Below are 72,089 nucleotides of genomic sequence, written 5' to 3'. Positions count from 1 at the left end.
TGGTTTGCAGGATTTTGCAAAGTAGGTTTTTGAACAGTAATTCAAAATAGAAGCTGAGAGTAATCTTTCTTTTTGCCCCAGAATTCTTGCTTGCCATTATCATGGGATAGTGATAATGTTTCTTAAACACTGCTATTCTTCCTGGACATATCTTCTATTACTTTAGCAATGTGTGCATTTCCTTGTCGTCTTCCTCCTCCTACAGCCCTTCCACCACCTTTATACCCTGTCTTCATGACTTTATCACTTCCTTTATCGTACCTGTGCTTTTCTTCACCCTTCCTTCCCTTTAGCTTTCTTTCATTCTTTCTTCCTTGGAAAACCCATTTCAACTTCCAAGTTGCACGATGTTTGGAGGCTTAACTCTGACATTTAGCCTTTTGTATGGAACTTCTCAGGGGTCTTTTTAATGAAAGACAGATACAGGGAAGGGAACTTTAAAACAAGATTCCTCTCTCTCCTGAACATTACGTCAGGTGTTGGTAAAGGATGCAATTTCCATAATCAATTAAGGTAAATGGCAAAAAAATTATATTTACTAAAGTTCTATGGACTTCACAAAAGTGACATTCAGTGAAACGGCAGTGAGAGCATTTTTCTCTCCATGAGAAATACCGAGATATTTCAACCTAAGGAGAAACAGACCACCTAGAAGAATTTATGCTGAAACACCGGCAACTAAAGAAGATGCATATTCTACACTGGTCCTCTGCAAGAGTAGTTTCTGGAAATGCTTTTATTTATGTATTTATTTCTCTGCAACCTCTAAGAGTGCCTCCACAGTATTTCTATGACTGTGCTTTATTTGGTTCATCCCTTTTGCACATGCCAGGCTCTTTCTACAACACAGTACATGATACATACATAAATTCTGAGGTCCAATACTTGCATTTAATATTACCTTATAGATAATCTCATTGATTTCAGTGGGGCTTTTCACACAGGCCTCCATCCTACACTGCAACTTGTTAAGTGTCTCCATTTTCTTTGAAATCTCACTCTTTACAAGACCGAATTCAAATAAAGGCAGCACTTAAAAAATACCGAAGGAGCAGCCAGTATAGTTACTGAAGAGCATATTTCTGTTACTAGAGTTAGGCTGATGTCAGTGTAAGAACACCTTGTACTGTCTTCAAGCAGCATGGGTACGGACGCTTGTAAGTGAGAAAAGTACGCTCCATTACTGTGATCCAACCCCCATATGAGATAATGGGTAGTCCTCCATTGACTTTAATGGGAAATAGGATCAGGATGTCAGTGCTCTGAAAAAAAGAAAGGATTTTGTTAAGAAAGTATTCATTTTGAAAAGAGTGACACAATAGGGAAGAAATATTCCCTGCAGCCTGAAAATGCCCTCTGCAAACATAGTCTTCTTGCTGTTCACCTTCATAATAACCGAACTAATCAGGGTTTCTGTTTAATTTGAAATAGATATTCACTTTCCAGATGACGCAGGAAAGAAGAGTGCATTTATTGTGCTTTTGGCAGGCTTGTAGGGATTCCTTTGAGTGGATGAGAACCTGCTTTTCTTCCAGGTAATTTGGACCATCTCCACTCATTTGATTTTCACTATCACCAAAAAGCTATCCACGTAGGAGTTCCATAAAGCTGCAAATTACAGTTAAGTTCAAATCCTTAAAGGCATTTCAAGTGCATATTGTAACAGAGACTCATAGTAATCAAGTTGCAGAAAGACTCTTATAACAGCCATCTCTCTCTTTCTGAATTGCTGGGGAACAGGCAGATGTGGAAATTATGAGTAATGTAATTGATGATCTTAAGGCTTTTAAATACCCAAGCTCTCAACAATCAAGATCTATTTGAGTTCAGAATCTAATAAGAAGTAAATACAATAGGTTTCAGTAGGATGTTTTATCAGGTTCTCTGCAGTGCTTCCCCCCCCGCCCTCGCTTTTATGGGCAGCATTACCATCTAATCAGCAGACAAGTTGGAAAATTTTATTGTGACACATAATCACTTTCAGTTCATCATATTTCTCTTTCTTTGATATGCACTTGCTCCGAGTTTGCTTTTAATGCATGTTTTCAGAGGGTTTGTCCCCATTTTTTTAAACAGGTGAGAAAGAGAGTACTGTTATCCCAGACTGTTTATTGACAACTTATTTATTGTGTACCAAGAAAGAAAATTGCTTGTACAAAACTTCCCAAAAAAACAATGAATTAATGTCCTGCAGATTTCCCAGATGCCTTAATTTATAAAATCCTTTTTAGCCATGATGACCACTCCAAGATTTATTCTGAATATCTACTGAATATATTCCAGAAGTACCTTTTCAACCAAATGGGAATGCTGTGTCTTGTGAGGAGTTAATTTCAGTTCTTCATCCGTTTTCCTTTAATCTGCAGACCAGAGTGAATGAATCCAAAATTCTACATTATGTTTCAGCTAAAAAAATAAGAAAACATTTGTCAGTGAAGAACCCAACTCATGCTATTACCGTAGGTACAGAGCCTAACACCCTTGCTTACGTGTTAATTTATCCACACAAAAAAACTCATGTTAGTGTGAGGTGAGTAAAAAATATTTGCACCACTGGAAAAACTGCTAAATCACATTTCTCCAGATTCTCTGAAAAGCAAAATATGTTGCAGCTTTGCCTCTGATATTTCCTAGTTTGTTAGAATGAAAACAGAAGGCTTTTTTTTTCAAGAAAGAATATATTTTCACTGCAAAAAGGGACTTCTCTTTCAAAACAAGAGAATGAAAACTGAGAAAATTTGCATAGGCATCAAAAAGTGCCATTTTTTTTCCAAAGGGACATTTATTATTTTTACTACAGGCATTAAAAAGAAGTCATTTTCTCTTGAATATAAAATCAGAATATTTGCCATTGACTGAGGTTTTTACAGGTGTCCCTCCCTTCTTGACATATGGAGCAATCTCATACCGTTGAACTGTTCTTTTGGGGTATGTTTTTGCTGCAGCATGTTTCCTGCCAAGTGTTGAACCAAATACAGGTAAGACGCACAAACCTGTGGCAATGATGTGAAATGGTACTCAGGCCAGTTCGGACAGGAGTTAAAATCTGACATTCTGCTTTTGAACAGGTTGGTATTCCACTCGGTAATGAGGCACAAAGTCATGATGAGCGCTCTTAGACACTGATAGCCTTCCGGTGCCAATAGCTGGCTCGTCTTACTGCAAGCAAAGAACTATGACATATGTGCCCTGGAAGTTCTAACAACATGAACAATACCTGTTAGGACACAATAATATGAATATGCTTTTGCAATGTGGTCCTAGCTGTCCTAACGCTACAGTGAAAGTATCAGCCTTGAAAGAAGCGCTCACGGTCCTGCAGTCGATGGTCCCTGTCCAAAACGGTGTCTGGAGGAGCCCCGTTGACATAGTGCAATGCAATCAGTGAAAGACAGCTCCTATCCAGCTCTAGCAATTTGCAGGTGGACTGCTGATCCACACAGATTGCTCCACGGCATCACTACAGTCTGCTCCTATACAGCCGCTCCTCCAAATTTTTGAGACATTTTGGAAAAACAAAACAAAAAGAACAGAACAGAAAAGGTTAGGTTTCTTTATATTAAAAACCTAAAAGCTGTTAATATTTCTCAGAAAAGCACCCGAGGTCCCAAAGTGAGAAAATCCAGGGCGATGGACCTTGCTCAGCACTTGTGTTCAGGTTTCTCTTCTGGAGGAGTGCTGTAAGACAGGCACGTATTCCAGACGCTGCCTTGATGGGCAACGATGGGGGAGGGGGCACATTATCTCCACCTGCACCTGTTTGCGGGGGGGAGAGAGAGGGAAGCTCTCTGTCAACCACCCTACTGCATTGGACTTAAAAAAAAAAACATTTAGCCAATGCCATTCTGTTTCCATAACCTTTGTTTCTGATGAATCAGCGCCTTTTGTTGAAAAAAAAAAAAGCTCTGTTGTAACATTTCCAACCCACTCTACTATCAATTGCAAAATTATGGCTATTGCTATAAATGGTTTATGTTGGAAATAATCAGGAGAGTCAGGCCAAATTGAATATGCCTTGTATTAGGGAAAGCATTCTGTATCATTTTAAGTCTCCCAGAGTACATACAATTTCTCTGGGTTCCCTTGTTCTGAGTATTAGCCCTGCAATTTAGGCCCATGTTTGAAGCCTGGCAGATTGGGAGGTATGATACTAATGCATGCATTGATTATGAATGCCCGGGTTAAATGAACAATTATTAACTAGTAAATGAGATAGTTAAAGAACGTCTTAGTTTACTGTTACTGTATTTCCCAGTGACAAGAATGAAAGCAAGCTAAAGAATCTTTTGGATGCAGGATTGTTTTTCCATGGATGAGGGATTACAGATTGGCTTTTTAACTTCAGCTTTTCCAAATAGTTTTTCAGTTATTTAATTTACTCTACATGGAGTCTATTGATTATTCAAGTTGGCAGTCAATTTTATAGGGCACCCCGCTGTTTCTTTGCTTAATGTAGTCAATGATTGTAATTGCTTGATCAGTGCAGCCCATGAAATAGGTTTTGTGTCTTTTTTACAATGCATTGATGGCTTTATCTGATGCAGTCTTGGCAGGGTCTAGGTTTTACAGCACGATCCTGAACTCCCAGAGGTCTCTAGATTAATGGCTATGGCTTTCTGTTGGAGCTGCTGATACTGCTCTCCAGAATGTATTCACACATCTGGCATGCCACACTTGGCAGTTGTGCCAGCTTTTTGTTGCGCAGTTACAGAATATCTCACCAGTGCCTAGTTAACTGTTTTCACTAAGGGAATGAGATAAAAAGCCATCCACAGAGTTGTTGGCACGCGCTCTGTGTCATTGTAATCACAAATTTTTAATTTTTCTATTACACTTTTATACGGCCAATTGATGTTTAGAAACAACAAGATACACATGATATTTGTTGTATGAAGTCTGATTTGATTCTGCAAAAGATTCCAAGCCCATTGTGATTTCCTGTAAACGTCCCATTAAGGCTTTCTTTCCAAAAAAAAAAAGGAACAAGCTTTCGGTTGTATTGTCAGTAAATAAATGGATTAAAATTGCGTCTCTCCAGCTCAAATTTTTTTTACGAGCAGAAAGAAAGGAAATGTGGGTGGAAGAGCAGCAAGAGGAACCTCGTGACCTTGCTATGAGTGAAGTAATGCTTTTGTCTTCCATTGGTTCATGTTAAATTACTTAAGCTTCATTTAGCTCTGCTTGAAAGTCAGTGTTTCATATTTGGTAGAATTTGAATTGTATTATTAGACATGTAAAATGTAGTCCTAATAAGCAGGCCAAGAAAATGTAATGAAATATGCAACACAGGTGCATAAATCCATGGACAATATAATTATATAGCACACATACACCATTTACAGTGCCTAAGGTGACATCCTGCCAAAAATGTAAAAGTGTGATAGATTTTGGACCAGCTGTGGTATGAACTGATTTCCTCATCTGAGCCTGACATAGAAGCTGGACATGTGCAACCCCTATATTAATTCTTTTCTCTCCAGGTAGTAAACTGTAAATGCATAATGCATCTTTGTGTAGTAAAGGTCTACTGAGAAGACATCTGGAATTCAATATTTAAAATTCCAAGTCTGTCTTTCCACTGAAATCTCAGTTCTGTTGGGCAATAACACAGGAATCATATATATCTATGTGCAATATTAATAACCCACGAACCCATGTGTTAACAATAAATAGCCTTAATAAAATCTGTCACAAGGAAAAATAATGAGAATAACATGGCAAACACTTTCAGTGTTATGATCATTGTCTTGACATCACTGCTGGAATATTTTATGATTTCTGCTGATTTTAGTGCAGTGAAATCCAGTCACCTTCTCCAGGCCCATCCCAAAAACTTTTAAGCACGTAAGTAACTGCTCATGTGAACAGTTCCACTGCATTTGTTTGTCCCTGTGTTATCAGTGTCGAGGCTTTAACCAGATGGCTCTTCTCCTTCAAATATTACAACTGCTTCCTTGCGTGTTCTTTTCCATTATGAAATACAGTGTTACTTTTAATTCGATGTTATCTTGAATCCTTGGCTTGAAGGATTAAGGATCTTCAATATGGAAAATGTAAACAACTCACAGGAGTGAAGAGCCAAATGTCAGCATCAAAAATGTTACCAGTGGACTATCAAACATAGGTGTATAATTTCCCTTCAGACACAGAAAAAAGATATCATCACCCTTTCCATGTTTCCGTATTTTCTTAGCATTTGTGGTGCCTTAAAATGTTTAAAAAAAAAAAAAGTGCATAGAAGTTCACATTAAACTTCAGCCTTTTTCTGTACAGTATTAATTTATGGGTTCTGTGGTTGGAATGATCTTTTTTCACACTTCAAGGAACAATAAATAGTAGCAGCATAATTTCTTTAGAAAAGGCACGCCAATCAAGGGGAATCTGAGAAATACAGATGGTGAAGAAAAAGGAAAAATAAAACATTGTAAACTCATATTTATACTGTACCTTTCAGAGCAGTACATTCTGCCTTTTCTTTTCCACAGTTCATTTTGCCACAGAAGATGAAAGGTGAAGAAGTAGGATGACAAACACTGCTAGATGAAAACTTTGAAACAGATATGGGAAAATTTTCCCATTACTTACTTTTCCTGGCATCACTAAATAGCTACTGCTATTAATATTTGTAGGCACTGATCTGACTAACACAAAATAACCTGATGCACCTCAGGTTGTACCTATTGTGGGCTTCACTTTATATGTTCATTCAGACAATGATCAGTGTTTTTCTAAAGTGGGCAGTATGATGGAAATCAAAACTACTTTTACAGAGGGTCTTATATGAGGTATCTGTGGATTTGGATACTGGGTTCAGTCCTGTCCCATAAACACAATGGGCATTTTGCTATAGCTTTTAAAGGAGGCAGAACTTCATCTATACTTCTTTTCTGTATGCTATATTGTTTAATTATCTTGGAACACTGAGTTTCGCAAATCTGACACGAAATATTATGCCCCATTCACCATCTCTTTCACGTTCACAATTAATTCTGCACATGACATCTTCCTCTTTCAATTTTGTCTCTCCGCGTGTGAAAGTCATTCCTAAAAAGCAAAAGGTAAATGTCCCTCTTTCTCTTCATTAAGTGATTTGTGAAATTCCAGACTTCTGGTCAAGTTGCCACACATAGGAGTTGCATAGACCGGCGAGGTCCACGGTGGAGCCTTAGCTTTTCTTGTCAGCCTTGGGTGGCAGATGCTTGATGTTAGTTGTGCCCTGTAAATGTTGTAGAATATCAGATGGCTCAGGACAGAATTGTCACAGTTGCCTAAATTTGCTTAAGCAAGCTTAGAATTGTTTTGCTAATTTTTAGTTTTGGCATAACTAAGAACATAGCTGAGGAATACATGAATGCATCTCTCTGCAAAATAATCTTCTGAAGCAAAATATTCACATCAGCATATTCCATATACTGTAAATAATAACAATAATAATCACTGGTTCTTAACTTGTTTGTTCAATCTGTGTGCTAAATCTGTTTTCTTAGATATGGGTCCAAGACACAAAATCAACATATTGAATGTGGTCAGCTTTTGCTTTCCATCACAGTTTGTTTAAAAGACGTGTAGGCAGTTCACAAAGTACAAGCGTCTTCCTTGGGACAGATCCCACTCCCAGTGAAAACAGTGGGAGAGGACTTTTGTCACTGACTGAAATGAAACCATCAGGTTTGAAAAGATCAAGAGGTAATCAAATTAGAAATGAGTAAAATGGTTTAGATCAAGAGCAGGACCTTTCATTTCATTTTAAGTTCTGCGTGTAAAGGGAGGCACACAATAGGAAAAAAAACGGCTTTTGCCTTGAAGGTCAGACTAACTTAAGATAAACTTCTAAGCCTCTGAAAGAGGGGTTCCCGCTGCCAAAAGTCCATAAAAGAAGAGTCTTCTTTCTTTGTCTCAGTTGTACTGGGAGCCTCTAGATGAGCCTCCCTGGATTTCCAAACCCTTTCTCGGACTTGGAGCATAATTCTGACGTACCCCTAGGACTGATCAAGGAGTACTCTGCTGAGTCAAGGGACAGATGCAAGATTGAAAGGAAAAGCCCTGATCTCACAGAAGTTCTGTATAAGTCTTGTGTAAGTCTTTGTACTTCGTTTCCCTGCTTTTGTATACTTAACTGGAAACTAAACTGAGCTGAGCTAATTGTTGGTGAGGGCTGCTTAGCTTGTGTGCTTTGGAATGGGACACCACCAAGATAAAGAAGATTTGATGGTCTTTCATTTTGCTGTACACTTACTCCCATATACCGAGTTCTTCTAATGAGGGCAAAGAAAGTACAGCCTCCATTTGTTGGGAAGCTGAGGAGGATGATTCACTGAATTCTTGTCCCAAGTATTACTTTTGTAAGTGTAAATATCGTATTTCAGCACTCCAGAGCTCAAAAATAATCTTTATTCTTGAAATATTTATACATAAAGAGCATTGCTGAAATAGGAGTGCTTGATTACTTGGATTGGGTTGCATGATTGTGACATACTTATTTTTAGTCCTTGCGCTGAATGGTAACAGGAGACAGAGATTTAAAAAAAAATAAATAAGGAGGATAGATTCATTGCTGGTGAATGTTAACTGTTAAACAACTTGTGTGTTTCTGCATATGGGAGATGGCATCGCTTTGCTTTCAAATTTCTGGTGCATCTTGAATTTACTTATCTATGGAACAGTTTATACTGCGATACACAAAGCGTGAAGTCACTGTAGATGGACACAGTAATCCTTTGCCATATAAAAGTAGTTCAGATGTACTGAAATGGGACAGAGACAGTGACCTTGAAGACTCAGTGGAATATGTAAAGAAAAGGAGCAAGCAAAGAACCTCCTCGACCTCGGTTGCCAGTGCATGGAGCTGCCTCTCGGCAGAGGGAACCAGTGTTCAGAGTACTGCAATATCTGCCCCATTCCTATCTGACCACATGGCATAGCCACCATCCCAGGTAATTACTTTACTGGCACACATTGGAGTTTTTCCATCTGAGCTGCTTCCTGCAGGTACATTGCCATCAATCAAGCTTGTCCTTGAAGGCTTAATGATATAGGATTGCTGGGCATTTATGGGATATGCACATGCCATTATCAGACAAGTTATCTAAACTGTTGCTTTTAGTCAGATCATTCCAGATTGATCCATCTTTCTAACAATACTTCAGCTGTTAATTGAATACGGGCAGTAATGTTTTCCATGTTTCTTAATTATTTTACTCTTCTGAACCAAGTTCCTTTAGTGGATATTTATTTATTCAACCACAATGATGCATACACTTACTGGCTGCAGCCGTATGAGCTCTAAAAAACTGTCTGTCTCTGCTGAAAGCGCAGCCCTGCTCTGAAAGGAGCCTGCAAGAGCAGCACAGCGCAGATCCAAGTCTCTTGCACCAGTGATTTTCATATCATATGTGTTTGGTTTACAAACGTAGAGTGATTTCTCTAATTGCAAGTCCTTGTTTCTTCTTACCCATCACCATCACCTGCAACAAAGGTTTCTTAAGCTCAGTTGCCTCATTTAAACCTGCACAGCCCCGTTGTCTCCAGAGAAGGTCCTTAATGACACCTGTGCAAAGCCATGGACTACACTGGGCATATGCAGGTGGGAGGGATGAGGACCAATAGCAATCCTTTAGAAAATGCACAACGGTCTGAGCCTTCAGCCTGGGTAGCAAGAGAAAAGAGTAGAAATGGCTTTTTCTGTCACTTGTGTGAGCAAATCATTCCAAGTTCACAGAAGGAATAAATCTGCTTTCCCTTCTCTGGAGAAGAACATCATGTATTTTCAGAAAATCAGGATACCTCCCATATACCACCATCACGTGGCTTTGGAGAAGGGTGTCAGTGATGGGGCATCAGCACTCTGATGACACCAGGGTCTTCCCTCCAGATTTTGTTTTAAACAAACAGGTATACAGGCTTTGCAATGGCACAAAGACCAGCCAAGCAAATCTCTTCTTTTGTGTTTGTTTAGTTTTGAAAGACTTGCCTGAAGGTTCATTGGCGTTCCCACTGCAGACAGTTTGTGCCTGGGCTTCCTTGCGGAAAAAAAAAGGGGGATTTTCCAGGCATGTCAATATGTCCTTGGCTGCAGAGATATCTCTCATACGAGAGACGATTACAGTTTTTCCCACTTCACAAACAGTTGCTCCTTATGTATGCGCACTGGCGCAGCTTCACCCTGCGGTGTTTAACTGGTGCTGTTTACGATGGTTATATTCTTACCAATTTCTCTGATGTACTGTCACCTTGTCAATACTGTCGTGCAGTTCTCCAGCAAGAGGTTTATCTGATTTTCTCTGTCTGTAGGTGCTTTTTCCCCATCATTTCACAACCGCACTGCCTTTGTCTGCCTGCCCATCACCAATAATTCTTGGACTCGTCGGCCAAGTGTAACCCAAGACAGCAATGTCTTTCTCAAAAGTAGGAAACCCTCACGTATTTTCTGAAACTCAGTGGTTTCAGAAGTGAGACTTGGACAGGAGCCCTGCAGAGAGGAAAGGCTGCAGAGCGAGCCCAGCCCATACATCTTCTACCTGGCCACACGCCTGTGTGCTTAGTGCTGGGGACAGGTGACAGCATGTGGCTTGGGTTCAGTCCTGGGGAAAAACAGGGCAATATTAGGGCATCCTGGGTTGTGCAGGGAGCTCTGGAGAATACGTGGAGGAATAGGGTTACTGCAGTGCAGGGCAATAGTGGTTGAATTCTGGCCATCATACAAGTATCCACTTAGTTTTTCCAACTACTACTACACAGTCCTTTGCTTTTCACGTAATAGGACCAAGAAGCTTGTTGGGGGAATCTTCGACGACTCTTGACCTTCTAAAAGCTCAGTGAATTGCTCTCCTTGTATGCTAAATGACCTGCAGAGAATGGCTGTGCCTCGGAACAGCAGTCACCCTCCCACCGGCGCCCATGTCTGAGGCCCCAGGGTGGGCACCCAGTGAAGCCCAACCTGCTCGGCACCCGTGGAGACCTGCGTGGAAAGGACCTTGCGGTGTGTAACACATCATCACGCGGCCGTGTGCCTCGACCGTCTGTGAACCCTTTGCAAAGTGCGTCTACGGAGGCTGCGGCCCCGTCCCTAATTCAAGGGCAGCAGCGGGTCCCTGGGCCGTCCCCAGCAGACACCAGCCTGCCTCTCAGTGGCTCCCAGCCTCCTCCTCAAAGCCCATACGCAAGGCTCGCAGAAGCAGGGATGAGCATTGCACACTCATGAATAAGTGTAATTGAAATTCTGTTCATAGCTATTTGGGGAAGAAAAAAAAAATTGCCAGTGTAATTAAAATGCACAGGGGAAAGAGAAGTAGCCTATACAGACACATTATGTTACGCAGCACCCACCCAGACAAAGGTCTTTGTCTATAAAAAGCTCAAATATATCTGAGATAATTGCTGTTCATTGATTGTGCCTCTGAAGTGGAGTCATTCTGGCATATTCCACCTTGAGGCTGTCTTATACGTTTCTTTGAAAGGGAAAAATTCAAAAGTTCAAGCAAAGACACAAGTTCAGTCAAATATGCGGCAGTAAAAGCTTGATTTACAGCATTAAGGTTACTTTCAGCTGACCTAGCCCTGAGTGGTGCTGGGCAGTTTTGTCTGATCTTGTGTTAATGCCGTTAGCCTGTGTTTACTAAATGATTTAGCACTGAAATGCTGGGAGTTGCCAAATATTTGTCTTCTGTCCTTTATGAATATTTGAACAGCTCTTTCCTCATCTCACTCTGAATGCAGAAAAGGGTGTTAAAAGTATCGTACTCTGGTAGCGTTACTTTGTGGAGGCTGCAGACCAACAACATTCTTGCACCAGGGACGCCTTTGGCTCCGTGCTAAATAAACCAAAGGTAGGAACACAAAACAATGTGCTTGAATCCCGTCCTTATCCTATGTAGGACATAATCCTTATGTCCTACAGAAATTCAGATTTGAAATAAAGAGTTCTTTAATTGATCCATAATTTTTTTCCTGTCTCTCATTTTAAATATAATAGCATAAAATAAAAAGGGTGGGAACCTGAGTTCGAACCCAGACTCCATCACAGATGCGTGAGATGAACTTGACTATGTCTCCAAGGTGTGTGTTTTGTCTAGAAAAAAGACGTGTGAAGTTTCAAATCAATAGTGTGTGTACAAATGTACTAAGAAGTCATGAAAAAACATGTGTCCCAGATGTGGTTCACAATTTTTGCGTGTAGCCTGCATTACCGCACAACCAGATTCCCTTCTGTCACACCATTTTTTGCACTCGCTTTTTGGGCTTGCAGACCCCAGAGGAAAGAGGCACACTGCTCTTTGTGCATCAGGAGTGCAACTAATTTTCTCTTTTAAATGTGATTGCACAGGGACACAGAGATACTACAGCAGATTTGATCGTACCCAGCAATAGGAGTTTGCAATTTTTTACACGCAGGTACAAAGCCGAGATTAATTTCCCTGAAAAAAGTTGACCCATAAAGTAGATAATTTTAAATGTCAGCCTTGCTAGAAAAGCTGCAACTTTTCACCTTTTGTGACTTAATCTCATGCATCGTGAATAGGAAGTAGTACACTTTTAGTGTGAAAGGACCATCCTTATTTTGATAGAGCTGCTGGATTTAATAGATCAGGACTTGGTTAGAATACATCTAGCCATCTCTGGTAGGTCAGGGTATATAATGCTTTATGTTTATTTTTCTTACATTCTAATACAAGGATAAATTCATTTCATCTGAACTTATTGGTAATCATTTACATTTAGTACGTCTGGAAGAAGCCAAGAGTAATGAAAGGAGACACCTTCTCATTCATGATTTGTTTTTAAATATTCCTCATTTCTTTCTTCCTTTCTTTTTTTCCCCCTCCACATGCTGATATTGCATGCATGGCTTGCTCTCAGCTTGCTATGAAACAAGCTGGGGCAAGCCTTGTAATACGATTCAAATTGTAAATCTCATGTCTTGCATCCCCCAAACACCTCATCTTATATGCAGTCTGGAACCTTCATTCCAGTACCAATTAGACTAATATATCCACCCAGCTCCGATTGGGGTGATGGATCGGCTGGTGGGGGAAATGGAGGCGATTTTCTCAGCTCCTCTGCATTCCCATAGGCATGCAGCATTTGACAGATTGGGCAGAACTGCCACGAAAGAGTCTGACACAGATGGTGTAATTAGAAAATGCGAAGTGCGAGTGTGAAATTTATCTTTGATCAGCACCTCCTTGCCAGATTGTCATCTATGTTAATATGATGATGGCTTCTTGGAGATGGATAGAAGAAAACAGCAGCCTTGAGGAAGAAATGGAGACAGTTCACAACGTAGAGAAGATATTTTGTTTAACTCTGAAACTCAATCAATTTCAACATGAGTAAAATGTGATTTAACGTATTTAATTCATAGGAAAACAAATTGAATCTAAATCTGATACCTTACTTTGTTAGGCCCATAATCAATATGGTAAAATCTTAGGTTTTGTTGGAAGAAGACAGAGATTAATTTTTTATGAACAGTTAAATAAAAAAAAATCAATCTATAGCTATAGGCACACTTGAAGCTACTATATCACTCTTTGTACAGACCTAATGTAATCTAAATATATACAAAAAACAAAATCATTGCAGAGTTGCCTGGACAGGTTTAAGGAGTTAGAAGAGATTTTTGCTCTCTAAGCTTTGTATTTTCGACGTCATCCTCTCTAGCAGATCACAGAGTCTATTAAGGTTCACTATAGAGCACAGAAATTTTTAGCTACTTCATTTTCCCCCTTTGTTCTGAAGGAAGACTTTACCTGGTAATTATTTTTTTTCTTTAAAAATTGACAAATGCTTTTTGCCTGAGCAAAACATTTTGATGGCACCTGGCACCTCCAGTTTTCCCAGTAATCTGATGCGTAACGTTCTGCAGCGGAAAGGGTCGTCGTCCTTTAGGCGCTGGTGAATCCAATGCTGCCCTTCAAACACGAGGAGATTTGGCCTGTGTGAGGCAGGTATAATTTTGCGCAGACAGAAACTGAGGCAGGGAGCGGTTGGGTGCAACCTGTCCAAGGTCACAGAGGAGCGTGTGACAGGGCCACCGCACCTGGTGGGGTCCCTTGCCCACCAGCCTGGTCCCCCTTCCACACCGCATCCCGCAGCCGCCACGAGCCCGTATTTGGGTGGTGCAAAGGGTTTAAGTTTACAAACCGCTGTGCCATAGTTCATTTTGCTAAAAACTGTTCAAATGTTCACATGAATGGTGCTAATTTTCAGGAAGGTAAATTAGCATAATTAATGACCAGCCAAATTTGGGGGTAATACAGTATGTAATTAACATTAGAGAGTTCTGTTGTACCACCTGCCCCCACATTTCATTGTTGCAGTGTACGAACTGTACAGGAGGCTATTTTCCCCTTTGCTGCACTGAGCAGAAAGCAGCTTTCTTCATCAGAATAAGCCATTAGCTGTAATGGCATGTAGGTGTAATGGAATGTGCTCGAAACATCTGTGCTGAGAGCAGGGGAGAAATTGCTGCATGCAGTCGTAGGCCTTTGGGGAGCTTGATTAAGGATTGCTTCAGAGAACTTGAGATCTGGCTTGGGATGCAAAAAAGAGAAGAAAGGAAAATAACACTAATAGATTTACGGATGTACTGCAGGGAGAACAAAGGATTTTTAATTTTTTTTACTTCCCTTTATTGCTCTTATATTGCATCTGTTCTCTGTTGGGCTTTCACTTATTGAATTGATCTGGAAAAAAAATGTAGCTCAAAATGCAGTTTAGCAAAAGACATCCTTGCTGTATAAACATGAAAATAGCTTGATTTTTTTTTCCTTTGTTTGCTAATGAAGACCTCATTGAAACCACAAATAATTCTAACAATAAATATTTATTGCACATGACATTTGCCTAAATCTGTTTTCAAGTGATATCTCCTCTATCTAGAAATCATGTAAACACACACATTAAAAAAACCTGCACATAAAGACAATTCTTGCCTCATGTTATTTGCATTTCTGGAGTATTCATCTGCTCCTTCTTGCATTGATTTTTTTTCAAGATTTCTTTTAAAATGAATTTCTGATTTGTTTTTCTTCAACTCCATTTGTTTGCACACATTTTTAATAACCAATGGAATATAAACTCTCAGTACACAATAAGAGTAATTGCAGAACCACTGGGCTATGTCAGTTCTGGCTATTGACCCATCAAACTGTGAAAAATCTGAAATGCAGTTTACAGGATCTTAGGCAAGATGATAGGGAGGAGAAAAGCAATGTTATAAAAGATGATTTTGATGACATACAAAGAGAAGGGTTAAATAGTTGAAAAATCCATATTACAGAAAAGGGAATTAATGTACTGCATGGGACAGATGTGGATGTAGCGCACAGAAAATGAGAAACAAACCCGCAAATATTGGGTGGTTTAATGATTAAGTAAATCTTACGCTTTCTAATTATAAATGACAACAAAGCACTGTGTTCACTGGTATCCATCTTCCTTACGAAATAAGAAGCTTCCTGAGCTGGTGCCAAAAATGCCTTGCAATGAAGTTTAAAATATGTAGGGAGGCAAAAATGTAATAAAAATGCAAAAGCTAATAATATTATGGCGACTGGCATTGTTTACAATGTAGAGCACCTGCTGTTTTCAAAAAAAAAAGAGAGAGAGAGAGAAAGAAAAAGTGAAATCATCAAACTGTTCTTAAATGGAAAATCTGGGCTCTCTGCCAATTACACAATGTGTTTCAGGTGCACTGTAAATAGGAACAATAAAAGGTGCAGGGGAAAGAATCTGAAATGTTAAATCTCAGATACACGAGAATATCATTTGATGATGTTACTTTGAAAGGAAATCTTGGGTACCTTCCAAATTTCTTCAATGTGGAAATAGGTTTAAATTTTTGCCTCTGTAAAAAAGTTGTAAAAATCTAATTATCCCTTTAAAATTTTTGATTAAATTAACCCCAAAAAGGAGAAGAGCCAAAAAATCCAGGAAACCCACATGGGGTTTTTTTAACTAGTCTGTTCTACATGGGAGACGCTTGGAGACTATGGTGAAATATAACAACGCCAAATTCTATGATACGATAACAAAAAGCTAAACCCACACCCAGAGTTAGAATTTTGGATTCCAGGAGGCCAGTGATGAGGTCAGGCTCACTGAAGTCAGAACAGGGGTTTGGTATACATTTCAGAGGAAAACTCATACTGTCCCATCACCTTGTTCTGTGTCCCAGGGAACAAATGGTGGCCAAGTCCATTTTAGGTACTGGAGTTGGAGCAGGGAAAATTGGCATCAGCTGGTTAAAGACCGGACTTGCGGCATTTGCCTTGTGGCTCTAGGACTTTAATTGTAGACAAGAGTTTTCTCCTAAGTATAGGGACCAGAGCGGGGACGAAAATTGGCCCCTCATCCACATAATCAGAAGGGGACAATGGGAAATTATTTAAGTATGTGCTTACTTTCTTTGGGAAAAAATACTTTGGTTATGTATTTCATTTCAACAGAAACTGAGACACAGTGGATGGGACCCCTTAAGCACGGTCAGAAAAGAATCGCCTTGGGAGTCATTCAGCCTATGTACAAGAGGGACATTGAAGTGCTGGAGCGTGTCCAGAGGAGAGCTACCAGGCTGGTGAGGGGTCTGGAGACCAGGTCATATGAGGAGAGGCTGAGAGAGCTGGGCATGTTTAGCTTGGAGAAGAGGAGGCTGAGGGGAGACCTCATTGCCCTCTACAACTACCTGAAAGGAGGTTGGAGAGAGGTGGGTGTTGGCCTCTTCTCCCAGGTGAATAATGACAGAAGCAGACGAAATGGTCTGAAGTTGCGGCAGGGGAGGTTTAGGTTAGATATTAGGAAGAATTACTTTACTGAAAGAGTGGTCAGGCACTGGAACAGCCTGCCCAGGGAGGTGGTGGAGTCACCATCCCTGGAGGTATTTAAGAAACGTCTAGATGTGGCACTTCAGAGAATGCTCTAGTGACAGAGATTGTAGGGAATTTTTTTGTGTGTGTATGGTTGGAGTTGATGATCTCAAAGGTCCTTTCCAACCATAAAGATTCTATGATTCTATGTCTGCACAAATAAATAGGACGAATGGTGGCCCACCCTCTGACTTCGAGGCCCTGCACAGCTCAGCTCATACTGCTCATGGCTCACTCTCTTCTCCCCCAGGACAAGGTGGGATCGTCTCTGGGGAGCAGCCACTGACCTGCACACTCAGGCAGTGCTGCTTGGCAAGGGCCAAACTCCAGAGACGGTGGTAAGGGTTAAACAGTATGGATCTCATGGAGCAGTGCTTAAACATGTCCTAAGCCTGTTTAGTTTACTAGTATAGATGTAGCCTTGGAGACCAGAGACCAGATGCTGTGCATCTGCTGCACTCCCTGTAAGATCAGCCCTGATTATTTCCACACCCCATATCTACAGGGAAGGCCTGTAATAAAGCAGTAATCACTTTCCTCCCATCCTCACCTGAACCATGAGCCAGATCTTCATTTCAGTAACCCCTGGATAAATCAATAATCCTTCTATGTGACTGAAATCAGACATACGATCTTTGTGTTACTGTTTCTTTTAGGTCTGATCCTGACAGTATTCTCTGTCGTTAGCAGGAACAGGATCATAACTGCTATCAATGGCAGTTTGTTTTTCATTTGATACTGGCAATTATCAAGCTATCCGAACAATGTTTGTGAGAGGCCATGTCTTTTAATAGAAGGAGAAAGTGGGGACACCCTTGGTGCTATCATTTCACCAGGATATAGAATATCAACCTACTTCCACATGACATCCCTTCCCCATAATTGTTTCTATTTTTACTTCTCTGCCTAAACTGATAGTAGTTCATGGTGAAGAAGCAAGAAAATAGGTATTGCACTTTTCCACTTTTATAATGAATTTTCAGAGCTCATACACGTCATGGCAACTTGAAATGGACAAAGTTAAAGTGATACTGGAGAACAGCTGCAGAGCTGAAGCTAGAGCTGGGCAAAGTAGGACTTTGACTGCCATTGCCACTGTACTGATATTCTGGTTTTTTTGGTACAGATCTGAGTGCCAGAAACAGAAGCTGTGGGTCTGTTGTGGTAGTGGAAGAGGAAGGAATAACATCTGAAAGAAGTCAAAGGAAACAAGAAAGTTAGAAGGGGGAGTGGGCAGAATAAAAGGCACTAGATCAGCTCTGCATACTAGAGTTGTTCAGGATTTTTTTCCCTCAAATCAAGGAAGGTCATTATCTTGCTTGAATACTGGTTAATCCAGTAGAGGATGAATAGAACTGGCTCTGGGTGGCCCTGCTTGAGCAGGCTCTTTGGACCAGATGACCGCCAGAAGTCTATTCCAACCTCAACCATTCTGTGATTCTATGAATCTAAGACAGGACGTGTTCAAGAGGATTTGAAAAAGCTTTAAGTAGTCTAACCCACTACAAAAGAGGCAGTTTGAAGTATATATCTCTCCTCTGATGGATGGGGCTGAAGTACCTTTCCTCTCTGACCCCTCTGGCTAGGTGGGAATGATTTTAGTCCTCTTTGTCTAATTCCACCATCTACAATGACATTCGAATAGTGTGAAAATGCAACTGAAACTCATGGGTGATGCTGACTCCACTAAATTCAGCAGCCAAACTCTCTGTGATTTCACTACGACTGAAATTTTTATTTTTTGTTGAATTAATGATTTTTCATTCAATGATGATTCTTGCATTTAGGATAAACATAAGCAGTTATGCAGGAAGCCCTTCTCAGATCACGCCTAAAGCGATGTGCTGCAGAACTTCTTTGAAAATTAAATTCTTACAGGAAACTCTGCAATTTATTGGAATCCAGCAGCACAAAGACTATATAGATTGATAAAGATGCATAACTATTCCTATATTTTCTTGTAAGTATCAAGTACTTACTACAATGGAAATCTAATTCCCTTCCAAATTTTCCAGAATGTTTTGAGTAAAACTAGCCACAAGAAACAGGACCAATTTAGATCTCAAATAGTTTGCGTTTGGAGACTAAAATAACCAAAGATCAGACTTTTTATAGATACCATGATCATCCAAAGCTATGACATGGTTAAAAAAAAAAAATATATATATATATATTTAGAATGATCTTCCAGTTACTTGGGCTTAGATAGAAACCAGCTGTGTGAGCAGCCCATTTTAATCGTCTTACAGTTGGTCTAATGACACCATCTTTCTTAACTATCATATCCAAAGTCTTTTTCTGGAGATAGGGAATAAGAACAATGATCGGTCAATTTGACCCATAGTTGGTGAAATTTTCCTCCTAGTGATTTCAGGTTTCAGATCTGGATAGCTTAGAAGTAAACTACAATCATACCAAGCAAACAAAAGATAGCTCAAGAAAGAGTGGTCCACTCTTGTGGCCAGCAAACAAAGCCACACTGAAACAATCCAGAGGCAAGCTGTAGATCGTCAATACTAGATGACCATTGAGGCCTGAAAAACTGGTATCACTATTCCAGGCTCTCTAAATACAGCCAGGAATACTGTAAGTTTGTTAAAATCTGTCCTGTTTTTAAAGTTGGACACCACGATATATCTAAAATCTATGGTTAATATCTTAAGATTTGGATTTCTTTTTCTTTCGATCAAAGCAAAGTATATTTCTGCTACAAAGAAAAAAAAAGGGAGTTGGGAAAAATTCAAAGTGCATTTTCCCTGTGCTTCTCGTTCTTCAGGTGTATTTTTTTCCTTCAGTGATTTACCCAAAAGAAAATGGTTTAACCAGTTCACTGTTCCTGAAACCCAAATGGAGCTTGTCACCCTCCAGAAAATCACAGGAGACATCCAGAAAGTCCCCTGAGGTCCTAAACTCACTGCTTGTCCTTGAACAATGTAACTGATCATCTGAGTAACTGGCATGAAAGCTGTGCAAAGACCACTTGATGTCTTAGGTCTATGTCCATGACAAGAAGCCAGTCTGCCTTCTTGCTGCTCCAAGCTGCTGCAAGAGGAGTGAGAGACCTGCGTATCCCAGCACTGTAGATATTTATTCTCTTCTTATAGACAAAGACTGTCTTCCACAAGAAAAAATAAGCAACAGAGAACCAACAGTTACAGTTCACAGTACAAAATGCAACTAAGCCAAGGGAGCCTTGTAAAATAAAGTACAACAACACTGAGACCACGTCTTCCCAGATACTGCAGCAAGCCATAATAGCTTAACTTCAGGTTCAAAACAGGTAAGACCAAGGGTAATGGCAAGAAAACTACTGCAACATTCTGGTGATGGTGCCCCTCTAAAACCACTGAATGACTTACTGTCATCCTTCATCATCCTTCATCAGACACCTTCAAGAAAGCCTGAATTTTTTGTTAAGGTTTTAAAACTCATATGTTCTTCAAAGGAAGGCATATTCTTTATCACGTGTCCTTGAGACTAACTCGAGGGAGCACTTACTTTCTTGAAACAACTAAAGCAAAAACATTGTCATGCTGATGCGGATGATGTTACTATTACTTAATCCACTGGTTTACAGCATAATTCATAGATTTTAGGGTCAGTGGAACAACTGTGATCCAATCAGGCAACTGTTTAGCTATGGGGCCACCATGGTATCTGTTAAAACAGAATATGCAGGAAACTGGCCAGTATTAATAGGGAAAGGCAGAAGTGGTCCTAAAAGAACCTGTGCCTAGTTTTTATCATTGTGTTGGACTGCATTAACATAGATCATAACATTTGACCAGACATTTCTTACATCAAGCCCTCACCTTTCAAAGGAGCTATGGCATCTTCTCTTGAAATTTGTAGTAGAAAATCCAATTCAGTTCTAGATGCCTTGTTTCAAAGACTAATCATTGTTATTGTTAAAAATGTTATCTTCCTAGATCTTTGCTCCTTAAATTAAACACCTCTATTCTTTAAGTAACCTCCTGCCCAAAAACATACTTACACTCTGACCAAATCACCCCTTACCCTTCATTTCGGGAAGCTACCCGGGTTGAGCTTCTCTGCAACCACTACCCCCCTCCAACAGATCCAGGTTACCTTGTGGCTTTTTTTCTTTTTCCCCTACATGATTTGACAAAAGAAATAGTACTGCAAAGATAGTCTTTATGATGGGTATCCCATTGTATTTACATCCAGGGATTTTGTTTACTTTTTGCAGTCTGAGCACGTGCTCAACCAATTACCCACCGTGACTCACCTTCCTTTGTAGAGCTGCTCGTATTATACTTTTATGCTACTGATTTTTTAGGTATAGGAAAAACAATCTCTCTTCCCCCGGATCACTGACACATGACAGGTTTGTGCTACCAATTTGAGTATCCAGGGTCAGATGGCAAGCCGTTGCAAGTGGAAGGCCTTTAACTCTGCCGTGTGCTTCTTACCCCACACTGACAGATCTTGAGCTTCACCTTCAAGGCCCTTGCGTTCTTCTTGCCTGAGGGCTGCTGCGGGCAGCAGTTGTACTTTAGTATATATGTGAATCTATTACTGCGGTTACACCCGTGTGGTACAGATTCTGTCACCATCTCCACAAAACTCAAGGCCAAGCCCTCCCTGGTGCCAGCTGGGTTGCCGGACTGGAGCTCCCAGCCTGGCCAGAGCTTCGGGGTGTGCATCCACTCGCGGGCAAAGGTGACAAAGGCCTCCTGCAAGTGGGGAATAGTCACAGCGGAGAAGAAAAAAAAATGTCATCATGCATGTTGGTGCATAGCATTTTATGGCAGTGCTTGTCACATTTTACTGCTTATATATGAACATCCTCACCACATCACATCAACAAAACAAGATATATTTACTTCCCTGTACCCTACATAAATAACCCTCTGGCTAAAATATACACTCACCCCTTAAAACACATTGCAAATTACATCTGATTTCCTTTAGAAGTGCTTCTTTTAAAGTTTGATTTTTGACACAGCTTGTTTAGCTGATGTAAACATGTTAATAGCGTGAATGTCAAAAAGTTTATTGATTTTAATTCTTGAGATGGCGAAAATATATAAAAGTTCTGTTTTGTGCTCTAGGTAAATAAATCAGCATTGTGTTTCTACTTTGCAGCCAGTGAACCATGTTTTACTTCCTACAAATACAGGAACGTGAACAAAGCTTAGTAGTGGAGAGACTACACAAATTACCTCCAGCCTTTTAGAGGCACAGGAGAGGCTTCAAACACCGGAAGACACATGACTAGTGCATCCAGAAAACCCTGTTTCCAAATAATGATCCCAAGCTTTGTGTTAACTAGTATAATACTAGATAGTATTCTTTGAAGCATAACAGTTTAAGACACTGCTCGTTCATGTTACTCCTTGTGGAATAAGGAGTATTTCACGCAACACTCCTGAAGGAAAACAAACCTATTTCATGCTTACGTTCTAAACTGGGGTCACGCATATACAGGCACATGTGTGTGCACACACACATGCATGCTGACATATACACATATATATATATATATGTATATATTTAGACAGAGGCTTTTGCAAACAAAACAAAAAAAATTACTGGATGTATAGCCCTTGCCTTCCTCCCACTACGAATGGTCTTTTCGTTAGTCCACTGAATAACCATTTGTCATGGGCTTTACTGTACCATGAAGTTATGATTAATATTATGGCTCATGTACAGCGGGTTGAAAGACCACATTCATTTTCAAAGTCACGTTGCATTGATTAGAATTCACTGCAGGTTATTCAAATAACGATCCTCTCTTTTCCCAGGAGAATCTCCGTCTGATTTTTCTTTATCCTCATTAAAGATCCCAGGTGCAGACAAAGCTTTACATACTTCTAATTTGCATTATCCTTGGGAAGGAGGTAATTCACATGCCTTCAGTATATAGCACTTGTTTTTGTAGTTTGCTCTTGCCTATCTGTCTATTTAAATAAATCAAGAAATTTAGCCTTTATAAACCCTCTGACAATAGAAAATGCCAAATTTTATTATGCTTAGTAATGAGCACATGTATTCTGAAATATCAGTTATAATTCAGATTAAGTGAAACCATTTTTTTCTTTGCTCCTCATCACGTTTTACTTAAAATACAATCTCTGCTCACTCTCTCAGTGATGGGAGAAGGTGAATTTTTAAAGCAAAGATATGGATTTCATATCAGCCTTTGACTGATGTAAGAATATCCCTCAGCAAACAGTCTGTGGGAAATCATTGGCAGGATTTAATAGTCTTTTTCTTTTTCCTTTTTGCTGGTTGTATATAGAACAGTGAAAGTACATAGCATCTATAATTGCCTGGTGGAACTTAACAGTCCCATTAACCCCCAAAATGCAGCACTTGCATGGATTTCACATCTGGTTTCTGAGGCATAAGTTGTGTAGGCCTATGTTTTGCAACAAAATAATCTGTCTTGGACTATTTTTATCGCGAGCCTTTGTGTAATGAGTTTAGCCTGAAGCAGACTGACAGCATTGTTGACATTTCATTGAGTTTCCATCCTCAAGAGAGAGGAAATTTTAGCTAATTAAATAATGTTATAGTGTCTTAGAAACTACAAAGGCAACGGGAAACCACACAGCAGTCATACTGTATTTGTTAAGATCACTTGTGTATTCCTGAGGTTTTATTATGCAGGAGTCATTCTTCTAACAGTCTTTAAAGCCAGTCATACATTAGATAAGCTTTTCATAACTCAACCTTGATAATAATATTTGTACACTGGTTTATGTATATATGAAATGAAGCCAAATGGGGAAAAAAGCTATTAGAGAAATACTGAAACAATTATTACTTTTCATCATTTCATCACAAATGGCCAGACAGCATTGCCCGTGTGTGCTGGGGACAGAGAGACAGCAAAGACCTTTTGTCTGTTCCTTTGTGGCTACTCGGGGGGCAAAGCTCCTCCTCCAGACAAGGGAAAAGATCGGGCCAAGCTTATTGAAAGGTTGGTAGGGTGATGCAGGTCCCTTTGGGGTAGCAGGCAGTAACTCCGGGGAAGGATGGGGGTGATGGAGATAGCAGGTTTCTCTCACCCCTGGACCACATGCTCCAGTGCTCATCCCAGCAGGAGGCAGAAGATGTTGCCTGTCCCCTTCCAACACCACATGTAGTTTCTGTGGGTAATCAGCTGCTGACCAGACAGCAGCCACCTCAAATTAAACCAAAACAATGGGCAAACAGTATACACCATGAAAGCTTCAAAGGCCAACCCAAGGTGCCTTCCCCTGGCTTTCCACCAAATCTTCCTCCCCCTGACTCCAGCTGTCCCCAAAAACTGGTGTCATCCCTGGTGTCCTCAGGGCTTGTGGCAGTGGCGGGTTTGGTGGAGTACCAAGAGCCCACCAGCACAGCCTTCAGGAAGGGCAGAGTTTCACCATGGGCTTGGGCGAACTGGTAACCCACTGCTGGAACACACCTTCATCCCACCCAGAGGTCCCTCCCAGCTGTCACAGGAAGAGAAAAAGAGCAAAACTGCTGCCAAGCTCAGCATTTAGAGCTGACTTACCCAGACGTGCTCACACACTGCGGTGAGAAAAGTGCAGAAAATATGAACATTTCAGCCTAATTACAACAGCAGGACAAATCGGTCCCCCCAGCTCCATCCCAAGAGCGTGGCACAGCAGATGGGTGACCAGATACCAGTGCAGCTCGCCATTTCTACAGAAAATGAAATAAATTAACTGCACTCTTCTCTACGTGCAAAAAAGTGAGTCCTTTGTTTTAAGCAGCTTTACTTCTTGGGTGTGGAGGCCCCTCACCTTCACCTTCTTCACCATGAGGGTGGTGAGACACTGGAACAGGTTGCCCAGAGAGGTGGTGGAAGCCCCATCCCTGGAATTTTTTAAGGCCAGGCTGGACGGGGCTCTGAGCAACCTGATCTAGTGGGAGGTGTCCCTGCCCATGGCAGGGGGGTTGGAACTAGATGATCCTTCCAACCCTAACAATTCTATGATTCTATAACCTCTTGTCTTGCTTTGCACCCAGCATCCGTGATTGCCCTGGAGGGTGTCACACTGCTGGGTGCTCAAGAAGTGTGTTTGTGTAACAGTCTCAGGCTGCTCACCATACCGGGAAGAAAATAATGTATTTCTATAGTAATTACTTAATTTCTTTTTTAAGAGGTCAGCGTTTCCCTGATAAGTGACCATTTAGGTATCTTGTTTCATAATTTAAAATGGTTCGTGGTACTACGGACTGAAGTACAATATGTAGGAAATACTGCTGCTGAAGAAACGAATGGTTTTCTTTGCATTTTTTTTTCACATACAGGATGCTATTTGCTGGTAATTTAAACTAGTGGCCACTACAATGCGTCCTTCTAAGTTTGCAGTTCGTGATAAGGAGATTTTGTATTTGCGTAACACCTTTCATCCTGGAAGAGCAAAGCACTTAAAAAAATTAATTTAGCATTATAATCTCCCAGCAGTGGTGATTCACCCACTGTGCTGGCAGAGAAGAGCAACTCCGAAATGGTCCCTCTGAATCAGAGACACCCACCAGCATTAAAATACTCTGGGACCCAGAAGGTCTGCTGATTCCCCTGATGGGGTGCATGTACGTTGCCTGTGTCTCTGCACCTGGGTGTGGGCGTGCTGAGGAGGGATCCCCACGTTGTCATCTCCCCCGGGATGGACCTTGGGTCTTTTCTTGCACGTGGCAGCAAGCTGAGGTTCCAGCTGCACAGAGGCAGAGAGGAGAGCTCAGGAGCACACCGTGAGCCCCCCAAAATCTTTATTCTCCCATTAAGCCTCAGGGAGTCTGAAAGATTTTATTAGTCTTAATTACGTTTTGCCTGGGATCATGAGGTCGGTGGGCTCGGTGAGCTTTTGTTTTTAAGAACCTAACTTGCTTGCCAGGCGAGTTTTCCCAAGCTCTCATTTTATTGTGGTTTCCAGCAGGGGATCTTGTTTCAAGGGATATGATCAAAGTAAAGGACATTTCTTCTGGGACTTATTTTACATAGATTAGATCTCATTATGCAACTTGCTCTTTAGTCTATATTCTTTTTATAAGCTTCTGGCTATATGAATGAATTTTACATAGTAAAGTGTGAATTTATTATAATGAATACACTTTCTGAGTGAAAGGGAGGCAAAATACAGCATAGTGTAATACATTTAAGCTTCCTTATCAACAACAAATTTCAGCATTGCAGCAGTTTAATCTTATCTCAAACAAGGTTGCTGCACACTAATTTCCATGCAAATTTTCAGCTGCCTTTTATTTCAGTTTTAAAATATGAAAAAATAAAAAAATATTTGCTGGAATTGTGTCAAATTTTACGTTTCCTTCCTACATACATTTTTCAAGCCTTCTTTCAAAGGCATGCATGATTTTTTAAGGTTTTAAGATCTGCACTCGATTAAGTCATTACAACTTGACACCTTGAGAGTTCCACTGAGGTGGGAATTTGTGATAATGTCCAGCAGCTCTTTCTGAGTACAAAATGCTCTAGATTAGACCTGTTGGATAATTTCTAATAAGACCGAAAACTGAAGAAATTAAAAGTTAACATAGAACAGATCTTAGCATACATAGGTGTTCCTTTCCAGTCTTGTTAAGCTTTAGGGACTCACAGAAGTGGGAATCTTTGTTAAAAGCCTCATTCTCATAGCATACAAATAAGAACAGGTTTTTCAATATTATACTTCTGTATTGTGCATCTATCTGCAGTTCAATTTAATCTGAAGTTTAGGTCAATGCGTGAAAAGAATATGCACGCTCATCCAATGTTTATGTAAATGACTTCATTGTGTTTGCTGAATTTCCTTATGTGAGTAAGCAGGTATGTTTTTATTATCTCATAATTTCACCTGATTTACAGCTAAAATTATCAAGTGGATGAGAATTTAACTGTCAGATGGAAGAGTTGCGTGGGATTGGTTGTTGGTCGAGTTCTACAGCATCATACCCTCACTTTGAAGTAATTTATTTGGCAAGGTTTTTCAATGCAAGTGATGATCTTAGAAATAGGTTTGGTCATTTAGACCCCTTCTCTATTATATTACTTCAGTGAAAAGAAAAAATAAAGCCTTTTTTTTCCTGTCAATGACAAAATTTAGCTGAACTTTCTTCTGTCAAGCCACTAAAATTAGTCATTGAGCTAGAAGAGGTGTAAGGAGTCTCAAGATTTGTCCTCATAATTGTCTGTGAAATTTGCCACAGCTAAAAGACTTGCTTCGTTTTAGGCTGAAATACTGAGGGCAAATTAAAGCAGAAGACCTAGAGAGTTTGCCCTCCCATCGATGCTGTAGTCAAGAAGCTTCACGTGTGGGGAATGGGATTTTCACAAATATTCAGCCTCCACCTCCCTCTTGACCCACCGAATTCAGTGCATGATATACCCACCATGAGCACTTCTGAAAAACCCACGCTTATTTTTGTAGGGACTACACCCTATAGCCACTCCTTCTTCCCCAAATCTGGTCAATTCTGGTATGCAGAATTGTACACATGCAATTCTGGTATGCAGAATTGTACACATCCAAAAGCTTGTGTACAAAGGGGTTAAACACATACCAACATACTTAATTGCAATCTTATTTACAGCCCGTAAGCAGCTATTATATGTTTTTCCCAGGTTATGATTCACAGTTTACGCATCTTTAGTTTATCATAGCATAAGGCAGAGTCTCAGGAAAGGAATGTTTTTCCGTTAAATGGTTAATTAAGACTTGGAGATTTTTTATTTTTTTTCTGATCAATGCAAGTCAAATTTTCAGTGCAAGTGGTTGAATCATCTTCAGAACTCTGATCATAATTAAACCACAAGGAGGCTGTTATGATTAAACGTGGGAAGCTGAAAATATGTGAACCATAACAAAGGATCTGAATTCACTTCAAGCTTTGCATAAAATGCAGTTTCAGATTTTTTTATCTTAGTAAAAAAAAAAGCTTTCATCCTGTACCTTCCCTTTTTTTCAGAATTTCTTCCAAATTCAGTTACATTTCTCATAATTAATAATAAATGATGCACAGGTAACTGTTATCTGGCTTTTCAAATTTGTAGAAACTCCTCATGTCCTTTGTCCAAACAATAGTCTTCTTTTTATTTTTTATTAAAAATACAGAATTCTAATGGACACTCTTAGCCTTTAACAGTTACACTTACTGTATCGGTAAGTAAATATTTCTCCAAATGACTTCTTCACAGCTGTATAATCCATACACGGTGTTGGTAGTCTACAATAAATTTCTAAAATCTATATTCTTTATTGTGTTCTAATTCTTTATTGCTATAATAACTTCTGTTTCTGTCTTTCTAATTGGACTATATAGCATTTACAGAATAGCTTTTACACAGGATATTTGTTTTTCTGTTCATGTAATTTAATCTTAAATACTTGTAATCACAGTACATACGTATCTAAAAGGGACCAAATTCTGTTGTCTTGCTTTGGCAAAATTCTCTTTTTAAAACAATGAGTAGGAAATACAGGATTGTGTGAACAACTATCAGAAGCAACGTCTATTTCTAAACAAAACAAAACAAAACAAACCCAAGGATGGTTAATACTAAATTCTTACAGTTAGATCCACCTTTCTAACTTTGAGAAATTCAGAGTTGGAGACTTGATAGAGATGAAGTTGCATCACGTCTGAACTGGGACTACAGCATCTCCAAAGCAGGAGTGATTTAACCCATACAGGATTTTGGTGTTCACGTCTCTCTCTGCTAACAGCAATACCAAAGCAGGCAGGTTGGAGGACATCCCCCCTGCACGCACAGCCAGAAGGAAAAAGATCCTCTTCATTCCATTTCCCATCCCAGCTGGAGGGGTATGGAAGTGTATAATCTCTGCTGATTTGCGGTAACCCATAAAGCCCAGAACCAGGTACTTATGTGTTGGCCTAAGGTCTCCACGCAGTGGCCTCCAGTTGGACTATTAGAGTCATAACAAGACAGGGAGGGGAACAGAAGAGAAAACGCTGCACAGAGAGAGAGAGATGTCTGAAACTGCATCTACATTTTTGAGTCAGGTGCTTCATTTCAGTCCTTTTTTACATACCTGAGTGAGACTCATATTCATGGCCCAGAATCCCCTCCAGGAAAGTGGTGCCTCAGTCATTCTTTGGAGGCAGACTGTGGCTTTGCCTGTAGAAATGACTGCTGAAGAAGGACTGCATAAGGGCACCCTGATGCCCAGTGCACCAGCCTGAGGAACAGTTGACCTAGGTCTGAGGTCCTCTTTTTTGCTGTTTCTACCTCCATTGCAGAAGCTTCTTTTTTGTTGAAGCTAAACCATTGAATAGGAAGGATTGAAAATTTCCCTATCTCAAAATAAGGACCAAAGAAGGCAGGCCACAACTGTGTAAGAGAGTCTACCTGCCTTCAGCAGCCTGGGAGATGGCAAACTTTGATGAGTTGCTCATATACTTCTTAAGCTTTACCTTGACACAAATTAAATGTTCTAAATCCTCCCTCAGACCTGGTTTTTAGTACTTTCATCAGTTGTGGTCAGATCGTTCAATCTCAACTTGCTGAATCCAGCTCTGTACCTCTCACTTAAGGAAAACAGACGCTAATATTAATGGGAGTTTTGCCTGCATGATCCCACCTGCGACGGGACGGCAGTCTCCATGCCATGGAAGTCCCTGAAACAGCATCTCCCACCCACCACCACCTTCTTACAGCTGAGGGATGCGTTACTACAGGTGCAGCTGGCTTTCCTCAGTTCAGGTTCAGGAAGCGACTCTCTACAAGCCAAAGTAGTGGGGTTGGTTCGCTGTATTTTATATCATAATGGACAACATAACAAGGGGAAAATAATTGTATTGTTTTTCTGCTAAGTGGGAAAGAAAAGGAAACGGCATTCCAGAGAGCAATAAAATGAAAATGAATTTATTGCAGGAATATAGTGGCTAGGATATTTTTTTCACATTTTAATGAATAAATGGCATTTCCAGCCGCTAAAAATAAAAAGTACATCAGTAGTATTTACCTACAGATCATAGCATAGTGTGAAATTCTTCCTTTATAAAAATCCTGACACAGTGATCCCGTTTTGCAGGAAATCTTTCATTACGTTCAGGGCTGCTTACCTTTAGTAATGACAGCCAGATCTTTTTCCAGTTAAGCCAGTTGCAAACCTTCTGGTTTCTTCTGCCGTCGTAAAGAGTAAGTCTCTAATCCATATCACAAATATGCATCCTCATTTAGCTGGGTCTAGATGTAAAACTGGTTACTGTCACACTGAGTGCTCATGGTCAAGGTTCAAGTAATGGCTAATGCTCTAAGTGAGGCTACACATAAGTGCATTTTAGTTCCGAATTCATTGTCCTAGTTGGTGAACACAAAACAGCTCCCTAGCCATTTAATTATCTGAGATTATAATGATCCTAACTTTGAATAGGATTTTCTGCCACACCTTCTGGTTTCTGAAAAGCAGTGCCCTGAGGCGAAAGCAAATTTGTCCTCTTTGCTTTTTGTGTATTTTTTCTATTTCTAATTTAATTCAATTTTTGCAGGTTTATTAAAGTGTTTTATATCTTCTGTTTCTTCACAATGCTGGTTTATAGCTAGTTTCCCTTTTGGAAGCATTAAACATATGAAAATAGGGTGCACACACATGAGGGGCTGCTTACTCATGCAAATAATCCAATTGAACTCGTTGAACTTCCTGAAGACAGCATTACTCATGCAAGTAAGTGATTACAGGACTGTGTCACACAATGAACAGTGTGGGCCTGATTATCTTCTCACCTACACTGATTTTACATCATTACAGTTCCACCGGCTCTAACGGAATTACTCTTCCTTTTCCCTGATCTAAGAAAACTGAGATTCGCACATTCCCTTAAAAAACTGACCTTGAAAATAATAATGACCAATGAGATGAATCATTTAGGGACAACGCAACAGGGTAGATCCATAAGTGCATTTCTGCTAAGATCTTCCCATTATCCAAACCTGTCGTGGAGCCTGTTCCCCATCTGACTGGGGTTGCAGAGGGCTCGGAGTTTGACATGCACTGCTCATTCTTAATTCTTCCTGGCCCTGGAGATCAAATTTACTTAAAGTCCCAAGAGAAAGGTGAGGCAAATGTTACTGCATTCACCTTGTGCATAGCGTAGCACAAGTATAAATGGGATTAATTTAAAGTATTTTCTGATGCTATAAAATACACGTGTTCTGCAAACACTCACAGGTGGCCCAGACCAAAGTTCCTTGAGAGAATTATCAACCAAATCTTGGAAAACGTGCAGAAGTAGCACACAAGCCCCTCTTTAGACAGTAAAAGTATCCTAAAGAACGGCAGTTAAGTGTTACAGCCCACCGGAGAGCTTACTCGCATCAGTTTTCCTTAGTGAGCATCTCTATGGGAAGAGTTTCTCCCCCTTCTTCCAGGCAGTTTCGTACACCAAAGAGAATGGGCACTTCCCAAAAACCATACAGGGCTGATTCTGATTCAGCATTCACTTCTCAGAATTCCCCATTTTAATAACTTAAAAATTCAACTTCGTATATTTGCCAAATTAAAAACTCCCTGACTCTCCAGCATGATTGCTTTGATGAATTGAGCCCTTCTAGTCCATTTAACATGAAATAACAGACTTGTGTTGATGGTGCTTTTGTTCTTGATAGTAGGAGAACTTGTTACTGAAAAATTAGCTACTCACCCTTAAGCAATCACTAACATTCCAGTTCCTGGATATAAAAATGAAGAAAGAGCAGATGGAAACAAACAAAAATTGTATTAATAATACATAACAAAGCGATGCCTACAAATGCTGTTTCAATGAGGGGAAAAAAATAGGAAAACTACAGTTTTCATTGGGTCTTAATGTATGTATCCCTCTCTAATGCTTCCATCTTCAAGCAGTTCTGTTTTATTGACACAACAACACAAATTGCAGAAGTAAATTGAATCACGGGCTCAGAATGTAAAAATCAATGAGAAATAATTTTGTAGCACTAAAGTGAACAGTGTAATGCTAGGTATTCATTTAATTAACCATGAGCCTTTCCACATAATGCACAATCATTGCCAGCTTTTCAGCTCACGGTTATTCCAGGAATAATGGGTTTGGGATTCATCTTTAGAAAACCTGCATTAATATTTGAAAGCATTTAAATCCATTAGTGGGTCATCTGAACACTGCAGGTCACTTTTACATTGCTAATTGAAACAATAGTAATGGGTTATAATCTACTATCTAATAATGCCTGGAGTGTTTTACCGCTTTTATATCTGCAGATTCCAGGAAATATGTAAATTTGTTGCTGAACTGTTATAAAATATGGAAATTTAAACTGCAAACATGAAACTATTCCTTTTTTATAAATTAAAAAACCCACACACAGAGCATTAATAAACTGAAGAGTTACACTATATTTTGATGTCAGGATAAATTCCTTTCTATAGACCTTCCAGTGTTCGTCGCTTCTGCGCTGTAGGCTCAACATCTGGCATTCACATTTTCAACATTGCCATTAGGAGAAAGTGAATATCATTAAACCAGTGAGTAAACAATCATGTCATTGTTTCCATATGCAAGCTATACATTGACTCAGTCTGCTGTGTTCTGACAGCACTGTGTTTTGTTGGTTTTTTTTTTTTCCCTCCATGAATTGATGCAATCATTTTGTTTTTCATGGGATTTTCGGTAATATACCAGCATTTCTCCTGCATGCGGAAGAAACCATGCCATATGGAAGTATGAATTTAGGGTGGGTTAGGTTTAGTTTTGTGCTTCTTTTTTTTTTTTTCTTTTTTTTTTTTAAATTAAAAGGTACTGAAAGGTAAAGTTGCTTTACGAATCTTGCGGGTAATTGAATAGAACACAAATTGATACTTAAACCCTCATTTTCGTTTTTAATTAAACAGGCATCTTGCACATTTACCTGCATCTTCATAGGCTTAATTACAGTCTGATTGGGCAAAAAGATCCAGAGAAGAGCATCTCATTACATCTAGGTAGGCTGCACTGGCAGGAATGTGTGGCATGTGTATAAGAGGAGGCATGTGTGTAAGTGAACATGTTTAAATAATTTACTTGGTTAATAAAATATGGATAGCATGTTTGAGGGAAAATTGTGGATCATTACATCACCTTTGCCCTCCCTGCTGTAAAAAAAAAAAAGAAAACCAAAAAAAAAACCAGTCTGTAATTTGGTTGATGGGAGAGAATAAAAAAATATATATTGCGGGTAACGTTTTAACACAAACGCATTAAACTGGAAACAATTCTATATTCAGCAAGGTAAACAAACTTCTTGCTTCCTAGTGACATGTGCGCTGCCCTAACATGTGCTATTCTGTTTGGAAAATAATGGGTTTTGTCGGTGAATAAACCCCACAGCTTTTACCACTAATCCCACGGTGGCGTGATATTTAGCCCTCTAAGAACACAAAGCATCCAAACCTCCCTTCCTGCTTTGTTCTACAAGGGGGAAGGAGGATGCAGACTGGATCTTATTCTGTAAGTTCTGGTTTGAGGAGACGGTCTTGTTGCAAGAGAGCTCTAATAATTTAATTAGTATATTTTTTTAAATGACAGCTATTGATCAGTGTTGTCAGCCACTGTCAGAGGCAGAATCCCTCCTATTCAGTGTCTCTCTTGCAAGGAGGAGGAGGAGGAGAAGGAGGAGGAGAGCATATAGTGTTTCTCCCCAGCTGACTGGTATGGGTCTCTCCAGTAACTGCTCTGCGATAGAGTCCCCCAGGTATGGCTAGCAGAGGCAGTAGTGTCTCGGGAGACAGAAAACCTCCTCCAACCCCATCAAGAAATAATGCATGAGCAGGCACGTCAGCGCTGTGGAGTGAGAGCCCTTCTGTGGTTTGGGAGGGCTGCTCCGCCGCAGTGATACGGCTACAGTGAGAGGGGTGCTAGCCCATCAGGATAAAAAGACTATCACCTCTGGTTTTCATTGCTATGCAGGGGTCGAATACAAATAATCTATACTGGTCAATGATAAAGATACTAAAACCGCAGTTGTTAATTGAATTTAAAAAAATACACAAAGCAGGAGGGTTTTAGTTAAGTAGCAGGAGATGCTCGTGGGTAGTCTCAGCTCTAACTGGTCATATTCTAGAGTGGGGTTCAGAAGCACCCGCTCTGAGCCAAGAAGAAAGGTATCCACAGAGATAGAAATTACCTAGAGCAACATAAGATGCAAAATTCCCAAGATACAACCTGTCCCTCTCTAGCCTTTCGTCAGCATTGGCCAACCCTTTGTAAACCGGCTTGTGACTCTGCGGGTCCGTGGGGAATTAGGGAGCCTGCGCTGACTCTCTGCCTAGCACATATCTTCCCTAAAACCACCTTGGATTTGCAAGCCAAACCCCCAGAACTTGGAATACAGTAGTTGTGAACAACATAGAGAGATGCTTTGGCTATGAACAAATATGTTTCCCCTTGATTTCCAATATATCATGGAAGACAAATCATGGACCATGCATACAGGCAGGAACTGAGTGCCAGCGGTGGTTGATAGAAGCCTTCCAGCTTGTATGGAAAACTACCCCTGAGCACCAGCCCTGTGTGCTGGAGAATAAGCTGCCAGCGAGCGGAGTGTTTTCAGCCTATTCTCAAATTTGTGCTTGGTTGAGGTTTTATTTAACATTGGAAACCCTAAACAGATGACTGTTCTGGATAATATGGTTTGTGCTGTTGGCAAGCATGCAAAAGAGCACTTATTAAACAAACAGTTTTTATTGTTTTTAAAAGCTTTAAGAAGGCCTTTTTCCTTTCTTTTCTTAGAAAGGAGTAAGATCTGTAATTTCATGACATGGAAGTAGTGCTGTACTTTAACAAGGGCTTTTTCTCTTAAAAATAGGTATCCTCCACTGACTGAAGACCCAGAACCTTTCACCTCACCTTATGTATCATAGGTTCAAATAGAGATGCAGCCACGTACCACCACGTCTGGCTGCCTGCCCTTGAGAAAAAGAAGGGATTTTTCTTCCAGACAGGTGTCTGCATCAAAAGGACAGTCACTGCTGGCAAATTTGGCAGAGGGGCAACAGGCAAAACGTGGAGACGAAATCTCATCTTTCCACACCAGAATACTTTTCCATATGCTGCAATGGAGGTTATTCAGATAAACAGTGCACTCAAACACTGCGGTCCTTTCTCTGGCAAAATTCCCCTCTGAACTAAGTTTTGCTTGAGTGATGACAGTGTTTGTCGCATAATAAGGTCTTTAATTTGCTGCAATGTCAATAAGGCACCTTGTCAAGGATATTACACTTAATTAAACAATAAATAAACCAGGCCCACCCTGTTCCAATCAGATAAAATTTGCCCGGCTGCCCAGGTTTGGAGGCTGACAGGATTCAGGGACTGTTTAGGTGACTCTGAAGCGATGCAGGGAGCCGAGGTTTGCCAGGCTGTAACCCCGAGAGGGTGCCGGTCTCGGCAATACGTGTGCCCTGCCTTCAGAGACAGGGAGACTCGGATGGCTGAGGCTACACAGAACCACACAAGCAGCACACAGAGTCTCAAGGGGAGTGTGTCCCTGTTGAGATGTTTTCCCTTGGTAAAATTAGCAAGTTCAGCTTCAGCTGTGCAATATGTTGGCAAAAATCTCAAGAAACCCTGGAACCAATTTATTCCATCTGGAAATTAGTTTCAGCTTTTATTGCTTTCGATTTTTGTTCCAGAGCAGATTCAGTTTCCAAAGGGAGGTCTCTGGTCCTTTGTCCTCCAGAATTTTTTTTTTGTATTTCCAAAGTGTACTAATTAAGAAAGTTTTGAGAAATCAAAAGAAGGAGGAGGAAGAAGAAAAAGGAACAGCTTGCTTTTCTTCTTGCCATTAATTTTCTATACAATGAGATGTTTCCAGGCAAGCTCCTTTGCAGGTACATCTCAAATATCAGCATTTGGCGTCAGATCCTGATGCAAAGCTAAATAATTTCTTCTACTAAGCAGGTATTTTTACCTGTTCTTTATATCAGTCATTTAGCAGGGCTGCAGCTGAGCCTTTTATTTAACCCCTTGTCATTAACAGGCAAAAGGAAAAAGGGACAGGAGTGGAGAGGTACCCGGTGTCTGTTAAAAACAATCTGTGTGTATTCATTGCCAAAGCAGTTAAATATTCCTAAATCATATCTGAACATCTGCTTCTGGTTTAGTGCTTTGATTGAAATTATTTTAAATGTGCTTCTACCTGAAAATGATTTCTTTTAAAAGGTGAAGGCTGGTGGTGATTTTCTCGCTAAGAATGACAGCACTTCATCAGTGGAGCAGCCCTGGCTCTCAGGAAATCCACCATCTGCTTACTTCTCCACTTTTTAAGGAACAGAAAATCTGAAAACCAAACAGTAACAAGAAGAAAAAAAAAAAACAAAACCCGCAAGTGAACAATCCTAATGGCTTTCACATGCAATGTGTTTCTCTACGCAGTTCACCAATTTTCACAGCAACTCATTCTTCTAAACTGGTAACCTTGGGTAATCTGCTAAAAGTTTTCCACCCAGAGATGCAGCCTGTTTCTGATGAATGTTGACAAATGAAGCACAAAAATTATGAATGAAGTCTGCCATCCTGGGCTAACTTGCTCATAACTCAGAAGTAGTTATTAATAAAGAATTTCACTGCAAGATGAAGGGAAAATGGACACAGACCCCAAATCTACATTCACTCACGAGCATAAGATTGAAAAACATCTCTATGCAATCCAGGCCCTCTTACTACAGGCAATGATACAATCACTTGTGTAAGTGGTGTAAATGTATCAATGTCCATCTGAAAGGAAGCTAAGATTTCACTCTTTACTACTGTTTATTCCAGATCCTCACTCCTTTATCTAATTCTAACCTCTAATCGACTCCTGATTTCCAAATATATTTATTCATGGGCAGTCTTTTTAGCTTTCAACAGCATCCTCCAGCTGAAACCATTTTTTCTATGTGCTGTCCTTCTCCCACCTCTAAGACTGCAGAAAGCAGTCCTGTTCCCCTGAGCTTTTTGTTTGCTAGATTATAAGAAAGTGGAAGAAACTTGTTTCCACTCATAAAACAGGTTTTCCACTTCCACTCATCCTGCTACTGCCCTTTCTCCACACCTCTATGGTTTGAATTCAGGTCCCCTGCATGCAGGTTATCAGATGGACACATGGGTCTCACTGATGCCTCCTATGGACATACTTGTTGTTTCCATATCTCTCCTGAACCCACCAGGTCTGAGAAGTTCTTCATATCTGCCTTGGTCAAGGCCAGTGATGCCAGTGGGATGACTCACATCATAGGCTTATACATTTAAGTGTGTATAGGCCATGGTATTTGCTTCCTGGGGGCTGGGGTAGACCTTTTAATCATGTCAATGAATCTGCACGTGTAAACTTGTGTGCTCACCCCAAACCCCAGTGATTCCAGAGCAGCTGAGCTGCGGCCTCTGCTTCGTACTCTGCAGGAACATAACCTACCTCTTCTGTGCTCCTCTTCACACTGGTTGGCGTGATCCCACTGAGAAGCAGGAAGTAGCCTGCTACTTCCCACTTGCTTTGATGCAGAGAAAATTAATCCTAAATGCTAGCAAAAATCTTCTGCAACTAAAGATGTGTCTGAAACCTCTGAATGAGAGGTAGATGTCAACACCTATCTCCTCTATAAACAATTTCTCCTTGTTCCCCAGTCAAACCAAATCTGATAAAGTGTGTTAAAAAAAAGGACATGAAACAGAGAAAAGAAAGAAAAGCAAACTGCTGTTCAGCTGAAATCCTCTAATCTCTAATAAACTGGGTATTATAGCAAAATTAAAAAGGAAACATATGATGGCAATATTAAGACCAAAGGCCATTAGTAAAGAGAGTCACTGCCAAAGCTCACATTCAGTGATATCTCTGTGCTAATGGACATAACATTCATTAGCACAGCCAGGCTCATTCTGGCTCCTGTTAGTGTTACACTGTTTGCTTTATGCCTCTGCAAGTTGTCTTTCCTTTCCTGTTTTCTCCATCACTAAACTGAAAGCCATTTGACGGTTTCTGGCATCTCTATTAAATTGTGGGAAACATGGAAATGATTAACTTTTGAACCACGAAACTAAAAACACTCTTGCACTTTCTGAATCCAAAACAAGTCATGCACGAGGCAGCTTCTTCTGATAGGGCTCAGGGAGGTAGCAGGAGGGTGCAGGGAGAGGGGAGAGAGGGAGGCTGGCCCCCTTGGCTGAGATTTGGGTTTTGTTGTTGTCATTACAGATCAAAAGGCTGCGATCACCTTTCTGATTGCTCCTTCCCTAGTAAACAACCTCGAAGTGAGTTCATTAAATATTAAAAAACCCTGATATCTATTAATGTTATCGGACACATGAAATATGCCTGATGGATTTATTCTGCTGTAAAGGAACCATATCCCAGTGTCCCTCCTGGGACCGTGCTCCAGCTGTTTAAACTATAATTCCATCACTAGGAGGAATGGTTGAGGCTGACCTCCACGAAATGTACTCATTGTTGCTCAGCCTGTGAATTGTAAATGAAACCTTTTGTAATAATGTTAAAATATGCATGCAGAGGAATTAAAGCATCGGAGGTCAGCAGCGGAGCCTCGCAGTGGGGTCGCTGTCGGCTCAGAGCAGCTGGTGGCTGCACTCCAACAAAAATGATACCTAGAGGTTGTTTACGGGGCTGGCTGCCTGCGTGACTGGGCTTGACGGATCTAGCGCTGCATCTCTGTGAATCTCAATCTGGTTTTGATTGTCTTCCGCTCCAGCGCCGGTTGTTTTGAGTGCCTTGCTTTTTTGGAGGAGCTAAGTTTCTGGTTACCTTGTCCCCTACTCAGTGCCAGAGCTCTTTATTGCCCTATGTGGGATCATTAAAACATTATCCCGCATTTTAAGCCTTAGCTTTCCACATATTGATTTTGCGTCTGCTCTCTAGTTATTTATGACCTGAACACTATATACATGGCCATGGAAGAAGGAGCGTATGCATAAATTCCAGCTAGTAAAAACAGTGGAGTCTGGGGCAGCCTCTCAGTCTGGAGTCTGAGGGAGGAAAAACCAGCCACTGCCAGGATGAACCTTACGAGTCGATGAAGGGGTTAAACAGTTCCCTTGCTGAAGGGCAGTAAGCTGCACCTATGATCAGGAGGTCCCTACGCTCTGGTTCCATGCGTTTGGGGAGATGCATGTCAAACTAGGCAGTGAGACCCCCGCACTGCCCCCGGCATTCTGCTTCTATGACGCCACTTTTTTTTTTCACGCTTATCATGCTGTGAAAGTCCTCAAATGCCTGTAGTGTTTTAAAAGCTTTACAAAAATTAAATGCTAAAAAAAAAAAAATTATATGATAAGGTTTAATACAGAAAGATAAGTGGCAGCTTCTCTGCTGGGTTTCCTGTTAGTTAGCTGATGCCACATCTTCAGTGTCAGCAAGGAATTGAATTGTCTGTCCCAAAAGCAGGGAAAAGGCTTCACCTTGATATTGCCTAGACAAGGGTTTCACCAACTTAGCACCTTTGTTGTCATGTTCTTCAAAATCCTCAGTTACCTCAGACATCCCAGTGAAATAACTGGGTCTGCAGGTTTTGAGTAAAGGTTTTCTGACCTCAGGGCTAAGGACTAAGTATTGGAGAAAGATTTTGAAAGATTAGCCCCGATATTTTCCTTTGCAAGATCTAAATTTGAATTATGAAAATGGATTTTACAGTCTTGTTTAAGTCATAATTTTCCAGAGAAAAAAAGTCATTATAGTATCTGGCTCAACATGGTGTTCCCACAAAGATAAAATGAAGCCATCACTGGCCCAGACCAGTTACTGTTGAAGAATTATGAGAAGTAGTTTGGGATAACACCAGCTCGCAAAACACCTGGTTTCTATTTTAACTCCACACCTGTCCATACATTATAAGAAGAAAAAGAAAAGAAAAAAAAGAAAAAAAGAAAAAAGCGGAAAAGGACTGCACTGTCTGAATAGATTTTACTGCAGTGAATGTAGAAAATTATTAATTTAGACCCACTACTGCTTTCTTCAAATGAATCAAAACTTTCATTGACTCCAGCTAACCGAGTCCTTTGGCAGGAATAGAGGAAGGTTCCGTTGTATTATTCATGTAAGAGAAATCAGAGAATTTTGTCGGGTCCTAAGCAGGTGCTGACCAAAACAGACATAGAAGGAAAAATGAAGGAAGCAGCTTATCTTTAAAGAGCACTGGCTTTGTTCTCCATAGAGATAATACTACTGTACAATCTTTCAGTCGCAGTTTTAAGATTGGTTTCAAAAGGCCATGCATTAAAGGTGCTGAGAAGACACACACAGATTATTCATAGCAACGCGGAGGAGCCCGTTCAGACAGTGAATTTTAGGATCTGTTTTGCTTTCAGTTACACCAGCTCAGCCCTGAAGCTCTTTGTGCTGAAGAGAGTGTGTCTGTGCCCATTGTGTAGTTTCCAGCACCCACCCACCACACGTGAGCAATGCCATGAGCAACCTACAGACGTGTGGACAACATGCCATGCCACAGCATGGACAGCCCTAAGACCACCCCGGGAGATAATACACTAATACCTTCTGAGCCTGTCGCTGACTTCGGCCAGAAACGAAGGGAGGTGGAACCCAGCAGGACTCTCTCTTCATCCTTGCAGGCTTTAGACTAAAAGAAACAATACGGGTGAAAAAATGGATTTTTCTCTTGGATTTTCTTTAAGCAAAACATTTGAAAAGGGAAGCTTTAAAAAAGAGAAAGAAATTCTTGATAATTACTAGCCCTCTGTTTAGCTTTACGCTTTCCCAGATGTTGTTTCCCTAGGGAATTCTAGCAGACAGACCACGGATCATCACAGCTGGCATCTGAACAGCACTATGCAGTTAATAATGATTCACAACCGCTGCACCCAATCTCGCTGGCATTTGCCTCCGCTAGGACAGAGCACAAATGTGCTTGCAATTAGAAAGGAAGGAAGAATGTAACAGAAACGCTGTTTCTTTTTAAACAAGTAAGTGTAATTTTTCATGTTGACTTGGGACCGTGCCCACAAGTAATTTGCTTTTGTCAAATGGAACATGAAAACCACGCACCCAATCCTGCGAATGATTACTCATGAGCGCAGCCTTTGCTAGCACAAGCGCTGGCACTGAAGTCAACAGCAGTCTAGTGTGGGTAAGGATTACTCGTATGAGGAAGGGCTTTCAGGATTGGCCCCAAGAGAGGTATGTGAATACTCCTTCATGGGACATAAGCTTCAGGGAACTCAAAATAGGTTAATTCCATGCCTGATTCATTCCATGGACCATTTAACGAGAGCCTCTGGAATTGTGCAGTCAGTAATGAACTGCCAAGAACTAAAAGTAATCACTGCTGCAATTATTAAAATTTACACTTGGATTCTGTTACCTTTGCGGCAGATATGGGTCTTGAATTAAGTGGCCCAGAAATCCAAGGACTTCCCACAAACAGTTCAGCAGCCCTTTCAAAACCACAATCCTTTTACTTGCTTATTACCAGAGTTGCTGTTGCACAAAAGTGCTGTTATACTAGTTTTCTCGCATTTTTAACGGGGTCTGTGCATCACAGAGATGCAAGAAAAGGCTGTTATATCAGTAGTAATTCTGGGGTGATAGATCATATAGAGACTTTTTTTTTTTTCCTAAAAATAGTGGGTCTGATCATTCCTCTTGACCTGAAAACAGCTTCGCTTTTTCCCTTAGGGAAGTGCGAAGTACTACTGTATAACTTGTATGTTCTTACAGTCTGTCTGAGCCAAGTAAGGTGTAGGCACCGCCTTTTTGGGTAGGCCTTTATTTCCTGTATTATTACCATTGACAATCATGAAAACTTAGAGCAGCTTTGTTCTGTAAAGTGCTGAGCTTTCTGGCCCTGGTCCAGTAAAGCACTTGAGTACAGGCTTAACTTTGAGCACATGCATCTCATTGGAGTTGATGAGACTACTCATTAGATGCTTTCAGATCAGCTGAGTCTGATGGGCTTCACACTAGGATACTTAAAAATCTGGAGGAAAAAACACAAGCTCTGCTTTTGGTGTTAGAAATGGGTATATTGTCAAAATAGCAGCACACGGGTGTAGCTGGTGCCTTCTGTTAAGTGCAGACCATCATCTCAAATTCAGTTCTTACAAGACACTGGAACAAATAATCAAATGAACTGTTTCTACAGACTAGGGAGAAAACAGAAGTACAAGAAAGAGTCGATGCGGCTTTGTCAGGAACGGCTGATTCGCAGTAGCTCTGGAGGAAATGCTCTGGGGATGGCATGGGCTTATAAATGGAATGTGAGTCAATGCTGTTCAACTACTGCAGAAAAAGCAAATATTTCTCACTGAGTTTTATAAATAAGAGTATATAAATATGGGGAGACAGTTGAAGTGATGTTTCCATCCCCCTTGCCGCTGGGAAAGTCTCTGCTGGAGCGCTGTGGCTGCTTTTGGGCATCTTGGTGTAGGGATTTAACCCAACTGGAGACCATACATGAGAGAGAGCGATGAACATTATAAAAGCTTTGAAAATCATGACTTGGGAGGAAAGGCTGAAAAGATTTGGGTTATTTTTGCTGGGGGAAGTTTGAGGGGAGTTCTGGTACTCAATTATGGGACGGAGGCAGCTGGGACAAGAAGAGCTTAAATAGCAAATGGAAGATTCAGATTAGACATTAGGAAGAATTTTCCAGTGCTTAAACCAGAGGGATGTCCTGGTTTGAGGCAGTCAGAGGAGACAGTTAGATAAACACCTGCCGGAGATGCTCTAGGTAGAGGTCCTCCTGCCTTGGGACTGAATGGGCAACTGGGCAAGCTCTGAGGTCCCTGCCAGCCACAGCTTGCTTTGGCTCTGTGTGCTTAATGTGTCAGCTACTGTGTCCATATCTTACTCTCTGGGACTCTCACACGCAGCCTTTTATAGCCTTTACCCCCTTCTGGGATCTGAGGCCCCAGAACAACAAAACATTCAAACATGAATAATCCTATAGAAAAAAAAATATCCTCTTACTTGTTTGAGGTAAGTATGCATCAAGAGATTTTGTTACAATGGAGGTTTAGGGGCGGGTAGCTAAAAGATGGCACTACTAAACATGTAATTTGAATTGCCTGTATTTTAATTGTCTGTTGGAAACAGTGAGGAGAATATAGACATGTGCTTTCAAATATGCCGTGCTATGCCCCTCATTTGACGGTTGGGAAGTTCATGCACACACTTTTGAAAGAGGTGAGTCTGTCTGTAGGTGGGGAACCGACCACTGGAGTTGTGGAGCAGAAAAGAACAGCAGAAAAACTCCAAGGCTGAACCAGGACTTCAGGGTTTGGGGTCAGGCCTGCCTTCTCCTGTGTTTCTATGGCAAAGATGGAGGAAAGCATGATCAAAACATCATAGTCTTCCTTCCATATCTAGTGTGCTCCAAGAGCCATTTTTCAAGGAGAGGATCAACCTTCTCTGAGGAACCCAACATTTCAGATTTTCCCACTGCTATTTGTTCAGGTGACAATAGGCAACTTTGTTATCCAATCATAGCCGGATGGATAAAGGATAAGATGTGTATGGTTGAGTATTTATTAAAAAAATATTTTTGGTCAAAACATCTATAATTGCACACTTTGAATAGTAAGCATTTGAAGGATACATCGGGAAAAAAAAGAAAGTGTAAATTTGTGTATTGTTTCAACTATGCATTAGACAAAATATGACCACACTAACAAGTAAAATAACTTGATAAACAAAATGTTGAAGTAATCCTCCAGCATAAAAATCTCATATTGTTGGTACTTCTAGCCTCACAAGCATATTGTTCATACCATTCTGTTTAAAACAATACGCATGAAGTACACGTATTCTCAAAGTAGGTATTACCATGAGGGAATTCAGCTTTGATTTTCAAACATACTGATTGAAAGGCATTCATCCTGTGATAAAACAAAGTCTGCTTCACACAACAGTGCAATTCTGGTTGAGCAGTAGGGTCCAGTTCAGGAAATGCACATCTGCTGCTACCTGAGCCCTTGCTTGTCTGCTAGCCAGCCCCTAGGACTGTCGCCACTGCTCTCAGCCTCCTTGGAGGATAAGCCTAACATAATGAACCACAACATGTAGACAACACACTACTCCAATGTCCAAAAAATATGGTTTTTTTCTCAGATTTTTAGACTGCAGATCCTTAGGAGATGAGCTCCAGGCTGTCCTGCCAGGTGACTTTACTGAGGTCTACTGATTGCATTGGATTTCTGTAGAAGAGACACACTTTTGCTGTAGAATAGGTGATATTCTAAGCACAAGTTCTGTAAACAGATACAATAAGAGACTGATAATTTAATGTGAACCGAGATGTAGAGGGTTATGGATCTGAACCCATGTTTCTTCAGCGGCTCATATAGTATTGTTCCCAGGGTAATATATAGCTGCATGGATCGAACTGGTCTGCCCCAGGTATGCGGAAATATGGACTGAAGGCTATGAGTTAATTTAATCGTTTTGCTCATTTACAGCTGTTTAGTATTAAACCACACAGCACTGGTAACTTGTTGTTTCCTTGATCTTTCTTATCCCTTCCAGGCTGGCACCAGCTTTTTGCAAACCCCAGTCTCTCCCCATAACCCTGCTGTAAAAGCTGCCTCTCCACTCCCCTGGGCTGCTTTTCTCAGGATTATTAGAGATCCCCCATCACTTCATTGTCAACAGGGCTTGAAAACTAGAAAAACCCTTTGGCATGAACTTGTGCTGGGCTCCTGCCATCAGCCGAGCTGCAACAGCTTGGCATAACCTCCTTCCTTACACAGCTGGGTCCCAGGCAGCTTTGGCCAAGGCAAAAAAAAAGCTGGAAAATCTTTCTAATTCTTTAAAGAAAAGACGATGAAGACTGCAGCCTCCATGGCATTATAAAACTTGAGGCGGGTTGCTTGGTGAGTTGGAACTGTAATTTCTAGGGATGGGGACACAAAACATGTATGCATCACTCCGCCTTTGCACACAGGCGTCAGCCGCACGCAGGTGGGCTTCCCTTTGGACCCTCGCTGAAGGATAACTCTCTCTGGAAGGGAGACAATGCCTGTGGGTTTTGCTGTTGTTCTACTTTTCCTTCCTGGAAGAGAGGAATTCTGCTGTCAGACTCCAACCATTCTCAGATGGCTGTATCAATAAAAAATGACCGGGAAAATTTTAAAAGGGTAGTAGAAAACAAAGCCTTTTGATAGCTATGAGCATGTGGGCCTTAGATGGAAAGATGTCCAATGATTTGAGGGGATTCTGGACCAGACTTTATGGGAACATCATAAGAGCTCCTCTCTTGGCATAGGTAGGACCAGTGGCCATTCTGTAATGCTGGGATATATATATTAGAGTTGTTTGCATGGGTAAAGCGGTGAAAAGATGACCATTTTTCCTCTCATTGACTTTGTTCTTGTTTAACACCAGATTCTTCACAGATGAATAATTTTCAGGTGCTTAAGTTAGCACCGTATTCCTAACCAGATGACTTTTGTCGTCTTCTTTTTTTTTACTTTTTTTTTTTTTTATTATTTTGGACTTTGCTTTGTGGGAGTTTTGTTTTTATCCTTCCCTCCCCTATTTTGTACACTCAATCTATTGACTACAGATACAGAACAAGTCCCTTATTGCTGCCACAAATCCTTATTTACTTGCTCAGATTTGTGATGAGAGTGCCCTGCAGTACCTTGTCTATGAAAACAAATTGTTTGGGGGGTTCTGAAAGACTGTTTTATTCCTTTTTCTGTTGTTATAAGGCAGGATCTAAACACCCTGTGACTTTCTCCTGACTGACACAAGAAAGGCAATATCTTTAATACACAAATTTAATGGAAAAAGATTGTCCTTTTCCCTGTAAGAAGCTGGGCTCTTGCTTGCTTATTTGGACCCACATGTTCTATTTTTAAAAGATTTATTGTGGAGGCTGCATTCTGTTTCGCAGTAAATTGCAACAGATGTGCATTTTCGCGGTATATTTCAGGCAGTATTTTATTGTTAATATTAAAAGAAGTCTATATGTTAAAATAAGGAAAACAGAAAGAAATAACATCTATTGTGCATTACTACCGTGCAGCAGGCAACATGCACTGCCAGGCATTATGTCTCCATTTATTGCTTGCCTACTGAAGCTACCTCGTAACATCACAATACACTGTTACAACCAAATTTCGTATATGGCATTGCGCTTCCAAGACGAGGAGTATTATTATCAATGGGGTTTTTTTTTATGCAAGTAAGACGATCTAGAGGGCCGAATCCAGCTGGGCTGCTGGCACGCAGCATACAGACTGGTCTTTGTATTGTTAACCTGTTAACGCAGGGCCCAGGGCTGTGTGATTTTGGTTTTCTAATGTGGTATTACCTGGTACAAGTGGCACTAAAGAACTAGTTGTTAAGCTACACGACATGAAATTTTCTCTCGTCATGAATACGAAGAAGCTGAAGTGACGTAGTTGACTGGGCAAATAAAAGAGCTTTTTTCACACTGATTCCAGAAAGATTCTACATATAAAATTCAGTTCATTCTCTTTAGCTGGAGAAGAGATGTTGACAGTGTAACATGTTTTAATTCTTTACATTATGTGTCACAAGAAATTATTTTAATTGTTGCTTCCTCAGAAAATATTTCTAGGAATACACAACTTTCTGTGAAATAGGTTTGATGTTCTTGTCACCCTACAGACTCCACTTTGAATAAAAATTCAGGAGCTTTACTAGCCATGACATGAACTTGTGAAAATGAAATTATAACCACAGCTTCTAATCGTTTCACCCAAATTAATTTCAGGTTATGTTTTGGGCCTTAAGATTCAAAATTCGAAATTCAGTCTGTCAGTTCCAAGATAAACCAATCAACAAAGAAACAAAAAATACATGACTTGTGAAAGCGACAAATTAAATCTAGATCTCAAATTTCACATATTGCATGTTCTCAGAGTTTCTAACACTTTATAAGGAAGAATAATTCATAAAGCAACCTATAAATAATGCAAATAATGAATCCATTTGAGATTTTCTCAGTTCACATACAAACATTTAATGATCACAAGTGGTTGTGCTGCAGAAAATATATTGTGCTTGTATCTCTATATAATTTGGTTGCCCTACAAGTTGTTCCTTGCCCTCCCCCATTGCCACTGGTTTCCACGCTGCTGCATTCCACATTGGTATAACGCTCTTGCTGGAGTTGTGTCCTTGACAGCAAAATTGACCCTGACCAGCAGATGAAAATCCGATCATTAACAATCCAGCCCCTAATATTTATAATCATAGAGAAGATACCATCTTAAATATGTACAAAATAACATGGGAGATGTTACCCTCTTTAAAATTGATCAAGCCAGCTAGCAATTCTGTACCTGTAAAACTGGGACCTACACATAAAGCTCCTGAGAGTTAATATTTCCAACCATTCGTAAAGCTTCACTCAAGCTTCCTGTCTGTGCACTTCGTTCCTAAATTAATTAAGTCTCAAAATTACAGCAAACATCTGATTTTACATTAACCACATCCAATTACTGCCTAGGTCAACACCGAATCAGATTCAGCTAGCTCACTCTCGGGCCCTTAATGATTTGCCTCAGATCCGATTTTCAGCTAAAATAGAAAAAAAGGAGCCCAGGACATGGATCTTCTGGGTGTTGCCAATTCTGATGGAAAAAACTGACAACGAGTAAATGCCTAAAAGGACACCAAAGGAGAAGCCGAAGAGCCGGGGGTCCTGAGGAGGGAAGGACTGCAGACATCAGCAGTATATTCTACCATTGGGGAGGAGCTGCTGGAAGCTGAGCGGTGGCAGACAAGTGACAAAGGGAGTCCTTGCTTGTGAGGGTACATGGGCAGACAAAGGATGGGGATGGGTAAGGGATTTGGGCCTGGAGACTGCTTTTTTTAGGGTGAATTAGTCATAAGGCGCATATCTAATTTACTTGGGAATACATTCAGCTACCACTCAATCCCCCGACAGAAACAGACGATGCCAAAGAGCGCCACTACCACCCGGCATCTCCTCCTGCAGCGCGATGCCTCGCAGGCACCTTATGTCCACAGCTGTGTTTCCTGATGCGCTGCCGTAGGCAGAGGTGCCCCGAGGTCCCCCCACCCTGGCACGGGCCAGCCCTTCGGCCCCGTGCTCCACCCCGGCTCGGGAAGACGAAGCCCCTCGCCGAGCAACGGGCTGTCAGCGAACATCGTCCCTTTTTGTTTTTTTTTCCTCCAGAGTGACAAATACGCTTGTCTTCCCAGGCGCCACGTGATGAGACACTAGTAAGTAACTGTGCTTCAGACCAGACGAAGGCACAGCCATTCATGATTTTCCGTTTTTTGTCACATTAATTTGGGGGGGGGGGGGACGATGGGGGGGAGGGGAAGTAGGGCAGAGAAAAGGCTTTGAATCCAGACAGACATGTGTGCTTTAAATTATGTTTTGTGAATTGAAGCAAGGCAGATGCTTCCAACAAGCACACATTTTGCTACTGTTTGCAAAGCAGACACACACTGGCACATGGTTGTAGGACATGAATTATACTTCTGTGCTTCTGATTTGGAACCACACCTGTATACCCTTAGAAATGCTAATAGAAAAAATATGAATTTAGGCACAAAGGAGAATCTAATAAGAGGAACATTTGAATGGGTAAGGAAATGTCTATTCCCCCCCATACCCCCCCCAGTCATTAGGACTGGAGGAACATGCTTATAGTAATTAGGTAAGATTGATTTAGAGGCCGAACACCACCCACAATTTGTGTAGTCTGGGGTCAGGCAGGCAGCTGCAGAAACCGCTCAGCTAATTATGAGAATTCACTGTTCGTTAATAGAATCTCTCTCCACAAACAGCAGCTGTGTGTTTGCTCACGCAGATTATTAATTCTGGCCTTGCCTCAGCTGCAAGTTTCTGCTGCGTCGAAAGGAATCCTCTGATAGAAGTGTCAGTTATCACCCAAGCGATGCCAGGGGAGAAAGGAAAAGCAGAAAGAAAGGAGAATATCTTCTAATCACAGGTGGATAAAGATTTTTTGCAGATACCTTCCTTTTCTGCCTCTTACTCCCAAACAATTAAATGCCAATTTTGGAACTCATTAATCTGTAGGCAACCTAGCGAGATCTAATTTATACCTGTCAGGAGCAATGGGCAGCAGCTAATAGGAAAATAATTGCAATATAAGTCTGCTTTCCCACTTGATAGTATGCTTGCTTTTAATGACAAACCTTTGATACGGCAGCATCAGAACATTATGAAAGATATTGCCTACATCAGATCTACAGCTAGGTGCATCCTCCTCTTTGTGACATGCTTGGGAAAAAAAAGTGCACGCCTGTATTTTTCTCAAAAAATGAACAGAAGCAACTTAACAAATGTGGCATATGATCATTTGCAGATACGAACTTCAGCTTCTTACCAAATGAGAAAATAAGGTCAGCTTTATATGTAAGAGACCATATCTCGCTACGTAGATAGATATAAAATATGCACATAAATGATCTGCTGTAAAATCAAGATTTGAGTAAATCTTGGCTCAGTCAAAGTAAATGCTGAAACTCATGCTCATGTTAATAAGGACAGCAGTGCTTGCTAGGTTCTTAAATTTGATAACCATATAGAATACGAGGACTTTTTTTTCTTCTCTGTATTTCATCACTGTCACAGGACGAACTATCTGGTATTCAGGTAGGGTCCCATCCTGCAAAATTCAGAAACATTCTCAGGCGTGTTGACATATCTGTGAACAGAAGGTTCCCGTTGTGAAAGATAAAACATCCATATTGTGCATTTGGATGGAGATGTGTGGGAGGCATGCAAAATACACCCATCTGCACAAGTAAAGGGGAGCAAGAGCCCCATCTTTACGTTACGTTGCCTTGTGAAATAGGTACCTCTCATGTTTGCTACCATTTAACTAGGCCAGGATATAAAGATTTTCTTTGCAATGTCGCAGAGCTCAGTTTAATGGCGAGTGAGCACCACTGTGGGGAAACACAACTGATGCAATGATTTATTAAGAGCTGTATTCTTGTAATAAATATAGCATACCGTTGACCCTTGGAAAATTAAACTGTTGGGCTGGTGGTAGGCAAACCAGATCCAGTTAATCCCCAGTGTATCTATGTTTATTTCCACACTGCAGTAAAGTTGCCCCAAACTCAAACTTGATCCAATGTGTTTTGCTGCTTTAAATGTTGGTAGGCAGAGAGAGGACAGCATGGGTCAGTAGACTGTGATGATGTGACATAAAGCCTTCTAACAAATGCTTTTGAAAAAATGGCTTTTTCCTACAAAAGTGAAATGGAAAAAATCCCCTGGGTAAACACTTTGGGATTTTATTTTCAGTAAAATAAATATTTCAATATTTGATTTAGGGTTTTTTGAGAATCCTTCAAAGTTTCTGTGAAAGCTAACAAAAAAGTTCATGTTCGCTCATCTTTTTTCATGAGGGAAAACATCATTTTGTGGCCAGCTCTTTCTTCCCCGGTCCTAAATTTGTAATTTTTCAGATACAAACGCAGCCTAAATTGGCAGTTGAATTATTCCAACTTCCACTCAAATCCCTGATGTAACTATTTCATGATAAGTCGTGTAGCTACATGCAGGCGATTGCACAAGGAAATGCCAAATCTTTCCAGACATCATGAGCATCCGTACAAATCTGGTCCTTATTAGCAAAGACCTATTAACAGGGAAGGTTACGATAACTTTCTCACTGGAAATGACCTTGCCCTATTATTCAACATGTACCAACTTGCACGTTTAAACCATTCTTTCTCGCCTTCTAAAGTACAAGGTACTGACACCCTATTAATAGCAATGAGGCATCAATCCTATGAAACACAAACCGTAATTAATTTTCTGCAGCGCTTATGCACATCAGTGTGATTACTGTTGGTGAGTATTCAGGGATCAGTAATGACCACTCTGAACTTGTAAAAGTAATTTGTGTGAGTAAAGGCGTAGCTGCAATAGATTTGAATGCTTTTTCTATTACTGGATGTTTGTCATTCATGTTACGCTATGAAAGTTTCCTTAGGAGATTTGCAAGTGTATAAAATGTCTAAGTTAGATCTGACTGTGAATTTAAATGTATCAGAACACCTACCCTCTGGGATGAACTGTGGGTTTGGGGTAACAAACTCATTTAGTTATGTTAAGACAGGAAAAGATAACATGGGATTTGAATACATACAATAAGAACTGAAAAACCAACGGAATTTCTTATTTTTCCTTTTGTTGAGACAAATTACAAACTTACATGGTATTTCTGTCATGATTTGCAAGTTGATTTTTTTAAGGCAGCATTTGAAGGGGGTCTACATGGTGACTAGATTTATATATTTAAAGGACTGGGAATATTGCATAATTTGGTCACCTATTCTTTGCTGTGAACTTACAGACGTAGGTGTAAAATAAAAAAATCCTTGTAATGTCCATCAGCTGTTTCAGATTCCCCACCCAAAAATTAAAACATCAAGATTTAAAAAAAAAATAAAGGCTTCCCAGGTCTAATGAAGTAACGGAATGATAAATTAATTTAGCTTGTGGATTGTCATTCCTGTGAGGTTTCTCTTTGTCATAGGTCAGAAATCCAGCTGCTGTTCCTGGTTTTGGATTCACCAACACTGTCAACATCTTACACCTTGACCTTCCATTTTCCAATTTTTATTCTGTATTTATCATTTTACTCTTTGAATTCCATTCATCCTCTACTTAGAAATCAGAGTTGACAAGAAGACCACGTTAATTTTGGTTAACGAATATACTTACAAAACACACCCCAGAAGACTTCAAAAGGTTTACTAAGAAAGCTGCCTATATATTAAAAGGTCACAAAATCATTCAGTAAATCATTCAATATTTTTTTCTTTGAGTTCTTAAATATGTCCTCCAGCCACAAATTGCTACTGCTTAGAGACAGTTGAGTTTGCCTTTGTTGGTGATATATAGTTCAGTGTCCAAGGCCAGTTTCATTTAATGGCACGGGAATCTCAACTCTCACATGGCTGCAGTCAGTTCTGCCGCTCTCAGACACACAGGACCACCTCTGCGGGATACCCTCACGCTACACAACCAGGCGAACCAGCCAGCCCTGTAAGCACTACTGACCCTCTTAGAGACCAGCCAGAAGGATGAATCTCCGGAGCTGGGTCCACTCTAGCCTTTTCATACATTGTTTTTTTCTTTTTCAGACTTTCTTTTCTAACACAGCTTTCGCTGATAAATTTGTGGTTTCATGCAAAAAACTCCTTCTACTCCAGCATAAGAGAAGCTGGGAGGTAGGATCTATTGGCGGCCCAAGCACCCTCTCCCAGCTTGCCCTTTGTTGCAAACTCAAATGTTGTTTATTTTTGCCAGGAGACATTTGCAGGCACAGACCACAGCACATCTCTGGCATTCCAGTTGCTGGATTGGTCCCCAATGTGGCCTTGGCCCAGGCCAGTGAGGACTTGTCCGCATGGACTCTGATAGCATCGTATGCTTTGTGGACAAAGTCTCTTTTCCAACATCTAGATCTCACTCTCCCAGGGCTCGGACGTGCAGTGGTTTGTACTGTAGCCAACGTCCCCCCCTAACCATTCCTTCTCCTTTCTCCTTGCACACCTTTCCGTGCCACTCTCCACATTTCTCTATTAAAGCCCACCTTGCTAATGAATTAAACAACACCTTGCTTTCCTACACATGGTCAAACTACTCAACGTATAGCACTGTTTAGCAGTTTTTGAAAGATTTCTAAGCAAGTGCTTACAGTCACACCAGGGTGGTGTGGGAACAGCTTTACGTTGTTTGGGAGAGGGAGCAGGTAGCCAGGAGTTCCTCTTTCAGCTCACGTTTCTGTGACTTTGAAGTAGAAAGTTTAATGGCTTCTTTTTCTGCAGCCTTGAAATGTTCCAACAACATATCACTGAGTTTTATCATCACCACTCCCATTTAGATGGCCAGGGATTTGAAATGGCTGCTATTACATGGTTTGCAGTTTTTGTGCCAACTTCTAAACACTGAAATATCTGTTTGTGCAGTAGTTACTATATATCACTAATGCATGGCTTAAAATGTACATGAGCTATTTTTCCCAACAGGAATTTATGTAAACAAGACTAAGGATATGTCATACTTCAGATTGTAAAAAAGGAGATAAATACTGATGAATTATGATGCTCTGGTTTTCCTATTACAATAATATTTTTATCAAGTGCTCAAAACCGAAAAGTTCTCAGAAAACTTAAGCCTTTCAATCATTAACATGTTATGCAATTTCAACATAATTCATTCCTATTGGAAAAACACTGCGAAAGAGAAAGTATGTTTATCACTTCACCATGTAATCCTTCTCTAATTCTATTGCAGGACTGTTGCAACTTTGTCAAAGTTACTCCTTCCCTTAGTTTCATTTACACTTACAAGTATTTTTACTTAGTGCGGGTTTTCTAATACCAACATTTGTTGTTTGTGCATCAGGTTGCCAAGCCCTTTATACAACGGGAATAATTTCAAGATTATAATGATATACCCTGAAATAAATTATTTAATATATTTCTTGAAAAAGGAAGTAAAGGAACTCTTCTGGGTAATTGGTGTGCAGTAAGCCACAGCACCAGTTGTATATTCATTTTTCTCCAATGTATGCAATTATCCACTCAGCCTGTATCCATTAATATTATTTTTCTTCCTAAGCTGGAAGTATATAAAGCCATTAGAAAATAATCCAAAGAATTCTATTTGCTGAATAAATTTTAATTTGCATGGCACCAGGAATTTTTTATTAATGGGAAATAAATTATTGCAATCTTATGGAAGGCGACAAGTTAATAGCTTTGTGAAAAGTAATGGAGAGAAAATGATCTTGAAAAGGTCAGGTCTCCTGTCACAATGTCTTTATGCACAATTAAAACAAGTCAAGAAAGTGGCTATATAATCAGGACCATGAATATGCATTATATCCTAATGAGAGTGTGAAGATGGAGATAGGTTAGTGCTAAAGTCATGGTGAGGTGGTGACATAAAAATGGTAATTTGTGATGTAGTATTTAACTACGTGCTTCTGTTTCCTTTGGGAGAATTAACTCGTTGCTACCTGGCTATTCATTATTTTGCCTTTACCAGCACACTGAGCAAGAAGAGCCTTCTCTGCAGGAGCACATGCACACATAGGATGTGATTTACACTTCGATAAAGACTCACCCCATAGTTATGATTGTAAATCACAAAATATCTCTCTGATATCACTGCAAGAAGAACTCCAGAATGCTTGTTATCATTGCGTTCTTAATTATAGAAGTCGAAAGGCACTGTCACATCACACAGCAGATTTAATACATCCTGGCTTGACCTTTCTAAAAGTGTTTTATTTCCTAAGGTATTCCTGTGCCAGGGAGGCTCTTCCCACACCTCGGAGTGGGAGCTATCATAACCCTCCATGGCTCTGGCAGCATCCGTGCCTGGAGGAAGAAGTTCTGCCCTTACACATGCATGTTTGATGCCACTCCCCACTACTCCCTCTCAAAAAGAAGAGACGGGGCTTTGCAAAATTAGAAGAGGAGGGTCCTGCCTTTGTGACTAAAGTCCAGTTCCTATTAGGAAACCTGTTCTGAAATACGCCTTGCTAGAAATAAGCATCTACAAGAAGAAATTAACTTACCTTCTTAAGCACTGAATCTCCTCCTGGTAACGGCTGTTTCAGTGGTCCCAGTGCTGCTAATGGGTGCTATTGAGTCATGGCGACTATTCTACGTTGTAATTGAAAATCAGTATGAACATTCTGATCCAGTGGTCATTTAATAAAAGATAATGGTCACTGAACAATGATTCTGATTAGCTAATGGCAATTTAAAGGTTTATAAGACCTCTCACAGCACTGCTTATTTGGGTATGCTATTAGAAGTTGCTCCCTGAGAGCTTGGTTTATGTTCAAAAATAGGAATAACTAGGGGGGAAGCAGATGCAGCTGGCATCCTATAATGCTCTGTTTGGGTGGCAGAGTCGTATTCAGTCCGTGCTGATTAGATTTCCATAGATGGGCATTCAGCCCACAGCTCTTCCCATACATTGGCTCACTTAGTCTATACTTTTCTTGTTTGCTGTTTGCTTCCTTGGACGTCATACTATAGGTTTCTTAACTATATAATCTTCTGATATTATAAACAAAAATAGAATTATGTGCTATTGTGCTGAAATGCTTGTCAGAATTTTTTTTATATTTTTTGGTGTTATGAGATTAAGCTCTAAAACTTACTTACACAATGACCAGAAAATTGGCTATATATCCAATTTACACTTTCATATCCTGTCTGGTCACCAGTGGTCAGTGAATTAAGGAGCTGGACCTGTCACTGACATACTTTTTGGCCTTGAGCAGGCCTCAGCTCTCCTATTTCCAGCTCTCCCGTCTGTAAGAAACCAGTTGGGTTGTTCCTTATCTGGAATTAATACATTTTGGCCTAATTGTGGCCAGAGAGGATGTGGTACAGCACCCATGGTTACCTCCTACCACAAATATGAAAGAGCTTCTTCCCTGGGATTAGACTTGGCAGCATTTGTGTGTATTTAAAAAGCTGAGGTACCAAATGCAGGGTTGTAAACACAGTACCTGTAGCACTGATGGATTTTGTTACTACAGGTCCTCAGCAGATGCTTCGGTATCCGTATAGCTGTGTATTTTTGTTTTCATGTTGTCTCACAACTGTGTGGTTGGACATGGAGTCTGTGGCCTCAGTCCATGTCATCAGACCTGGTTGTAGTATCCAGTCTTTGAGGTTTACAAACAAGTACATGGAGCTCAAGCTGTCGGTTTACTGTGTTTTGAAGATGGAGGCCAGCGCTCCTATTGAAGGAAACCCTGAATCAAGGAAACTGGTAAAAGTGAAGTGCATGAACTTGGGGAGTTAATGGTGTTCACCCGACTCAGCACTCTTCCAGAGGTCTGTGACGTTATCTGGGGCTGATCTCCAGCCTCAGAAGGGCTTTCCATAGAGTATGTCTTCATGGTACATTTTAGCTGAAGAGGTCCATGAGCAAGTAAATCTTCAAGTTATTGATTCTAACTATTTGACCCAGGTCTGGAAGTAAGGCAGTCACAGTCAGAGAAGCAGGTTTTATTAACTTGGAGTGGGAGATAGACAAAAGGTGTCCTGCAAATTCTTGACCCAGGCTGGCATAGATGCACATGGGCACCATGGGTGGCTCAGCACGCTGCGCACACAAGCATCCTGGTCCCAGCTTGGCATGGGCAACCCAGCAGAAGTGCCTCCACTCTGTCTAGACAGGTCCCTTGCTATAACGGTCCTTGGCTTCGACTTGGTTTACTGATGTGCTTCAGGAGGTGGATGGGAGGAACGGGCACTTATGCTGTCAACCCCTGCCTACCTCCAGCAAGGCAGGGCAAAGCATTCGGTGGGTCCCTGTCACATTATCCCAGCTTGAAAACCAAGTCAATATCCTGAGATTTGATGGACAGAGTTTCAAAACATTGACCAGTCAGTTCAGCAATGGGCTCAAACTTGCTTGGAGATGTCTCCAGTATATGAGGTAGTACATCAATATGCTGATGAGAGTCAGCTGCATTTCTCTTTTGCTACTGACCCTGTACATTTGGTTTATGTGCTGTTGAAATGCTTGGATGGTATATCCAGGTACCTTTGTTTTACTGTGGGGAAACAGAAGTCTCATTGAGTAATGCAGGTAGGAAGAAATCATCTGCGCTACTTGCACACACTGCTGGTTTTGAAATTAAATGTAGTGACTCAGGGGAAAAAAAATCCAAATGTTTAAATGGATGGCTCAAGGAAAACCTTCAGCTCGGGTACAGTTATGGTAGGAAAAAAAAAAAAGGGGGGGGGAGAACATGAGATGCACATAGAATGCAACAAAATGGACCTCAGATTTAATACCATTTTGAATTCTTGCCATCCTAACTAGGAGAAGAGACAGAAAGAATCTGGAGGTGGTCAGTGAACATCTCTAGGATGGTGAAGAGACTTCTGTAAATACCAGGATGGTTTGTTGTTGCTGCTGCAAGTGCTAGAAACAACAGTAACATGCATCACCCTGCTGATTAAGAACTGCAGTCATGCACCAGGACCGTGAGCCTGAACAGCATTGTACAAGTACTCAGTTCGGAGTAGACATGAACAAAAAAGGTTGTGAGCTAGGCACAGAAAATGAGTGGATCACAAAAGACACATAAAATGCTTTGAAGAATGAGCCGAAAAGTAAATTAAAATACCATCTTATCAAAAATGAGGAAAGAGCTAAAAAAGTTGCAGGGTTAAAACATTTAATCTAAAACAAAAAGATATGATTTATCCAATATGTGCTGACCTTGTGAAACTTATTGCCTCAAGATATTGTTTATGTGAAGAGTTTAATAGGATTTTAAAAATGAAGACTAAATGTCTATATAGGTAAAAGGGAACATGTGTCCCTTAAATGGGTAAAAGAGAATCAGAAAAGAACTTCCCATTAGAGTGTCTTTCACAAAACTTCATGCCAGCAACCGCTGCCAGGAGGAACACGACCGTGAGCTATTTCACAATGTCAGCACCTATGTTTCTATACAAAAGAACTGTTCCTCATTCCCTGCTTTCTTTTTTCCTTCGCCAACAGCCCCTCCTCAACTTTTCCAGCACATTATTTTCCCTAGTGATGTAGTTAAATTTTTTGAATGTACATGAGGGGGTATGAGATGACCTGATAATAGAGAGAGAGGGGCTAGAAACCAGGAGAAGGCTGATAGCCAGCTATCTTGAAATACCAACTTGCCCTATCTCTATTTCATTTACCCTTGAACTTCTGACATACTGCCCTGCAATTTCCACTCATCCTTTGTTTTTTTTTCTCCACGTGCAAGTATAAAACAGCTGCGCTTGAGTTGTGTCTTTTCCCTCTAGATGAAGGCTTTTCATGTTGTTTCTAAAACTCCTCTCTTTCAAGGTGAATGTGTGCCAGTTAGGCACAGTCAGAGGTAACAAAGTGCCACACCACTACAGAAAGATCTCAAGAAAATGTTGTGATGTCCATGGGTTTTAGCTGTCAAGGATGATAACATCCCCCTGTGACACAAACTTAGATTTTTTGCTTTGGCATAAAACAAAGTCTAGATTTATTTCAGACTAATAAATAACATAGATTTTTAGTGCTTGCTAAAAAATTGTTAATATGCTGAAATATTTTCTAGTGTTGAGGTCTTGAGAAATGCCTGCAAAAAGGACTTATGAAAATAACATGCACAAGCTAAAAAGGAGAGTGTGTGTGTGTGTGTGTGTGTGTGTGTGTGTTTGTGTATGTATACATATACATGGTGTATATACATGTGTGTGAGTGTGTGTGTATACAAATATAAATTTTCAGTTCCTGGCTCTTTGTGAGGAACTAATTCAGTCTAATAGATGAAGTGTTTGAAATCTGAAAACAATGTTTTGATGGTCAGAGCAGCAAAAGGGGAAGGTGTTAAATATGGCTTATTAGCATTTTATGGACAAAAAGAAATTCAGAATTCTCATGAGACCAATAGAGAGAGGGAAAAATACAGTACACATGTAAATTAACAGCCAGCAATCCTCATACCTAAGGAAATATCCGCAGGACATCTTAAATCATCTAGAATTTGGGTATACTCATTAACCCATGGGAGTTAACCATCTGGCAAGTAGAATACAATGCCCTAACTAGTGTTGTTGTGTTGTTGTTTTATAAATCAGGCTGGATCCAACAGTACTGCTTGCTGAATAAAAAGTATACAGTCATTAACATCATGTCCATTGCTAGATCACAAGGCATAAAAATTATATCTAGCACAAACAAAGAAGTCATCCTCAAAGCGTCATTACGGTGCCCACAGCTTTGATAGATGTGATTCAGTAACTTTGTGTTTAAGTACATTCTTGTAAAGATTTCCTCTTTTAAAAAGTAACGGCAGTATGTACCAACACACGTGCATAGATTTATATCTGATATCAAATAGCACAAACATAAAACAAATTCAAATGAAAGCCATACAATGCCTTCTCATTCTAGATTGTATTTCGACTGAAAATTAATCATGTAGTAAATACACTTAAATTAACTCAACTCATGTAAAGGTTATACTGACATGGACACAGAAAGAGGTATTTATTAAATTTTATTGTAATTAAAATCAAGGTTGTTATTCGGACTTTGTCATCAACAGACAGAAACAGCAACCATTTTCCATTTATGTGCATGAAACATCAAGGCATCCCCATGAACAAGGTTTGTTGATGCTTGTGAGCGGCTGAAAAACAAGTTGGGAGTGCCCACTGTGCTTCTGCATGAACCATCATGGGCTTGGAGGAGGCTAGTGTGAGGTTGGTGACGGGTCTGAGACCTATTTCTAATCAAGCACTACATAACTGAAATCACACTTCATTGTTTCCAAATATCTGGTCAAAGAATTCACAGAATTCAGGTTTAATTTGTGTCTGTGTATGCACGCACACATGGGTGTGATCAGAGCCACAGCAGAGTGACACAACCCTAAAAAGGGGAAAAAATGACTATGCCTCATTGTCCGCTTCTGTCCTGCTCCACGAATAAGGACTGGAAGGCCATGGTGGCATCGCGGTCAGGAGGGTCTTCAGACAGGAGGTGGAACAAGCCCAGTGAGGCAGGGTCTGCCCCAAGCACCGATGAATCTTGTTATGGTTTTCTTGTTTTTCTGTCTTGTCTGATCCCATGTTCACCTGGTGCCACATAAGCAGAGGACAAAATGAGCTTTCCGGCCCCAAAGACCTCAGACTCTAAAATCGGATGCAAGAGATCAATCTAGATGGATGGACAAAAGAATACCTGAAAATAATGGGAAAACATTGATCTGAATGACACACTGTGAGCATAATAAAGCAGCTACCAGAAACAAATGGAAAAACTGAATACAGAAAGTGCTACAGTGAAAAACTAAGAACTTTGTATGGTGACCATACAGAGTAACCGTGTGACTAGAATTTCATTCCTGACACTGTCTGTAGTCTTGATTGGATTAAATTTAAAGACTTATCCAATTTCCCCTCTGTCCATTTCCTTTCCCTCATGATGTTGCCACTCTATTAATAGCCTCCCTAGTGAGATCCTAGGGCAAGAAGTGAAGAAAAATATTGAGCCAGATCCTCATTGGTATAAAGTAATATAATTCCACTGACCTCACATTATTCCACTAGAGCATCCCAGTGTATCTAATTATAAAGATAGGTTAACTTTAACTAAGCAGCAAATACAATATCCAAGTTGGAATTTGTCCAGGATTTGCTTTTGGATGCTTAAGTCATTAGTAAAGCTCCACAGCATCTTCAGTTAAAATTTATCTTCTAAAAAAAAAAAATCTCATTTTATCAGAAAACTGTCATCACATTGAGTAGGAATATCTGTTGGAGCACAACGCAAGGGCATCCATTTATTATTTACTGAGAGAAAAGATGCACCTTGGAAAATCCTGAGAACTTTCTGTTCAAGCGTCGCTTCAACATTCCCCAATTTACACAGTTAATGCAGAGATTGCAGGCTCCTCACAAAAGTGATTAAAAGCAAACAAGTGCAAACTGTCTGATTTTGTGAAGTGTGACTTTTCGTACCATGCAACTTACTTGTTACAAAGCTACGGACTTGCTAATAGGATCATCACTCCAAACAGCACTTACTAGAAATCTCACTTTCCATATGTCAAAGCTGCAATGACTTTATCCCACAAAGAACTCGCTCACATGCTTTACTTGTTTCATAAATGTAGTTTTATGGACCCTCTTTAGGATTTGACAGTAAGATCTCCAAAATCTGAAACACTCAGGTGATCATCTAAAGAAGCACATTAGAGTTCATCATTTTTCAGAAGTATTTATCATAAGCTATTAGGAGAATTCGAAATGCTAGTGGAGTTGGCTGGGCTTCTAAGATTTGTCACTAATCTATTTGTGTGAAGAAGGATCTTGCAATATTCACTGCCTGCACAAATATCAGTCTCCTGTTCCTATTTTAAGCTGCAAAACGTATGATTGAGAAGACAAATAGAAGCCATAAAATGGCAAATCACTTTTCCAGTGTGTCTATAAAATTAAAATCATTACAACTTAAAACCGTTCTTAGGAAAAGGGGCCCTGGGATCTGAATATAATAAAATATCAAGTGTGTTGTACCTCACCCAAAATAAAAGGTCTAAGCTTCCCCTCAGTCTTTGGATCTATCAAAGTCCTCGTCCGATTCCCAGAGTACTACCACTTGGATGCTTTTGGGTGCCGTCGTTCTTCTTACACCACTGCGTAACTGTCCATAGTTGAACTGACACACCTTGCTGTGAAGAGGAGATAACGCTCCTGCTTCATCTCGGCACTGAGGAGGCGATGCTCCTACAAGCCGCGGTTTCCAGAGCAAACACTGAGTTCGAACCACTGCAGGCTGTGGTGAATGCAATAGGGCATCCTACAGCTGGGAATGCAGCACGCAGCACAGATAACAGGAAAAACAAATGCTTCTGGTCAAGACCATCACTTCCCCTCAGCTCTTAGTCGTGATACTGACTGAGTTAACTTTTTTTAAGGGTTTGTTATCTTCATGGATGAATAAAATCAGTTTACAGGAGATACCATGTCTGTAATCTGTACAATTAAGTGTATGCACTAAGAGTGGCAGAAACAAACCCACCTGAATCCCTCAAGGAATATAGAGCCTGTCAAGTAAATGTATGAAGAAGGCGAAGCAAAGGTTTTATAGAAATCTCCTTTAAACCCACCAGGGCCAAGAACTTTCCCTTGGGGTAGATTTTAAATTAGTTCATCTTTTCTCTTTTTCTCTCCCAACTGCAGGGAGATTCGAGAAACCTCCCATCTCCCATGCAGATCACTGAGAGAAGTTGAGAGAATAGAGAAATGTCTGTTCATCTGTGCATAATGCCTGCCTCTAATTTTCTATATAACTGCTCATAGCATTTCTGAACTATTAAGCTTAATAAGGTCTCATGGGTCTGTATGTGTTTTACCCCACAGAGCTCCTCTAACTGCTATTATGACTGTAGGCTTACACCGAGAAACCAGCAACCAAACACATAACCTCCCCATCTTATCCCCCCTACTGGTACAGGCACTACCTAGTAAAAGTGATGGATATCTGCATTTTATAGATTATGAGTGAGTTTGCAATGGTCTGTAAAGTGGCTCCTTGAGGCAAAGAGAGGGGTCGGCTAAGTCTATTATCTGTTTTCCTAATCTTCTAACTTTGCTCTCAAGATCAATCCATTTGCTATAGCACTCATTCTTCCTAAGAACGGCAGAAAGATAGGGCCCCAGATAAAAGTCTTTTCAGAAGCTTATCAACGGCTGAGACAAGAGGAGAGAGGAAATTCTGGGAATATATTAGTTTCCACATATAATGGATATGAAACTCAATGTACTGAACAGATACTTGATCTTTATTTAGTTTCTAACTTTCACTGTTAAAATTTAGCTTTAAAGGTTATAAAAAGACAAGATCTACCAAGGCCTGGATATTTACTTAAGAAAATAAAATACAAATGAAACAAAATCTAGCAAGAATTACTGCAGAGCTGTCTGGTAATTTTTCATCTAAATGCTTTTCTGGTGTAAAATAGAATATTCAGAGGAATGTTTTCTAAAAGAAATTTTCAGGTCTACCAAAACATTTCAGGTTTTCTACTTAGAAAAAGCAAACTACTTCACTGCAGATTGAATCAACGTAAATCAGAGCACCTGCCTCCGAACACATTGACACATTTCATGTGAGACTGGTTCAAAATTAAGTTTCAGCCTGCAGAATTGCGCTGCTGCTGTTGTCTAGGCACCTTTCTTTCCCTCCTGTTAAAGCAGCAGATCACTGCTGTTTTTCCTTTTAGGCACAATATTGGTTTGATGATAGGAAGCACAGATCACATTCTACCAGGGGAGATGTGTATAACTTTGATCTAAAAAATAAAAAAGAAGAAATAAAATAAAATTCTCCTAAATGTCTAGTGCGTTTTCTTGATTGCAAAGTAGAAACTTAGTCTCTTGGCACAGACTTAGTGACTAGTTTCAATCTCATAGCAGCAAGGAGGCACAATTAAGTTCAGTTAAAGTAGGATAAATCAATTGGAAAAGTGGCTTAGGAAAGATTCAGTCATACCAGGCAGAGACAAAAGTGGACAAGATGCCAAGGGGAAATCCTCCAGCAGGAAAGTATTTGTTTTTTTCCAGATACCCTTGAGTAAAAGGGTGGTCTAAAGTCTTTGGCGACCAAGTACCTTCTTTCTTTTGGAGGATTCAAAAGATAATGTGACAGAAGTTTAGTCCGAGCTGCAAGTTAATACCAGTGAAATCTCTGCTTCAGATGCACTTGAATACAGATGTCAATTTGTGGCATATCATTGCAGCCATCCTCGTGTCCAGCTGCCTTCGCCTGTGTGTCCTGCTCCAGACACCTTCAGATCTCTCCTTAACACTAACTGCTGTTATGCTTCCCAGCATAATATACCAGAAAAAGACTTGCAGCTGGTAATGTCTATGCACTCAGTGAGCAGAGATTTTTACCAAGTCTCCAAATCCCCTTATTTTCCCCTTTTTTTTCCTCTATCCTATTTTATCTGCTCATTTAGATAGACCTAGTGGACCATGCTCACTCTCAAGCACGTAGTTTTCTTATTTGTTGCACTGTGTGAAGAGCAACAACATAGCCCCATTCTTTGGATAGTCTCTTGGGAACCATGTAAAAGAAATATAAATATGCTCGTTTCATAAGTTTGAAAATGTAATAAAGTACTGCCAGGTCTTTGTACATTGTAGAAAGTATGTTTGCATAAAGCATGAGAAGACTACTGTTCATCAGCCCCACAATTTCACATATGAATTCTGTTATCCATATTAGCATTCTCTGAGGATAATATATTTTGAAGTATCATTTCCCACCTTCTTCCTTTCTGTTTAAGAGCTATTTCTACTTTTTGAATCGACAAATTGACCTACACACTTGCCAATGAACCACAAGATCTCTTAATTTCATTTATTAAAGAAATTAAACTCTCCTTCCCATTGAAATAACCATTCAACATCCAAACTGCATCTGATTTCAGAGAAAAATTAATTTTTTTTATGCATTTCAGTGACGGGAGCATTTGTAGATGTCTTCATGGTTTACTGACTGTGACTTTCATAACAACTCAAACAGGAACCTTGCAGACAGGCTCCACTGAAAAGCAAAGGTAAAGCCAACAGTTCCTTGCAACTGGAACTCCACCACTACTACAGAGTTTATAGTTAATTTACTGGGAAAATACATAAAATATTGTAATCTGCAGTGTTCATTTTTATACAGGCTTCAATGAGAAAGATCCACCATGGATTTTATTTTTTTATAAATATCTATTTGAACTCATTTTAACATGATTCAGCAAAGATGACTTATTTTTCTGTTAATCCCATCAACCTTTTACTGTACCAACAAGAATACCAACTGAGACAGAGAGAGAGTGAGCATCTGTGTATGTCTCAGTTGCAGTATGTAATACACTTTACTGATTCACTTCTTCCATGTAGCAAACAAATACATTGCCAGTTTCCCTAAAGAACAGTTTGATCATATCAAACAAGCTTTCTATCCACTGTCATATGATTGAAAATGGTATATTTCTTCAATACCTGTTTGCAGGGGTGGAGCCACAGGCAATCTTGTAAATAAGACCTACTTTACTCTTCTTAAAGACATACATTGATTCTTTTTCAAAGACCCAGAAATATAAAATGCTTTGAATGAATTGTTAGCCCAGGGCTGAATGCATATTTTAATTAGAATTGACCCTGATCCAAAAATCTATGAAGCAAATAGTCTCAAATACTTAAGATACTGTAAAAACTAGTCCAGATTTCACTCCTACAAGTGATTTCTCTCTTGATGAGGAATCCAAAAATGCCAGGATTCAGATCCCGTCTTTTTTTCCCAGCCTGAACAGCACACCATTCAAAGTTTTGACAGAAGCATGACTTGAGCGTGAGCTTTTTGGCCAATTAGGTTTTTTGTATAATTTTATTAACTTTATTTCAAGGTACTCAAAATTGACACTTTGTCATTCTTTTAAGTAAAATCAGCAGAGAATATGGACTGGCACCTCCCATACTCGGAGCGAATTAGTGACACTGCAGTCCAGGTACCATTCTCACCCTCTAGTATCACCACGGATAACTAACTGCATGGAAGTCAAGAGCTGTGCCAGAAAAGAGCATAATATAGTAAAATCAGCATGTTTTTGGAGAGTCAGGTGTTTGATCTGCATCATTTCTTTAAAAAAAAATAAAAAGAATGTGTTAACATAACCATCAAACCTGACTGTCACCTAGTGATTGCTGAATTATTCTCTGTCGCCATGCTAATCCACAGACACCGGGAAGGAAGAAAAAGAACAACCCCCCCTCGTTCCTCTTACAAAGGCAAATTAGCCAGATTGAAGTCAGCCACTGAAGGAGGGGGAATATGCTTTTGCCATGTCTTCGTTGCTCCTAGGTATGGGTCCTGGCAAAGATCACATCAACAAGATCGGTCCTTCCTGGGGTGCTGGATTTTTGAGTGGTAACACAGAGGAGTTGGTATAAGGAGGGCAGTGGTCACATATGCCTAGCTAGCTCGCAGGAGGAAGCATATGGCTACCATTTGTTCCACCAACAGTGGTGTGCACACACCGCGAGCCCGCAGAAGGAATGCTATTTCACTCAGCCAGACTTCCTCACGGCTCTTCCAAGACACCCGTTTCTCCATGCCTCCTGGGAAGCGAGGCATAAGCTGGCCAAAACGCTCCTAAGAAGAAAGGTTTCTTAACAGCGCTAAAGCCTTTCTCTCTTGTCCTTTAGTAAGTCAAGTAAGTGCTTTGTGCTACGTCGCACAGATGGCTTGATGCTGCATGTGCACAAGTACAGCTGTTAGATTTGGGGTGGGTTACACGGAGCTGGCAACTCCACGTTTCAGTTGATATCTATGAAATTAACCACCAGGCAGATTTTTAGTGAAAGGACGGGAATTCCTGTACAATGTTTAAAAGATAAGATAGATACTCACATCTTTGGCACTAGACGCAAGACAATAATCTTCCCCTCTCAACAGATCTTGGTGCTTAAGGCAAAGACCCTATTTTTTCTCATCGGTTTATTTTCCTGACTCTGGCACTCACACACTGCAATTGGGTGTCAGATTGTTTAGTCTAGAATTGGGACGGCACACGCACTCTCATGTAGAGACTCTATTTCTGGTTGGCTGTAGAGCAGCTCTTGGTCTTTTTAGGAGCTGTGTGAGACAGAGTGGGCTAGAAGGCACAGGACAGGGCGAAGCAGGTTGCGCTAGCTGGTGTGTGCCTTTATTCCAACTAACCCAGGCAGGCATTTGGGTGCTGCTCCTGCTCCTCACCTGAGCACGCCCACTTTCGCACCGCAGCTTAGCACTGATTTCATCCCAAGCAATATGGCCACCTGCGGTTGCACGCAAGTAAGACCATCTTGAGTGAATGAACTGTGAATTTTAGACAGAATACGCATTAAGCCACTTGAGTCCCATTAGCCCTTCATTGCCATCCCCACAGACCCCCTTCACGCCAAGAGGATCAAGCTCTCCCCACCTTACCGAGAAAGAATCAGAGAGTTGCTCAGCATATCTCAGCCCCCAAATTTTAAGGCACGTGCCTTCAGCTGTTTTACCATGGCAGTTCTTCAGTATGTCAGACACTGAATTTGCAATGTGTCAGCTCTCACTTGGCCTTGACTAACCCAGGTGCTCAGGATTCACATTAACCTGTCATGAAAGAAAATGTCTATTAGCATGTTTTATCCCACTGATAATCTACTACTAGGTTTCACTACAGCAGTTTCCTAACAGTAGATCACAATAGTGTTTTTTTAAATCTTTGATTTTTTAATGGACCTGTATCATTTCACTATAACAAAGCTATTTTTCCCATGTACCTGTATACTGATTTTATTGAAACTGGATAGTTTTTACTACATTGTTTTGTTACCTATTAACTTGATGTAGTTAACACATTCTTTATAGGCTCTCCTGTGTTCTTGATCCTCGTCCTGCTAATTCTTGTACAGGCATCACCTACCTGTTCAAGTAACTGACAATCTGTTACTTGGATAAAAATACTTCACACAGGCCTACCTTCAGAAAAGCAGCACTGAAGCAGTTAATTCAAACATATATGTGGCCAAGGTTACAGCAATGCTTCTGAACTTTAGAATATCATTCCCAAACCTCAGTAAAAAAAAAAAAAAAAAAAAAAAAAACTGAAGGAGCATACCCGCAGGGCTGAACATCAGTAAGCAGACATAGAGAGAAGATTGGCATCTACAGAATATAAAACAAGATTTAGTACATAAGGTGAAAGAGGTATCTAAGGTTCTCAGGGGACAGCCTATTTCAGTCTTTTGAAATAAGTGGTTTAAGTCTTCAGCTCAGCTCCCTTTGTAATAGAAAGCCTATGTGTCCTTTTTGAGTTAGTCCATACTGTATTACAATCCAAGTACTTCTACTTCATGTGGCTTTGTTGCTATACATGAATGTAGTTACATTTTTATATATCTTGTGTGCTTTCATTTTTAGAGAAATATTTAAAACGGTGTGCATTTTAATGGTGCAATTGAAATTATATAATAATGGGGAAATCAATAGGTAAATCATAAGTAAAGAAATATAATTAAAAATTATAATTGCAATAAACTCTTCAATTCAACAGATAGCAATAAAGTCTCTGGTTTTGCTTCCTCCTTGCCTGTACCTTGAATATGCATCATCCTGCACAGCTGTATGTTCCTGCCTTTCTGACTCTACTTTGCACAGGCAAAAGAGCAAAGTGACTGGTCTCTACTAAGACGGAAAAGAAAATCATTGGCTTTGGTCCATATCTTTATTGCAGTGGTGACTCAGCAAAAGTCACTGTGTAAGAGCATAAAATATGTGCTTAGCTGCATTCATGAATTTTGCATTTGAGGTTTTTAGTCACTTGTATTTTTTAACACCTCATGCAGGGATTGGAGGTTTTAGATCTGATGTATAAGTGAAAGTTTCAGATTCTCTTGTATCTCAAGGAAAAAAAAAGAATAAAGCGGACAACACAATTTTCAAGAACTATATTTTTGACCGGCTTATTTAAGAAGGCCAGAAAAAGCATTGTTTCTATGCTCTTGAAGAAATGAAGGAAAATATACCTGAATCTCCGTCGCAGTCGTGATGTGACTCATTCGTATGTTGAAAGTAAAGCATTATACAGTGCCTGAGAAACTCAGCCACTGTGAGCATCAGACTTGGTCCTGAATCAATAAAGATGACAGGACTGTTCATAGGATGAGTGAGTTCAGGATGACACCCTTCCAGTACAGAGTGAAACGGAGACATTTGTTTTAGCTGACAGGAAGCCCCAATTAAAATAGCCTCTGTCTTTCCAACACTTAGCTGTGGGAAGTCATTAGTCATCCCAGACTTTAAATCTGACAGTCAGACAGTACCAGCTTTACTAAGAAGCAGGTAACATAGGTTGAACTAATAAATATAGTGCAAGCACATCTACCACTGGCATCCATACGAAACTCAGCATGGGTCCAAAACCAACAGCAATTACCAGTGGCACCAAGATCAAAAGCAATATCGACTGTTGGTGAAATCCCTGTTATCCCTAGATATGGACTTAGAGGACACTGATGGAGGGCTATTTACCACTATATGTTAACCTTTCTGGGAACAAGTTACTTTCAAATCTCATGTAAGACAGTCACGCTCACTGATGTGAAGGGTAGCTCATGATGTAAAATGTCAAACCATCATAGTTTCCAGCAAAATGGATAACGAGGAATTACCTCTATCACAAGTTCAAACGTATGACAATGTTGTTTACCACATGCGTCAAAGCTATCTCCCTGCTGCTGACCTGTCCCATCCATCTGAACCATGTTGGATGTGCAGTAGCCAACCCAGAAACCCCACTACCAGGTCTGAACACTCCGCGGGTTTTGCAGTGGAGGTTCTTCAGGTATTGAAGAAGAAAACTCTCAGTCCTTGAGCAGGTTTCAGGGCTATAGACAACAGGAGAGGTCTGGGCTTTGGTTTTGTTTACAAGGTGAGGAGGAGAGAATTACTGAGATGACCCCTGATACTTTTCCAGGAAGTTTAATCTAAACATATAAAATGTGGCATTTTGCTTCTAGGCCTGCAACATTCAGAAAGTGCAAGCAGAATGTAAGAAAGCAGAAGACAACGTTCTGCTATGATCCAAGCGAGTGAAGTCACGGTCGTGCCAGTTAAGAGAAAGGCAGCCCTGCTGAGCTTTGGGTCACAAGGGCCAGTCTGTAACAAGAAAGGGAAAAGAAGAAAGCAGCTTTCCTCTCTGCCCACAAGCAGCTCGCTCCTGCTGCCCATCTTGAATTTAGTAATCTGTGCCTCAATAGTACCTCAGAGACACTCCTCGTTATGCATTTTGACTTTCCGTATGTTTCCTCCTATGTCAGTTTGTTACAGGATACTCTTGCACAGCCAGTTCTTTTCTGTGGGAATTCTATCGATTGCTGTAGTTCTAGTTTTAGTTTATAGTAGTGTATATATAGCTTATAAACTCAGGATATTTAAAATGTAAAGTGTAGATTACAGACTTTTTAAATTATATTTTTAATAGACTTTTTCACATATTGCCTTTCTCAGGATATCACAACTTGCTGTGGAAGTGAATGTGACAATACAACTGTATTTTGTAGTAACTGGGAATCAAGCACAAGCAACTGACTGATTCTGAAGGTACTGATACATTGTTTTCACAATGTTAGCCCAGAAAGAATTTGGATAAAAGAAAAAATAAAATCATAAATTATGTAAATGGTGTCTAAATCAAATAATGCTTTTCCCTTTCTAGCTTAAATTGCCTACACACAGGTATCTGGGAAAGGTTCACTGAGACCTGCCCCATTCCTTTAGCCGGGGTTGAATGTCGCCAAAGAGATTTTTGTAATAGAGGTAAAAACCAGAACTTCCACAAGAACATTCTGCCTATAACAGTGACCCCCTGGGGGAATACTGCAAAGTCAAATGGGCATTGAGCTTGCTGTCATCTAACTGAACATAAGACCCAGACTGAATTCCTTTCTGATACGTTACTTCCTTCTGTAACACGTATCTAATTATTTCAAAGACTTTTGTGAGGGTTCAGCGGCATTTTTGCTTGTATTTAAGCAGCAGTGAGGCAGCTGTATTAAAAATGGACAGAGCAGAAGGCATAAGCAGCGCAAAATATCCTGAACAAGTTCATTCAAATCGCATAAATTGTTGTGATTAGTTATTAAAGTTCCAATGAACGTTGATGACACTCTTGAGAGTGTTTAAAAGTCGCAAAAGGTAGGGCTTTTTTTTTTGTCTTTAATTTATACAAGATTCAAATAAATAAAATAACAATGGCCTCAGACACACAATGAGTTACTGCATCTTAATGATTTATCACGTTCTGCGAGCCACGGTACCTGACTCTGTCTGAGCTGTTAGCTCACGGCAAATGGGAGGTAAATACATGGCAGCTCTAATTTTGCCAAGAAAGGTTTGTTATGCTTATGCACTTTACCACACATCCATGATAACAGATCCGGAGAGCGTAAGCATCACTACAGCGGCCCAACAGATGTATGGAGCCTCCGAAGCACCTTCCAGCCTTGGCAACTCATTTCTGAGCCATAATTACCCAGCTGCTATTTTAAGCACTGTGGTGATGTTAAGTTTTGAAGTGGTAAATGAAAAAAAAAAAAAAAAAAAAAAGAGCAGGGTCTAGCATTTTATGTGCCAGTTCTATAAGGGACAATGAAATTCAGCTTCAGAAGGAGAAGGTGACACAGTGACAGCCTAAGCCATCAGAAAGAGCAGAAAACTGAATACTAAGGTGTACACAGTGAAAGACAAAAATGGCAGGAAGGATGTCCTGGAGCTCGTGAGGTCTTAAAGGATGGGTAGGTTCCCTCTGCCATCCATTAGTTAAGAAAGCCAAATAATGCTTCATTTTCTGTCTCAATTAAGCAAGAATTGCACGGTCTATATATGTTTGTGAATTATTATTCATGTATACTGTATTCTACATGTATTTCATGTGGACTGCGTGCCCGCAGGTCAGCAGTGTTTAATATCTTTGGCTGTTTAAGTTGCTTTTCTTTTACAACTCTCAACTTGAAGTGCAAGTGTGACCTCATACACGCATAAAGTCAAGCCTGTGCTTAAGTTTTTATGGGATCAGGTCTTTCTGTAATCTTTATTATTTATGAAGCGGAAGTCTCATAGCCAAGCAAATTCGCTTTGCATTCTCCACATATTTTAATGCAGAAATACTGCAGAATCGAAGCTTAAAAAATATTCTCCGACTTGGCGGAAATATTTTCTTTCTAGATCAATGTTGACCTAACAGCTTTATTAATTTATCAAGAGAAGAGCTATAACCCTATTGTAACTTGCCTGACAATAAATACTATGGTAATTTCCAAGGACAAATATTTTTTTGTTGATCATTAAATACTAAATTTTTAGTCACTTCTCCCTCTGGATTAAATAAATACTATTAGTTTTTCAGTTGAGTACAGTAAATATGGATTTCAAGACTTGTTTGTCTGCATTTCTTAAAACATTTATGAACATTGAACAGATGAATTTGTTTTAAGCATATTTTTTCATTTGAACACTTTTCCCTCTGGTTTTTAATATGGATACCGTTCATCACATATTGAATAAAGCAACTTTTACTTTATTTAATGCCTTGACCCAAATCACATTGTCTCCATAAATATTTTACAGTCTGTGTGCAACAAAAGCGCGATTACCAAACTCATGTCTGCACTTGTAGGTAACATACTATAAAAAATTGATCATTTTCCCTTCTCCTGTTTTTTAACAGAGAATTGTTGTTAGTAACTGTCCAACTGAATAGGAGGGGTTGCATGTGCATATATATATGGCCGTATATGTCTCCCAGTATGTATAAATGTGTGTGTCTGTGAGTGTATACATATATATTTTAACACTTAGTCTACAGGGATAGGATGCTGGGAATGTGGAGCAGGTTCTTTTGCCAAATTTCTGTCTATATTAAATCCATACATACACAAAACAGAAAATATTACTCACTGCATGTCTCTCCAGCAGATTTTTAGTGAGTCTGGAAATGAATTTCCAGACTTTGAATCACGGCTGCAAGTACAGCTGCATGTCTGGCAAAGGCAGTCTTTGCTGGTGGTTGAATTGAATGGGCAGATGTAGCTTAACAGCTACTTTAGAGTTTGAAGAAATTATCTTCCTTTTTTTATTTGTCCTGAATTTTGCTAAGCAAGCACAATAATGCCAGATGGATGTTCGGAAAGAAGTAAACTGAACAGTA

Source organism: Larus michahellis, chromosome 2, assembly GCF_964199755.1.
Source record: "Larus michahellis chromosome 2, bLarMic1.1, whole genome shotgun sequence".
NCBI lineage: Eukaryota > Metazoa > Chordata > Aves > Charadriiformes > Laridae > Larus > Larus michahellis.
The sequence above is the reverse complement of the archived record's forward strand: the minus strand, read 5'-3'. Positions refer to the sequence as shown.